The sequence below is a fragment of the Tasmannia lanceolata genome, unplaced genomic scaffold (assembly GCF_043159265.1).
Source record: "Tasmannia lanceolata isolate RefF3 unplaced genomic scaffold, GAP_Taslan_0.1 ptg000011l, whole genome shotgun sequence".
Taxonomy (NCBI): domain Eukaryota; kingdom Viridiplantae; phylum Streptophyta; class Magnoliopsida; order Canellales; family Winteraceae; genus Tasmannia; species Tasmannia lanceolata.
The window spans coordinates 11,752,438-11,824,526 of record NW_027518688.1 but is presented as its reverse complement, the minus strand read 5'-3'; the positions used below and the strand labels follow the sequence as shown (position 1 = coordinate 11,824,526).

Here is a 72,089-nt window from a genome sequence, read left to right as displayed (position 1 = left end):
TCCTTTGATCCTTGATCCACAAGTCATGTGTTGTGAAGAGTTGTGTATTGGCGATTATGACATGAAATTCTTGTACACAACACGACACCTCAAAGCAACACATCAGTCCATAAATGATAATCAATTTCGTTTGCTAGCATCAAAACAAGAAGGTAAGATGAATGATTAACCCATAGGAACCCTTGGGCTTACAGTTAGGTTAAAGTTGATTGTGAATTTTAGAACTTCTTAAATGCCCTAACTAAATACAAATTTAGCCCTAGACTAATGCAGGTGGTTCCTACATCCTATGTGCAACTAAGCTTTATCCTAAGAAAGAAATAGGCTAACTAAGGGAATCATATTCTAGCCATCAGTTGACGCCATGTCAGACTGACCGCACAGAGGTTCCTAACTCTAGGACTCTCTATACAATTAGGACAAACTTCTAACTCTAAAACTCTCTATACATCTAGGACAGACTCCTAATTCTAGAGGAAGATATTTTTGAACATTTTTCTTTAAAGGTTTGAAGGATTTTTGAATGGTTTAAAAAATTTTATTTGAAAGATTTGCAAAATTTTATTTACAATATTTGATTGGACTTGGGATGAGGGTCTCAAGCTGCCTACGTACCTCGTGGAAGATGATCAAGCTAACGTAGTTCGGAAACAGACTTTCCTAATACGCTCCTAATGTCTTTTGACTTTTCAAATATTTTTGTTCTTTTAAAATTTCTTATGTTTTTGTATTTTTACATTTTTGTTGCTCTTGTACTTTTGAAATGTTTTCACCTTTTTAGCCAAAGGGAACCTATATGACCATACTCTGTGATCCACAGCCTAACGAAGTGTCAACACTAAGGGCAGAATCCCTATAGCCTAAAGGGAAAACCCTAAACAAATGAACTATTGTCCCAAAGTAAAATGATATGATCCGAAGTAGGTAAAGCTCTAACAAGACTAAGCTAATCTCTTTAAAAGAAGGCTATGATATAGGACAAACTCCTAACTAAAGGGTATACTCCTAATCTATAGAGCTGACCTCTAAACTAATGACTCTGCAAAAGGGGGGCTAATAAGACAAAGTATGTCTCATAAAAGAAGGGAAAACAACTAGAGCAAATAAGACAAAGCATGTCTCCTATGGAAAAGCAAGCAGGGCTAATGAGAGAAAGCTTGTCTCTAATAGAAAAAAAAACAATCAAGGCTAATAAGACAAAGCATGTCTCCTAAATAAAGAGGAAACAACTACCACTAATGAGACAGTGTATGTCTCTTATGGAGGGCTCCAAGTAACCTTATCATTGCCCCTTGCAATGATAAATAGGAATAGATGTCTAAAAGGTTGAGTTAGCCTTCTACTAATAAGGGTTTTCTAATGATAGGACTTGTCAAGTCTGCTAAAAGATAGGCTTGGGATGACTCCTTCATCACCCTTGCAATGAATGGAAGGATTCTATCTAAAGGTATATATCTAAAAGACTAGGAAAATCTCCTAAATAAGAGGGGAATGCTATTAGGACTAGGCAAGTCCCCTAAGAGATGGGCTTGGGATGACTCCTTCATCGCCCTTGCAATGATAGAGAAATTAATGTCTAAAGGGTTCGTGTATAAAAGACTAAAGAAGTCTCCTAAATAAAAGAGGGGAATGCTACCAAGAGTAGGTAAGTCCCCTAACTCTTAAAAGTAACATTTTCATGATGGCTTTATGAGAATACCCTTTTCACTTACTCTGATTAATTAAATTTTTTTATTCATTGAAATTGTTGAGATTAATTATATTATGACCCAAAGTTTGAATTGAAAAGACCATTTAATGACATCCAAGTGAAGAAAAAGATTATAAGCTAGATAATCATGACAAACACTGAGACTAGGAAATTATTGTATTCCTAGGGTAAAGAAGATAAAAAGTGATTAATTTGTTACTATACTCACTCATTTTCCTATCAAATGATCATGTCTATTCACTAAAATTTAAGAAGAATGATTTCAGGTAAAGTAAAACAAAGTCTTTGATTCTCATTTAAGAAAAGGTACTTAGAATCCATTCCTACTAAAACCATCTATTGACAAGTTAAAGGACTAAACAAATGCAAGATAAAGAATCAATTTCATATACTAGACGAAACTTTTCCTATAAAAGATTACTGCAAAGATGACATAAATAAAACTAATTTTTTAACATTAAAACCCATGGCAGAAATAAGACATTATAATAATGACATAAACAAATGCCCCATATATCGTTCAAAGAGTCTGCTCTAATGCAAACTGACTAAAAGAAAAATTGAGACTCTAATTTCTTTATCAGACAAGAAGGTATATTCCTTATCTTAAACTACTACTGCTATACCTTATTAAAATTAAGTCATACAAGAGCACATATATTTATCAATACACAATGAAACGGAACAAGTAACAACATTAACTCTACCATATTTTGATACTTACCTTAAAGTATCTAATCTATTATTATCAATATAGCTCCCAACAGACTCCAACAAGTTCATTCAGGTGTGGTGGCAAACAATGTGGTATACATGTCAAATGACCAACATCGAAACAACGAGTCATGAATACCCTAGCAGAAGAAAATATGTACCAAATGAAGAACCTACTTTGAGAATTTACATTAAAAATTGCACACCTTACTATATCAAGACATCCAATATATTATTTGAACAATAGCAAAAGAGTAATTTGATTCATATATCCTCTACTTAATGGGTAAGGTATATTTAAACAAACACAAGTATAGTGATTTTCCAGTTATCAAATGATTAATGAACTGAACCAATGTAATTATCATTCTCATTTAGCAATCATTTTTACAAAAGCAATTTCTATGATCGATATTCACATCTATTGAAATACAAAAGCAAATAAGAAAATTAAACTTTTACACAAATATGTGTCAGATTTTAATAATTATCCCCAAGTATCTATTCATTAATACTATGAGCTAAAATGAGACAAGTATCTGGTGGTTATGGAAAGCTATAGAAAGTTAAAATAATATTAAAAAAACCTCCAGCTAAATGAGAATAAGAACAGGAGCTCAAGAAATTTAGAGAGCATCCAACTTACATGTCCAAAATTGAAATAGAATAAGAAAAGCTAATTGAATTTGCTTACATAATTATACAGTTGTACTGTTATCATTCTTAAGGAAATAGATAAAACAAAAGCGACTATGCCATTTAGAACCTAATGAGAAAAATTTCCCTTATTGAAATCCTATAACTAGAATATGAAATAACCAATGCATATACAATTCTCATTGGAATACAAACATCCAAGATCTCTCAAACTACATATTTTGATTCTTTTCAATAGATTGGAAACAAATAAAGGTCCATGTAACTTAGCACACATCCACATGTTTTCATTTTTTTTCTTTTTAAATCATATTATCTCAACCACAATTACTGACCTAATAAAAAATCACCTATGTAAGCTATAGTGAATGCTTAATAATTTTTTAAGTTCTTTTTACCAATTGTTTATGTCTTAGAACAATTCATGAATTTACTGAAACAAAACAACAAGTCAAATAAACTAGCGACAAATTTGGACTTACTCATCAAAGTAAAATTCAGAATAGCTCACAGTAATCCTTGTCCCTAAAAGATTCTAAATGACTAGTTAAATCAAAGAAGAAAAACAAGCTCATTTCATATAGTCAAAAGAGTCATCTGAGCTAACAACAGTAAAAGAAAAGTTATAGAATAAGACTACAATTCAAAATCTAAAGTGATTATAAATTCCAACTTTCATATTTCCATCAACAATTATACAAACGAATCAAATGAGGTTATTATTCAGGTGTCCTACTAATACCAAAACATGAAGTTCATTGCAATTCAGGCTGAAAGAGACTCATACCCCTGAATATTACCAATATAATCACTAAGGACTAAACAAAACAACCTCTGTAGATATTTATAAGTTACTAAAAAAAATGCTTTTAAAACATCATTTGAAATCCTATTTGTCTCACCAAAACTCAATCCTATAGAGCATTGAAACCATAGAATTTGATTTCCTTTTCAACAAGTTCACCAAGTAAACTCGGAACATCAATTATATGCATTGAACAATTAGGACATCATTCCATGGCCAGGTATGAGAATAAAAAAATTTATCAAAGTCCTCACAAATCATGAAGGAATCATTTTGAAAGGAAAACACAAACAGAGTCGTATGCATTACACTGAACAATAAAATATGAGTTGTTTAACTGCCATAAAGGCATGACTGAATTGAAGATGTAAGCTGAAATATTCTGAATTTTCTATTAAACAACTTCCAGAATATAACTTGAACCTGATAATTTATTTAATATGAAAATATTAGCATTTAATCAAATAACAAATCCGAACTTCATAATGCACTTTTCACTTGCATAGGAGTTGCACAATTAGGAATCATTTACAAAAGTGGATGCGCACACTACTGACTCTTACAAATAATCACCTAGTAAAGGATTAATTCTAGCTCAATTTAATAGCGACAGATCTTGAGATAAAAAATTTCAGAGACAAAAGAAAACAAAAGTCTGGACATAGTTCATATAATGCAATAGTTCTAACAGTTCTTCATTCCAAAGTATCAATCTAAAAGAAACAAAAATTGAAACAGCTTAAAAACTTTAGCTCTACTTAAGCTCTATATTCAACCTATCCAATTCATAACTCAGATTCGACAAAGTAGACACAATCTACCTCTTAGAAATTAAAAATGAAGATAAACTAAACAATAGCCACCATTACAGTCATCATACACAAGGAATTAATTCATATGAAAATTAAAAGGAAATGATGCAATACCTGACCTCGTTGAACGTCCAACCAAATTAGAGTTCTGATTTTCCTTTGTACAGATCTGAGAAGATTAAACTTCTCTCTTCAATTTTTTTAGAAAGAGAAGAAATCATATTCCACCTGAAATTCTCGAATTTATACTTTAAATGAGCTGATCTAAGCCATTATTGTTTTGATTCTAAATTTCAGAAAGAAGACATGGAAGATCAAAGAATTTCTAGCTTTAAAGAGGAGGTTTTGAAGCTCAAACGCCAAATTTGGGATTGGGATCTAATGATAACGAAATTAGAGTTTGAAATCAGCTAACCTAAGATCTAAATGTTTATACTAGGGATTAGAACTAGAGAAAGTGATAAATCTGAACTACAAAGTAAAAATTCTAGGTTTTAGGTTTAAGAAGAAACAAATCTTAGCAAGGAGAGTAAAAAAGCCAAGAAAAAGATGAGGAATGAGCAAGGAATGATGTCAACTCGAAGCTGGCCGGACCTTGATCGGAATCTGGCAAATTTTGTAGGAGAAGATGAAGAAGAATGGGTTAGGGTTTGGATAAAAGTCTCTATTTTCTTCTTTTCTCTGTTCTTTTCTTCCTCTTAAGTTTTTAACGGAAAAAAATAAAAATGGAAGAGCCCCCTTTTGCCCTAGCTGATGAGTGCTTATATAGGGGAATGATAAATTCGACCCCCCTAATTACCTTGTACATCCCCTCTTTAGTGTTTTTCATGGCTCTTTTAACTCTACAAGGGGTGGTCTTGGCAAATGATGGGGAATAAAAAAATTTATTTTTACATTTAAGAACTAATATGGGTACACCCCTGCCTGGATAGCGCACCCCCTCTTTGGTTTGTCATTAACACACACATGCTTTGATGAATGCCCTTACTCAGCTTGTCTTATTTAAAATTTCTTATCCAAATTCCATGAAATTTAACAAGAACCTTATTGGGATCCTAACCTACCCTAGAGTTAAATTTGGGACTCTAATTCACTTATTTGAGGAACTTTTATTCACACACAATGGTGTAGGATTCGGTCAAAATGGGGTGTCTACAGATGCCCCTCTTTGGCAAAGTGTGCTTGTCACACGAATGCCAAAGCTGAACAGACAACACATTTTAGCTACCCGAAATCGAAACAAAGCAAACTTTGGTTTTTGGTTTTGAAACGGTATTAACAAAGGTAAACTGGTGAAATAGCTTTTCGCCGGACTCTAACTCTGCAAGCATTGAGGAGATAGCCTCTCTCTGACTCTTAACTCAGCAATCATGACATCTAAATGAGATAGCCTCTCTCTAATCGCTTAACTCAGCAATAATGACACCTAAATGAGATAGCCTCTCTCTAATCCCTAAACTCGGCAATCCATTTCAGTTAACGATGACTTTTATTAAAAATAATCACGCACTAAACATTCTTTTGTATTACTAAACTAGGACTTTACCAAAGAACGTACAAACCAATTACTTAATTTTTTTCGATGAGCAAGAACCTTATCAAGGTAATCATACTCTACATATTCACTTAATTATGTTGATGAATAAGGATTTTTATCGACAATTAGATCAGACATTACTTAGCTAATTATCATAATTCATTGATTAGATATGATAGCTATACGGACCATCACTTAGAATCCATCTGTACTAGCTATCCAAGTAATCCTGACTCCAATCTTTCAAGGTAGCGGATCACCCAATATCTATATGATGTGAAAAGGCTTCATATAAATCCGCACAGATATACCTGACTCATAATTCATTAGGTAGCAGTACATTGCGGAGTGATAATTAGACAAGCCACTATTTGGCATTTCATTGTTAATTGCCAGGGTGATTATTAGACAGGCCACAGCTTGGCATTTCACTTCTAATCATCTGGGCATTCAAATATTTAGGGAAACTACTTCTCCCCCAAATATTCAATACCAGGGTGAAACTAAATTTCACTAAATTTCACCGGGCGATAGCTATACAGATCATTACTGAAAATCCATCTGTACTAGATATCCGGGTAATCCTGACCCCTATCTTTCAAGGTAGCGGATCACCCCAGATTTATATGGTCCTGTGGAAAGGATCTTTCATTAGGTAGCAGTACATTGCAAAGTGACAATTATACGTGCCATTTCTTGGCATTTCATTGTCTAATTACCACGGGCGAAGGAAGAAAAGACCAGACTCCAAAACTCGGAGCTACCTTCTCTTGCAGTTTCCTACTTCATTAAAACATTTTTCATAATTGAAGAAAAGACCAAACTCCAAAAACGCAGAGCTAACTTCTCTGGAAATTTCTTACTTTATTAAAACCTTTTTTCAAATGATTGAAGAAAAGACCTGACTTAAAAAACGCAGAACTAATTTCTCTGGAAATTTCTAACTTTAAAACATTTTCAAATGATTGAAGAAAAGTCCAGACTCCAAACACACGGAGCTAATTTCTCTTGAAATTTTTAACTTTAAAACCTTTTCCTTAAAAACCTTTTCAAATGATTGAAGAAAAGTCCAACTCCAAACACACAAAGCTAATTTCTCTGGAAATTTCTAATTTTTAAATTTTTTCCTTTAAAACCTTTTCAAATGATTGAAGAAACGTTCGGACTCTAAGCACAAGGAGCTAACTTCTCTAGAAATTTCTTACTTCATTAAGAACCTTTTTCAAATGATTGAAGAAAAGACCAGACTCCAAACACACCGAGCTAACTTCTCTGAAAATTTCTTACTTCATTAAAATTATAATGTTTTCAGTGTTTGGTGACGCAATTTTACTTATGTTGTTGTTCTTGTATAGTTCTTCAAGTTTGTTCCATAATTCCTAAGCACTTTTGCAAGATGTGACATTTTCATACACATTAGTGCTTAAGGTACAATACAATGTAATGAGGGCTTTAGAATGCAAGGTGAAATTCTTTATTTCATTTTCATTTGGGTTTTTGGTGTTGGGAAGAGTATATCCCTTTTCTATTGTTTGCCAAACATCAAAATTTAAACTCTTAAGATAAGTCGTCATACGAATCGACCAAGATCCGTAATCCAAACCATCAAATACGGGTAGTCTAGATGCCATTGGTTGCCTTGGATCTTTTACTCTTCGAGGTTTTCAAATGAAAGCCTATGTAAGTGCCTTAACTCTGATACCAATTGAAATCCCGATGGGCAACCCAAGAGGGGGGGTGAATTGGGTACTTAAAATTTTCAATCAAATTTAATTAAAATTTTGAAAAGATTATAAGTTTAAATATAACCCTTGTTCAATTAAACATAAACATAAATAAAGGTTAGATGTTACCAAACACCCAAAAGAGGCAAGAAGGAGAGCAAGGAGACCACACAAAGATTTAAAGTGGTTCAGTCACAAATGCCGAGTCCCAAGCTTTACAAAGTACACAACATCCAAGTGAACAAACCCTCTTTGCAAACAGCTTCCAAGAACATCAACCCTCTTCACACACAGCCTCCGACGGAATCACTTCTCTTTGCGAACCATATCCAAGGAGATTAACCCTCTTTGCAAACCCCCTACAAGGGAATCACTCCTCTTTGCACCGGATTCACTTTTGTTATTGGGCCAAATCATAGACCCTGATTACAATGAAAAGGAAGAAGATGGAAGCCCATTAAACCACTTAATGCCTCTTGATAGACAAATGTTACAATGAAAATACTCACAATCTCTCCAAAAGATTATACTAATAAAAGCCCTATGGAGATCCTTTTGTTGAATGTAAATGCACAAATCAAAGCATAGAAGAGGATTTAAGAAAAACCTTAGATTTGAAAGTGTAAGCTCAAATAGATGTAAATCAATCTTGCAAAAGATTGTTTAGTTGGTCAATAATAAGGTATATATAACATATGAAGTGATATGACCGTTTGGGGGCAAAGCCGTAAAAAAACTATGTAAAAAATAAGTAGTCGTTTGAGCCCAACAGTTACTTTTTCAGATAGGTGTGGTCGACCACCTTTGGGCGCACTTTATTTTTTATTTTGAATTTCAACCTTCCGCGGTTGATCGGGGTGGCGCAGTCGCCCGCCTTGACCTTTCTGAAAATTCTGTTCAAAATCCTGAACCCATTCGTGGTCTCCCGACCCTACGGAGGTCGACCAACCCAACCATGTTGGATGGCTTCCGGGATTTCTAGAAGCTCACCCGCGATCGACCGGCCCTCAGAATCTTGATAAGTGCTGGGATTCCAGCACCTTCCCGTGGTCGACCGATGTACTGCGGTCGACCGGCCCTGTTTTAAAAATTGAGTTTTAAAGTTGATTTTCTTGGGGCTTTGGGCCATGGTCTTTGGGCTTTTGTCCAAGATTTTCATACATATTTTGGGATGTGTGGGTGATTTTCAAAGATGTCAAGTTTGTTTTGAAAACCATTTGAAAACCTTTTAAAAGTGCAAAAACATGTGAAAAGAGGACTCCGATACAATCTATAAAATGTAGAACCTTGAGTCTTCTTGTTGTCTTGGCTCCTTAGCAATTCTATAGACATCTTCAACTTGTGAGTGAACTTTTCAACTCTCTTTGGATTTTGTGACTTCCTCCATTCTTTGAACATCTTCAATGGTACATGAGGAGGTCACCATTGCTAGTTCATCTCCAAGCTTCTTTTGGCACTTTGCAAGGCATGCTTGTGGCATCTTTGACTTAAACATCTTCCAAGGATGATGTCTTCAATGTATGTATAACCTCGTTTGGTTCATTGTGCATGTTGATCACCAAGTCATGTGTTGAGTTGTATTATGCTAGATGTGCTAACTTTGGTTTGGCATTTGGACTTTCCTGTCTAAGGCACAATACTACAAAGCAACACATTAGTCCATAAAGATTAATCAATTTGGGTTTGCTAGCATTAAAATAACAAGGAGAAGGTGATTAGTTGAACCCATGGGAAACCTTGGGCTAACAGACACAATCTCCTTCTCCCCCCCGAAACCATGCTTATCTTCATGAATTGGTCTTGCTTAAATACTTGTGATACCGATTTCTGACTTGATCGTCAGAGGGTGCCCCTGACTCCTCACTCAAGGGCCCTTCTAATGTCATTTTCTATGAGCGCAGGCACCCACGGATAGGAGCTCTACCAACCTAAACAGACAGATTGTAAGCCCAAGGGTTTCCATGGGTTCAAACATTCACCTTACCCTATTGTTTTGACGCTAGCAAACTAAATTGATTAGCATTTATGGACTAATGTGTTGCTTTGAGGTGTTGTGTTATATACAGAATTTTCATGACATAATCGCCATTCCACAACTCATTTCAACACATGACTTCTGGATCAAGGATCAAAGGAACCAAAAGCTTGCACCTACATTGGAGACATCATCATTTGAAGATGTTCAAGTCAAAGAAGCTCGAAGATGAAGAGTCCACAAGTTCCTAACAAAGTGTCAAGAAGTAGCTTGGAGTTGAACTAGCCATTGGTGACACCTCATGTACCTCAACATGCATTGAAGATTGGAGGAGAAGTCACAAGAGCCAAACAAGGTTAATAAGTTTACTCACAAGCTGAAGAAGTCCAAGAAAGTACAAAAGAGCCTACACATTCCAAGAAGACTCAAGGTTTACATCTTTTAGATTGTATTTGGAGTCTTCTTGATTTATATTTAAATGCACTTTCAAAAGGTTTTCAAATGACTTTTATTCTTAACATTTTACATTTTTGAAAACCATTAACACCCCAAAAATATGTTTGAAAATCATGGACTTAAGCACTAGAACATGGCCCAAAAGCCCCTAAACTTTTAATGTTAAAATGAAATTTTCACCAGGGCCGGTCAATCGGGCTAGGTAGGGCGACCGCGGGATGGCACATGGAAATCCAGGGCATCCTAAATTTTATCAAGCCGGTCGACCAGGTTGGGCCGGGCGACCGCGGATATGTTTCTGTTTTGAAACAGAAACAATTCGTATGGTTTGGGCGGGCAACCCCCGTGGGTCAGTCGACCAGGATAGGTTTTTGAGCCGAATTTTCGAGCGGACAGGGAGCCCTCGTCGAGCGACCACCATGGGGCCGGTCGACCGTGACGGTAGAAATTTAAAAATATAAAAGGGTAACCGATTGGGGCGGGCGACCACGGTGGCTCGGTCGACCGCGACGGTCTGGCAAACTAGCCGTTGGGCCTTTTTCAGGTTGACTTTTTCAACCCAGTTATTTACAGTTTTACCCCCAAACGGTCATATTTTCAAATACACTATATATACATGATTAAAACCTATCTCTACAAGCTTTTGAATATTTGAGAAATATCAAATCTCATTTCTCTTTAAGCTTCAACTTTAAAATTAAAAGTGAAAAATCTCTTTGAACTTATATTTCCACATTCTATCAAGAGGCACTCCGTAGGGCTTTCTTTGCTTATTTCTTGGGAGTGCATGTGAGCTTATAACTTTGTAATCCGCCTATTAGGAGGCACTGAGAGTTTTTCTTTTTTCTTTGTTCTTTGTTCTTCATTGAGGGTCTTCTCTTCGGCCTGGTAAGAATTGTGAAGATGAGGGTCTTCTCTTCGGCCCGTTAAGAATTATGAAGACATTGTAAGAGGGTGTGTCTCCTCTCAAGGCTTCATGCAGAAAGAGTTTGTTCCCTTTGGAGATGGAGGAGTCGGGTGTACGACTTCATCATTTTTAGTAGAGATCCCAAGGAGGTAAACTTAGAAGAGTGGAGTAGGTCTTGTGATAGATCGAACCACTATAAATCATGTGCCTTGTGGATGCTTGCTCTTCTCTCTCTCTCTCTCTCTCTCTCTCTCTCTCTCTCTTGCACGTGTGGTGATTGGTAATCCCTAACCCTAACTTGTTTACGCTTTTAATAGAACAAGGGTTAGTAAATGCACTTGATTGAAATGTTTAAACCCTAATTACATTATAATGTATATTTGAACAAGGGTTAGCAAATGTGTATAATTAGAATGTCTAAACCCTAGATTTCATTAATATGCCTATTTGAACAAGGGTTACACTAATTATTGCTTAATTAAAGTATTAATTTTTAATCTTCTCTTAATTAAGCCTAAAATTTCTAATTGACCAATTCACTCCCCCTCTTGGGTTGTCACACATGGATTTCACAGACTCGTCAACAATGCTCATCCGACGCTCGGTACGAATTTCGGCATCATCAGTAAGACATGCTTGGGTTAAGGTTAATATTGCAATGTATAGTAAGACAAAGGGATTAATTTTAAAAAAAAAAGAAGTAAGACAAAGGTATACATTCCTTATTTTATTAAAGGGAAAAATACATATACACCCCCTCAAGTATGGCCAAATTCCACTTCTAACTCCGTGGTTTCAAAGTTACGAAAGACACCCCCTAAACTATCTGTGGGTTGTTTTTAACGTGACAGAGTGGACGGAGAGGAGGAAATGACTATAATGCCTTCGTCTTCCCCAACTAAAAATTTGGGGTTTAATATTGAAAACTGAAAATTAAGGTTTGATTCAAACCCTTGTTTATTTATTAGCACAAACCCTCGATGTAGGGGTTTTATTTGTCTTCATTCACATCATTATCATGCTTTGCACATAAACCCTAATATTTCAGATCTTGTTTTTTGTTTTTATTAGTGTTTTTTTCTTGAAATGTAGGGTTTGATGTAGCCATGGAGTGGGGTTTCATTGCCTGTGGTGGAGACGGCGACGGCGGTGGCCGGAGATGGTGACGGCAGTGGTGGCCGGAGGTGGCAACGATGGCGGTGGGAAATGACGCAACCCTAATCCCTCTGCAAATGGCTTAAAACTAGTTACAAGGGTATCTCTGTCCTCAAAATATTAACCATGGTTAGTTCTAGTCATTCCATCAGGTTAAACTAACAGACCGTCAATGGAGGGGGTCTACTTAAAAATGTCAGAAAGTTATGGAGGTGTCTTTGGTACCTTCGATACCACGGCGTTAGAAGTGGAATTTGGCCATAGTTGAGGGGGTGTATCTATATTTTTCCCTTTATTAAAGGAATACTTTCCAGTATTTTTCAAAAAGTATCATACGGCTTACATGATAGGATGATCCAACCATCTATTTGATGGACCACAACGTATATAGGTTGTGTCCCTAAAATCATTCATGATTCCAACCCTCCAATCTATAGAGGTTTCCAAAATATGCAGTTCCCTCTATAGATCGGAGGGCTACGATCATCCTATGGAAATAATTTTTTGGGCACAACCTATTTATGCTACGTCCCATCAAATGGACGGTTTTGGATCACCCTATGGCGTGGGCCATACAAAACTTTTTGAAAATACTGGACAACAAGGTCTTACAAAATACAAAAACTCAATCAGAGGATAGGAAGGGCTGGTAGGGACAACCCTAACACGAGGGGTGTCTTCTTAGTGGCACTAAAAAGAATAGGCATAAATAAACCCAAATCCAACGTCTCTTTTTCTTCACTTGGGACCACTGTCCGCCTTTTAGGGCACAATAACAGAGGGCCAAGAATGGAAATAAAAGAACGTCGACTAGAGAATGAAAAAAACGTAGATACAACAAGAAAACCTTTAGTAACTTTGTTTAGAAAAAAATGAAGGTTATTAACAAAGTATGAAAAGCCGTCTAGGTGCATGGCAACCAAAGATGGAATTTTAATAATTTAAAGACGAAGAAGGAATGAGTATCTTCTACCTTTATATGGCATACACATGACACATGTACATGGGGTAGCTTTTATATTAAAGTGCAAGTATTTTTTTTTTTAAATAGTGGAACCCACATTAATCCATGATCCAAACCATTCGTTTATTGGGCCCCACCTTAAATAGTTAGTGCCCCAATAACCATCTTCATACAATGATCTTAACTCTCCTATAAATCGGTGAAATTACATATGTGATTGGTGATTTGGGCCGTTAAACTGATTGGCCATCACATGGCCTGGATCTGGATTTGACGCCAAATGAAGATCTAATTCACAAGATTGAAACGTGAAAAAATTAACGAAGAATCAACTAATGAGAGTGGGGTCATTGGCTAGACCCCAGACTTGTGATGGCCAACAACATTCATTGACCCAATATATCTTCTTACACGTGGCGGTGGGTCCATACCATACGTGGTTGTTTAAGTGAAGAAAATTATTTTCTTAAAAGATATTTTCCCTTGTTTGAGTCTTTAAACACTTACAAAAAAGTAAAGTGAGGCCCACTTAATTATATGATCTAAACCATTCACTTCTCCATCAGATGATCTACGGATATATTTGGTGTAAAATAGATGGCTCAGAAAGTTCAAAAAATGATAGTAATAAGAGAAAACCTCCATAAATTAAAGAGTTAGTACCACCTTATGGAAAAAAGTTTGGGGCATGAGCTATCTATGGAAAGAGACCAATAAATGAATGGTTTAGATCATGATCAACGGCCAATATCATCCAGTCATATCGAACCAGAAGCCAGAAGCAGTAATAGTGGTGGGCCAGACCAATTCAACAAAGAAAACACATATTAACGTCTTACTTCCTTGCACGCCTCTTTTCCTCACACAGGAAATAGAGCACAGTGGTCAACTGACCAAAAAAATCTTTCTCCTTTTTTTATTATATTTTATTTAGGGTAGTGATATATTCGCCCCCTTTTCTTCCCAGGCCCGACCCCCTCATTTACTACGCTTTCACACAACAGGCCCGTGCCCCAAGAAGGCAGAGGAGTGTTGAATATATTATTTGTAGGTACTCCCTGGAGTAGATAGCTTATCTATTCCCTAGCTCAAAGTAGTAGTTGGGGCCACATTGTTTGGGTGATAAAAAACATTCATTTGATGGCCCCTCACAAAGATAGGGTGTGTCCAAAAAATCAGCTCAATAGGATCCATTTTTGCCTCCACATTCGAAGGCAAAAATGGATATCATCGAGCTGATTTTTTGGGCACACCCTATCTATGTCAGGGGCCATTTGGAGCACTCAAATAATGTGGCCTTAACTGTTACTTTGAGCTAGGGAGTAGATAAGTTATCTACTCTAGGGAGTACACGGAGTATCTACTCTTTTCTCTTATTATATGAGAAAAGAAATAATATACTCGACACTCCTCTGCCTTGGGACACGGGCTTCCTGTGTGACACAAATACTTTTTGAGTTTTGACCCCACCTCCTTTTTTAGTCCAAAGTCTAAAACCGCACAGCCACCACAGCCCAGAAAAACAAACCCCCGTTTTTTACCTCATGCACCCCTCAAAATCCCCTTCCATATTCAAAGGCGTACACGACATCTACCAAGATTTAAAGGATCGTTTGGATTCTATTGCTTTGTAAATTGTAATATCCCTGTGTACTGTTGCCTCTCTCTATGGCTTTGAGAGCACAGTCTACAAATCTAGACCTCAATTTTAGTCTCTTCCACCCTCAAAACACTAGAAGAAGAAGAAGAACCCAATTCACAAAAATCCCAAACCACCCCATATACCATTCTAACCCTCTAACAATCTCTCTCCCAAAATCAATAATGTCTTTTCCTTCTTCTAAGGTTATAAAGAGTTCTTTGATCGAACCAGACGGTGGATCACTCGTGGATCTGATTGTGCCGGAGATCCAACGGTCAGAAAAGAGAGCAGAGGCGGAGACTCTTCCTAAAGTGAAGCTGAGCAATGTGGATCTTGAGTGGGTCCACGTGATAAGTGAGGGGTGGGCCAGCCCTCTGAGAGGGTTCATGAGGGAGGATGAATATTTGCAGAGTTTGCATTTCAATTCTCTCAGATTGGATGATGGGAAAGTCGTTAATATGTCTCTTCCGATCGTTTTGGCCATTGATGATCAGGATAAGGAGGCGATTGGCTCGATCCCCGACGTCAGATTGGTGGGCCCGAAAGGGGATCTTGTAGGCATTCTGAGGAGGTTTGTTGGTTTATTTATTGTTTTTATTTTGTTCTTTCTGTTATCCTGTATTTGTTTATTGGATTTTGTTTGTTTGGATGGTATTGATGGTAATGATGGGGAAATAAAAAACTGTGATTTTTATGAATGTATTCATGCCCAGTTTTGTGGAATTTTTTTCCTTTTTTTTTGTTGTTTTTCTGAAAGATGTGAGGTTAGGGGCTACAAATTTGATATTTTGTTGGTGGGAGTAGGTTAGAATGGCAGGGTTAGGAGAAGCGAATGAAAATTTGGCTATGGTTTTGGGCATGTTTGGTGACGCTCACAAAGTTTTCATGGATTTTTTTTTTCACAAGTTTTTTCCATGGAAAAGGAAATTCTTTAGGTTTGGTTAGAATCTTACAGTTTTCGTGGATTTTATTTCATTTTGTTTCGTTGCGGGTTTTGCAACTGACAATTATTAGGTGCCTAACTAAGGTTTTAAATTTTGGTTTCAGTTTCGATTTCGGTCGCCACGGAAACGAAAACATTTCGGTCTCGGTGGGAACGTATGAAAATATATGCAAATGATAGAATTTAAAGATGAAATTTTAGAAAAGACTAGAATAAGAACAGATACGCACTTAAAAATCGTCATATAAGCAAGACACCCATCCAAAATTGTTTAAAAACATCAGGCACCTATTGACATGCACTGTCGCGCATGCCAAACAATTTAGTACTGCCAAATTTCACATCTAATTCGTATAAATATTTATAAATAATATATGCACCGCATTTTGTATTCTCTTCGTATAAATATAATTATGTAGTACATACTAATGTAGTATACGACTATTACATTTATGATTTTGGTTTATGCATTTCGGTCATTTCATGTCGGTTTCGGAGGAAATTTAAAACAATGTGCCTAACCAATATGCCAAAAGAGGCCCGGGGCTATTGGAACGCATTACATTAGGCCCTTATACCACATAGCATCGTAACATTTCACCGGGCTGTGTAGTCGAAGCACCTAGTGGCACATTCTGTGATGGATTTCACTTTGGTCATTCTCTAGGTAGCCCTTTTCATAGGTCACCCTTTCAGTCAGTGGCCCACTCTGTGATGGCTTTCACTCTTGTGGTTCTAGGTAAAACTTTTCACAATTCCCTGCTTTCCCTCGGCGGGAGACTGAATGACGGCTTTCACTCCCGTTGCTCCAGGTAGCGTTTTTCACCCGGCAGCCATTCTGTGACTTGAAAACAAGATGTGGTGTTGGCTTTGATACCAAATGTTAGCTACCTAAACAATACGCTAAAAGTCCAAGGACTATTGGAACACGTTAGGCTAGGCCATTAAACCACTTAGGATTGCAACAAATTTTTTTATGGAATTTTTTTCCTTTCTAATCAAAGTAGAGGGAAAGAAGAGACGCAAATAGAAATTTGTCTGTAAACTTAAATCGAAGTCATCCGTTTTACAAGATTGCCTCTTGCCCTCTATCTTCACCGCTATTAAGTGTTTGGAGCAAGGAAGCAGGATTCGTTCCCTGGACTGAGGAATCGCGATTCCCTGGTACGCGAATCCGATTCGGGAATCGGTTTGAATCCCCGAAAATTGGGAATCAGGGTTCGGATTTGTCGGAACCCCGATTCCCAAATTGTGGGAACCCCGATTCCCAATTTTTAGAACCGTGATTCCCAGGCGATTCCCCGACGAATCCCCAGCGAATCCCGACTCTCCGGCGAATCCCGAGGATTCCCTGACGACTCTCCGACGAATCCCCTACGAATCCCCGGCGACTCTCCGGCAAACCCACGATTCCCGCCCTGGCAACCTTGGTTTGGAGCTCTTCGTCTTGCCTAGAGTTTCTGCAGCTGGATGAACAACATTTCAGGACAAGATATAGACAATCGATCATCTTCAGAGCCTTCCAATGCTCATCATAGACCACTGCACTCTTTTCTTTGAAGCAGAGGAATCTGTAAATCATCTGCTCCTCCACTGAAAGTTTTATAGAGATGTGTGGACCTTGATCCTTAAGTCGTTTGGGATGTCATGGATCTTTGCTGCCCACTTGACAGACCTTCTTCATCGCTGGTTCCATGCCCCTTGATCTAGGAAACGGAGAAGTTAGCACTGATCTTGACTCTTTGGGCTAGTTGGAAAGTAAGGAATGCTCCAATCTTTAAGAGAGTGGCTAAGAGTTCTTCATTTACGTACTTCAGGATTATATCGTTTCTCTTGGGCTAGGATCCTTCCTAAATTTATGTTGTACTCCTTAGATATCAAATGATGCTAGATGGAGATTTGTCGATAGAGATTATTGGTTTCTCCCTGATCCTGGATGGCTAAAGGTAAACTTTGACGGTTCAAGCATAGGTAATCTGGGTCTTGCTGGGATTGGAGGGCTCCTAAGGATAAGACTGGTTCGGTTAGATGATCCTAGATGGCTAAAGTTAAACTTCGACGGTTCAAGCATAGAAATCTTTTTGGATACTCTCCAAATGGTCCACAACATCACAAGCATGGTTTTAAATTTTCACCGAAACCGACATGAAATGACATAAATGTTTCCTTGTCCATTCCATCGAAATGATACGAAAAACCGAAACACATACCGAAAATAAAATCACAAGTACGTTAAAATGTTTTTTTCCATCCCATCAAAATGATACCAAACCGAAACACATACCGAAACTAAAGTCGTAAGTACATTAATGGAATACTATATCAATACATATTACATAATTATATTTATATGAATTTCATGCGAAATGTGGCGTATGTATTATTGATACCTATATGAATTACATCTGAAATGTAGTATTTACTGAATTATCAGACATGCCTGACGTCATGTCACTTGGTGTTCGAGGTTATTATGCCACTATGGATGGTTTAGGTTATATGATGGTTTCTAATTGCGTATTTGTGGTTATTCTAGTGTTTCCTGAAAATGTCATCTTATAATTCAATCATTTCCATATTTTCCCCTACATTCCTGTGATTTTTCATGATTTCCACCGAAAATTCGAACCAATACTGAAACATTTCCATTTCTCTGGACACCAAAATCGAAACCAAAACCAAAATTTAAAACCTTGGTTACAGTGGCAAGAGAATAAAAACATACATTAGATGGGAAAATTGGCAATACCTGATTTTATAGGGGCTATCCTTTTTTTTTTTTTCAAATGGCATCTCCCTTTTCCATGTTGGAAGTTTTCTTTCCAACCTGTCCACCACCGGGCTTAAAAGGGACTTGTTGTGCTTGCTAACCCATAGTAGAAGACCAAGACAAGAACTAAGTAACTCCGACCTTCTATACCCAATAATAGATGCGATATTTCTCACCATCTCATCATCCGTCTTCACTCTCATAACGATAGATTTAATAAAAATTGACCTGCTAGCCGGAAACTGCCTTGCAGTACTGTAGAACAGCTTTGAGATATCTCGCTTGCTCCGGATGATGCTGCACAAAAAAGCAAGCTATCGTCCGCAAATTGCAAATGATTTGCCACCAAATCTGAGCTTCCAACCTTGAATTCATGTATCAGTCTTCCATATGTAGCCTTTTCCATCATCTTTCGTAATGCCTCCGCTACTATAGTAAGCAAAGTACAAAAACGGTTTACGTAGCCCTCAAACTTTTGAAAAAAAAGAGTGTTCTGTTAACCCGGCAATATTTGTGGCGTGTTTGTCGTAAATTAATAACGGCAGTCCTGTTGTGTACCTCGACCTGGCCTATACGTTATCTTTTCTTTTTGTTTAGAGAGGAACTCTTCTTTTTATGGGCTCCATTATCTGCACCAGTTATTATTGCTTGTTCAGTTTCATTATGAGCTATTCGGGTCCTCTTACCAATCCACAAGTTTCCAGCGGAATTCATATTGTCCACCTGATGCCCTTTTTGATAGACGGTGGTTTTAAGGCTTTTGAAGTTTGCTGTTGGATCCCCAAGTTATATAGTCCTTTTATTCTCAGTTTGAAAATTCTTAACCACTTGATTGATCCCTGTGTGAGTGGTCTAGTGGCTTTTAAGAGTGCCTCAAAGCCTGCATGTCCTAGTTATCAATACTATGTGAAACAGTTCTCAACAATATGACAGTTGAAATGCAATTTGTTGAGTAAGTTTCTTGTAAAACTTCTACCTTGACTTGAATGAAGAAACTTCTTTTTTGGTCCTAACAATCACTTGGAACACAACTCATGGTCAGGGGATTGGGTAATAGTGTTTTTTTTTTGTTTTGTTTTTTTTTGGCAGCGGATTGGTTAATAGTTAGTCTGTCAGAAAGATGGAAATCTTTCCCTGTTCTCCATACTCTGGAATATTCTTGAATCCATTCTGAAGTAAGATTTTGTTTTTCTTTCGCCCCTATCTTAATATCCTATCTGCTGGAAAATCCTTGAATCCATTCTACCGTAGGATTTAGTTGTTCTTTTTTGTTTCTATCTTAACCATCATCAAGCTGGTATTTACATGCTATGCAATTTCTTCTCTTTTTGCAGAGTTCAAATATATAAGCATAACAAAGAAGAAAGGATTGCCAGAACATGGGGAACTACTGCACCTGGATTACCTTATGTTGAGGAGGTAATTAGTCCAGCTGGAAATTGGCTAATTGGTGGGGACCTGGAAGTGCTAGAACCTATCAAATATAATGATGGTCTTGATCACTACAGGCTCTCTCCACAACAACTCCGCAAAGAATTTGACAGGCGTGAAGCCGACGCAGTATTTGCCTTTCAGCTAAGGAACCCTGTTCACAATGGGCATGCATTGCTAATGAATGATACACGTAGGCGCCTTCTAGAAATGGGTTTTAAGAAACCAATTTTATTGCTTCATCCCTTGGGTGGTTATACTAAGGCAGATGATGTGCCTTTAGATGTCCGAATGGAACAACATAGCAAGGTTTTTACTACTTATTTCACTTGCTTGCCTTAATTTTCTCACGGTTCATACTTCATACCTCGAAGCTAAGTCACAAATATCATTGTTGGGAATTTCCCGGCAAGGGAAAATCTCAGGATATATTAATTTTGTTTTTAATTTTTTTCGGGTTTATATCAGGGAAAATCAATAAAAATAAAAGGGTGATGATAAATTCGCACCCCCTGTAAAATAATTCGCGCCCTTTTAAACATGAATTGACGTCAAAAAGCGTTGAAGTCTGCCAAAATTCACATTAAAAGGGGTGCAAATTATCCTATAGGGGGTGCAAATTTATCATTGCCCAAATAAAATTATTAAAAAATATATAAAAATATATAATGGGATATGATAAATTCGCACCCACTGTTTGATAATTTACACCCCTTATAACGTCAAAAAGCATTAAAGTCTGCTACATTCATGTTGAAAGGGGCGTGAATCATCCTACAGGGGGTACGAATTTAACATCACCCTATTGGTCCCTATATAATTTAAGAAAAAAAAAATCTAAAATCTAAAATATCGTAAAATTGTCATGATATTGTCATGATATTATCGCGATAAATGATTGAAAATTAATATATCACTATGGTTTTTTTTTTTAAATCTCGGGATTATTTCTGGATTTTGTTATTTTATAAAAATGTCGTGATAAAATCACTATATTTTGAAAATGTCAGAGATATTTGTGACATAGCCTCTAAGATATTCGCGATAAAAGCTTAGAAAGTTCCATGTATATATTAACTCCTTTTCGTCCAGGTTCTAGAAGATGGAGTGCTTGACCCTGAGACAACTATTGTGTCTATATTTCCATCACCCATGCATTATGCGGGTCCAACTGAAGTTCAGTGGCATGCGAAGGCACGAGTAAATGCAGGGGCTAATTTCTACATTGTTGGTCGTGATCCTGCCGGAATGAGTCATCCGACGGAGAAGAGGGATTTATATGATCCAGATCATGGGAAAAAAGTTTTAAGCATGGCCCCTGGCTTAGAGAAGCTGAACATTTTGCCATTCAGGGTACGCATGTCACACTATGCATTATTGGCTTCAACTTTTTCAGAAATGCTACTTCTTTCTACCTTTTTTCATGTGTTTGAAAAATGGAATTCATTTGAAGACTTTAGTATAGATATATATGTAGAATGATCATTTCTAATGATTACTTTATTTAAAGTTTGGTTCTGCATAAAACTTGCAGTTATATAACTTGAATTATACATGACAAAAACATGTAAGTTTCGTTCATGGATTTCTGTGAAAGTAACATAATCGTGGTAGTTATGGAAATCCATGCGAATGATAGAAATTAAGATGAAACTTCAGGAAATGATAGAGTAAGCACAAATATACACTCAGAAACCATCACATAAGTAAGACAGCTATCCATAATAGTTTTATAAGATCAGGTACCTAGTGACATGCATTGTCGTGAATTTCTAGAATAGTAAGGTACAAAATTAGTCTATCACAATATAATAGAATGAATTATACTTTTTATGTTCCTTTATAATTTTCTTGTCCATTTCATTTTTAAAAATTACATTATTTTTTACTATGAAATATTAATTATTTTCTTTATTTTTAAAAATGAAAAATATGACTCTGTCAACCTGCAGATCTTGCAAGAATAACTCATATAAAAAAATATATAATCTAGCCTGAATATATTATAACTTGTTTTTCAAAAATATGATTTTTCCTGGTTTAGAAGTTATTTTACCAAAACTAAACAAAATAATTAATTCAATGAATGAGTGCCAGTAGCTTGTCAGCTTATGATAGGATTTGTCTTTCTCTATTGAAATGTCTCATAATTATTTATTCATGTTTAGACATAATTCTTTCTAGCTAGAGTCAAGTTGATATGGCCTGTGAAAATCTAATTCTAATGAACCTTTCACCTTGTGTACGATACAGAAGGTATGGGTAAAATTGGCCTGTGAATGATAGTTTTAAGTTCTTTATTGAGTGAATACCATAACTTCGTGATGGTTATATGCAAACTTGGTTGCTCTTACCGGAAATGCGGATGCCCTTGCCTCTAAATGGCCTTCTTTTTTCTTTAATCCTTGTTGTGTGAAGACGGCCTTTACTTCTACATTACTAATTTAGAAACGAAGGACTGCTATCTTTTTCATGATATAATTAAAAATGTAAAATTCCAATTTCTGCCCTTTTTTGGGTGCTCTACATTTGTCACCATTTTTCCATTAGTATCCATGGTTCTAAATAGATACTTGGAAGTGCAGGAATATGTTGAATATAAGACAAAAAAATATGTTGAATGTAAGACAAAAGAATCTCAAAATGGCTTGTTAAATATAGCAGAAAAGAAAAAAAAAATCCAGCACAAAAGAACTTCAAAATGACTGTGGTAGTTGGTGATGTACAATCCCAGAATGTTTGGAAAAGAGAATGCCCCTGGCAAGCTGCTATTACAACTGTTCAGCGTTGTAGATTTCAGAGCATGAACTGTTATTTTAAGAACATGCTAGAATGTTAGGAAATTACCATAAATCCTCTAGATAAATTTGAAAACTCAGAAGCTTGTAGTTGGTGGAAGTCACCGATATATATATATATATATATATATTTATATATATATATATATATATATATATATATATAGAGAGAGAGAGAGAGAGAGAGAGAGAGAGAGAGAGAGGAATATGTTGAGCGCACCATTTTTTTGGTGCGCTTAAGTGGTTATAACGCCTCCCATTCGTTTAAATGTTTGGGTCCCGCTTAAGGGAACCAATGGGAGGCGTTATAACCACTTAAGCACACCAACACTTTTCTCATATATATATATATATATATATATATATATATATATATATATATATATATATATATATATATATATATCAGTTAACCAAAGTTCACAGGTACTTTCTAGCTGCACTGATTTTTCTAGTTTTGACCATATTTTTTCTAGTATGACCAAAGTCCGCTAGATTCACAGTTTGAATGGATATAACTAATATTTGAGTTTGACCATTTTATTTTTCTCGCTTTGTCATGAGGAAATTTATTAGAAAATGAGAGAAATGCGAGAAGGAATGGCTAATATGATGCGACGTAGAGGAATGGCTAATATGATAACAACAGAAATAAGAAAACTACTTGATTTGTTTAACTCGGTCACCAAAAATTGTCAGACTGGCTGCATAGACAGATTTTCCAGTACTTTTGACTAGTATGGGACCATCTTTTTAGAACCGATGTGTTCGGATAAGATCAAGTAAAATTTTTGTGGTTCTTCTGGAGTCCCCGATTGACTGAGTTGCTGTATCTTTAGAGAGCACACGGGTGGGATGAAGCTGGCTTACTTTTGTTTGATAGGAGTGAAAGATTCTACGAAAGCTGAGCTTTTGGCTTTGTTCTGTTGTTTGTGATTAATCTCTTCAATGATTGAGGATCTTATAATTGTGGAAGATGACTCAGAATGTTATTAGATAGATATCTGATGTAGAACAGTGCGCCAAAGAGGTTCTAAATGTGCAAGATCAAAAGAAGACAAGAGGGTAAAAAATTCAATCAATTGTAACTTTTGATCTGACCGTTTGATCAGGGCATATAATATAACGCTGGATTTGTGTCGCCGAGCTCTATGATAGCATGCCCGATATGCCGGATCAAGCATTGTATCATCCTAAAAAAAATCCCTGGAGGATGGAGATATCATTCCTTTTTCATTTATATTTTTTTTATGATAACTTCCATTCTTAGCCAATTTAGAGGATTTTGAGTCTGTTCTTTTTAGGGACGATTTCTTTTAGTATTTATTGTCAAATGTGGAGTTTTAGGCGAATTACGTTTTTACTGTTTTTGGTAAAATTTACAATTTCTAGTCATTAGGGCCTTGTTTTTCATATGTAGATTCATTTCTTCAAGGTGTTTTTGAGGTTGAAGATGTGTTCTTCACTTATTTATTTTCCTTTGTGATATCTGCTATGCTATTTAGTATCACAGCGATGTTTTCCCTGCTTCGATAACGAATAACGGATCAAATTGCCACAATCCACAGATGGTATTCTCGAAGATCAACCTATTATAGTAGTGGTGTTCCAAGCATTCCAACAAGAGATTTGACCAAAGAATGCACAGTTGGTGGAATCCATAGAGCATTCCCAGGCCCATGACGATGGTAGGATCCAGATCATCAAAGAGGGTTGTGATCTTCTTGTTCGTGGTAACCTACGGAGACAATCACGTAAGCCACAAACCTACGTGCAATAGTCCAGCGACAAAGAGCTCAAAGTGATTATACTTGGAGGGCAAGATGAAGTTAATCAAGATCGAGACTCTAGAAATTACAAGATGAGAGTGGATCTCCTAGACATCAATGACCAAATCCATATGAAGGATTTTTTGATTGGCTTTTGGAGGTTGGACATTTTTTCGATTATATGGATGTTTCTGAAGTGAAGAAGGTCAGGCTTGTAGCATACAAGCTTATGGGGGAGCTTTCGCTTGGTGAGAGCAACTGCAAATCTCCGGGACTCGCCAGGGCAAAGAGCCCATTCAAACATGGTTGTGGATTTAGCAGTTGGTGTGTGGGATTCGATCCATGAGGGAGAGCACTGAGGAGTTTTATCGAATCTCCTCACCTAACGGACTAGCAGAAATCAGGTTGCCACAAGTGGAGGGATTTATCAGTGGATTATGATTGGTCATCCTAGATTGGTTTATGATGCAACCAATCTGGATCCTATATGATGTTATCAAGATGGGGAATAGGGTTGAGAGTTGAGACAGATTTGGAAATATCCAATTCAAGGAGTCAAATATTCGATCGCCAATGGAGTTTCTCTAGAATGGATTTTACACGATCCACAATCCAGAATCAAGGAAAGGTGTGAGGGGACATGAAAGTCTCCCCATCAGGGACCTATCCCAACACACGACACCCACGAACCAAGATTTACGAAGTGAGCCAACCAAGTAAACTGTAGGCTCATCATCTTCCAAAGGGAAACCCATATGGTGTGCCTCATCCAAGAAATGTGCTACAGGTGACGAACATGGGCATTGATTTAATCAATGCCATAAGAGAAGGGAGATGAATCTGGCTGAGGGAAGTGAATCAGAGGTTCACGAAGGAGAAGAAGAGACATCCCAGTAGGCAGTGGCGGAGCCAGGATTTATACATAAGGGGGGCAAAATAAGATAATATATTTAATCCAAGAAAAATTCATTGTTAATGAAAAACTCACTACAGTTGTCCTCGAGGAGTCGATCATGTTCTGAAAGCAATGCATGATTGTTTCATTATCAATGCTACAAAATATATCATTTTCAATGTAAGTAATCAAACTATCAGTCATCCATTGATCTACCATCCGATTCCGTAAATTTCTAGGGTTTTATCATAAATATCTAGGGCAAATCTCATCAATCAAATGCTTTAGTCTTTAGAAATACAAAAAATAAAAGAAAAAAAGGAAAAAAATCTGCCCTTACCTCCTCCTCCTCCTTATTCTTTTTCTTATTCTTCTTCTTTACTTCTTAGATGAGAGTGGGAGGGGCGAAGTTGAATCGAACGGCTTGAGAGTTGCCGAGTTGGGACCGTGGGAGTGGGAGGGGCGAGTAGTTTCAGAAAGGAAAAAAGAACTCTATTTTTTTAGTGTGAATTTCAAGTTAGGGTTTATTTTAGGGCAGTGATATTTTCTAAAATCACCCCCTTGATGGATAAAATCACCCCCTTGAGTCCTTGACGTTTTCCTTTAAGTTTCAAAGGTAAAGGAAAACGTCAAAAGTGGAGAATTTATCCTCGTGCAGTGAACCAATCTCATGATCCACGAAAAGTATCATTGTCCTACTTTATTTTTATATTTTGCTACTTTTCAACTGTTGTTTTCTAGAAAAGCTACTTTTCAACTGTTGTTTTCTAGAAAAGCATAGAAGAACTTTTCCAAAACTTTTAAAACATGTACTTTATTTAGTTTTTTTTTTTTAACTCATGGGAGGCAGCTGCCCCCCTTATTATATACGTGGCTTCGCCCCTTTCAGTATGATCAAGATGTGGTGAAATATGGAGATGAAAGAATTGTCCTTGACCTGCACAGGTTGATGTACTCGCCAAAGCAAGAGAATGACCCATAAAATCACAAAATATTCAAGACCAGGTGCCAAGGCTTCAAGTTTCACTTTCGTTATTTGTTTAGATTGTGATGGAAATAGAAATATGTCGGTTTTGAATGAAAATTTTCTTGGAAATCTATAAAATTTCATAAACATATGGAAACATATGCAAATTATGGACATTTAAGATGAAATTTAACGAATTACTAGAATACACACATTCAAACTCATAACCATCATGTAAGCAAAAAAAAACCCATAATGGTTTAACATATACTGGTATATTATACCCTATGATTTGTGGACACGAACACGAGTGTTGCGTGTCGACGCGGACACAGAGTGTCGGACACGACAAACCCCCAAACTTTAGAAACGGTGACACGGGTAAAAGTATATGTAATCATGATTTGTGGATATGGATTCGTGTGTCCAGTTTCGACATGGATATGAGTTGTCTAAATGAGGTAAACACAATTTCAATTAAAAAAAACAGAATGTCACACTTGACACAGTACAAAAACATGTCCACACGCCCACATTAAGTCTAACACTTCCAACAATACAAGTAAAAGTGTCCAAAGGAGTGTTGACACGTGTGGACACGCGTGTCGTGTCGGACACGCCAGGACATGTGAGTCGGCAATAAATTAGAAGTGTCGGCCAAATCCTAGATTATACCACTAATATACTTACAATTTGGTTTCGATATACATTTCGGTTCCGGTGGGGATTTAAACGAAAACATTCCGGTCATTTCATGTCAATTTCGGAATTGATTTAAAACTGTTAACTTACCAACTTCTCCAAAAGCTTAAGCTGGTGGAGAAAGGCATTATTTATCTTTTATACTTTAACACTCCCCCGCACGTGTGGCCCACTTGGCAAACACGTGGCACATGTGGTCCCACTTTTGGCCGACGGTCTCGAGTTCAGACCTCCCGGATAGCAAAAATCCACATGCGATGGTCGGCCAAAAGTGGGACCACATGTGCCACGTGTTTGCCAAGTGGGCCACACGTGCGGGGGAGTGTTAAAGTATAAAAGATAAATAACGCCTTTCTCCAACAGCTTAAGCTTTTGGAGAAGTTGGTAAGTTAACAAAAACTATGGCAGGTGCATGGTCAGTTTTGGTATCAATTTAAAACTATGCCAGGTTCATGGTCAATCACATGGTCTTTGATTTGATAATATACAATGCTAGTAGCGTGAACAATCCCAAGCTATGGTGGGCAAGCTAAGATTGAAAATCGAGAAGCACCTGACACCCTATGTGATCGGTTGGATCAAGAAGATCAACATATATGTAAGCAATGTTGGGTTTTTTTCAATTGGAAAATATTAAAAGGATGAGGTAGTACTAGTATATGATGTATGCACATCCAGCATGACCTGAACCCACTCGCTGGCATTATGATGGTCCATCGGAATAACAGTCTTGAATATGGAACATGTGTGCCAAGTTCAGTTTGTAATGACTGTTCTCATTAATCAAGATTTTTCTGTCTTGCTAATCGATCTCTTTCCATATTACAAACCATAGAATCTAGTATATGATCTGCCCACACGATTCAATGTGGCCGTTTTCTTATGAAATTTACATTTGGATTTCAATCTATGCTGGCCAAGTTGTATTGTTCTCATAATTATTAAATACAGTTGCTAACAAATAAATAAGCATTCATGTTGCCTTGTTAACTACCCAGTCAAGAAAATCATTAGCATTCAGAATATTTGATTTCTTAGAAGAAATGTCTTATGTGATTAATGGTATTTCTTGCACCAGCTTAATCCCTCCCGTTTTGTTATTGCCGACAGGTGGCAGCATATGACACATTGGCAAAGAAGATGGCCTTTTTTGATCCTTCACGTGCTCAAGATTTTCTATTCATCTCTGGTACCAAGGTAAGAAAAATTCTGGTTCTCTTTTGATCAAAATATGTTCAATTGATTGTTATGAAGAGGGATGATGTTTTTATGCATCATGAAGTTAAAGAAATGGTAATCTTAAAATATTTAATGGAAATTACCGTAGATCTATATGTAAGACCTCTAGAAACAACCCCATGAAAATTTCTTCAATATCGTAAAATTCCAATGCCATAGACTGCCTCTTTCATGCATAAAATATCAGAAATACTAATAAAAGAGAAAGAGTAGGAAGTAAACTCCCTGCCAACTTTAGACAATTTTCCCAGCCCAACACAGCCTTCTAAACCCTATGGTTTACCCAACACTATGAATTAATTGTTGACGCACGTGTCGTGCCGTGTCCGACACAACACGCGTGACCACACATGTCGACACTCCTTTTCGACACTTTTAAATGTAATGCTAGAAGTGTTAGAATTAATGTGGGTGTGTTTTCACATTTTCGTACCATGCCAAGCGTGAAATTCTGATTTATTATTGAATATCGAGTTTGCCTCTTTTATTATTAACTTTTCTTTTATATTTAACACCCCCCCCCCCCCCCCCCCCCCCCCACAATTTGTAAAACCCTAAGCAAGCTGTACAATGCCAAGCGTGACATTTTGTTTTATGGGATTTGCTAGCGTCCATCGCAGAAGGCATTTCGTGGATGGCCTGTTGCATTTGAGAGCATCCACCTTGTGAATGAAGACAAAATCTGCTAATTATTGGGGATGAGATGCCTAAATTATGGTATTACATGATGGTCAAAACCGACACGAAATGGATGAAATGTTTCCATTTTCATCCCCACCGAAATGAAATCATTCAGTCAATTATAGTGCAAATGCATCAACTATTTATTGATTTGATGCATTAGCACATGGATCAGTGCATGCATTTTTCCTTTTTATGGATTCGAGATTTTAAAAATTATAAAATTTATATTTTTGAATAAAACTAATCATATTTGCATGTGAGTTTCTAACATGGTTTTAAATTTCAGTTTCGGTTTCTGTTTTGTTGCCATGAAAAAGGTAACATTTTTGGTTTGGCTAAAAATTTCGGTGGAATTCTTTTAAAATCACAAAAACATATGGAAACATATGCAAATGATCAAATTTTAAGATGAAACTTCAGGAAATGCTAAAAGAAGCGCAAATACAAACTTAGAAATTCCCACATAAGCAAGACAACCATCCATAATAGTTTATTAACATCGAACAACTAGTGACTTGCGCTGGCGCACATATCTGGTAATGTAATGCTTGCTACATTTCATGTACTTTATATAAATATTTATACATAGTAGATACACCATATCTCACATTCAATTCATGTAACTATAACAATGTAACACATACTGATATACCACTCATACACTTACAGTAAAATTTCATGAAGAAGGTGAAAGGAATCACCCGGCTCTAATCCTGGCTCTAGTTGGGTTCTTCTACGTGCATTTCAAAAATTAATTAATTTATTTATTTTTGTTAGAAAATCCTTTAAATTCTATCATTATATTGCACTCCATAATTATATTATAATTTCTTTATGGAATTAATGAATAAAGTGGTTTTTGCCTACATTTTATATTTCTTTAAAGCATATTTATGCGTGATTATACATGTTCAGTTTCGAATGGACATTTATGTTCCTATAGGTGTTTGATCTTGTTAAAATATTTTGCATGTTTGTCTTGATTATGTGGCTGTTTCCAAGTGTGTATTTGTGCTTATTCTAGCATTTATGAGCATTTTCATCAACTTCCGTGAATTAAAGAATTTTCAATGAAATCTTTGTCTGAAACCAGTGTGCTTCCATTTTAGTAGAGACTGACATGCATATTAAAACCGACATTTAAAACCTTGGTCCCAATTACAGCCAACAATATGTCTTACACTCTTATGATGCGCTAATTCATTGGTATTACACCCCATACACACCGCATGGGTAAGCTGATGTAGGGCAAGTGGCAAAAACGACACAGAAATTTCAGATCCGATTTAGATCTGAAATCTATAGCAAATGTGTGGAAATTTTCATGAAAATATGGCTGATTTGCAAGAAATTTAGGGATTGGAATGTCGAAAATATGGATCGGGAAATTTATTCTCTGAAACAGAAATTCATATGATCTAAGAACTATTAAGAAGGATAATGCAGAGAAAATTGGATCGAATTCCCAAGATAGGAAAAGGAAATTACATACTTCATGTGATCTTGCACTCAACAAGATTTTCCCAAGTGAAGGTGCCGGATCTTGCACTCGACAAGATGAATCGATGATCCGAAGAGAAAACGCACATCACTCCATGACAGTGCAAATCTCTAACGAATGAAACCTCCATCTCTCTTGGAACACATCCATGCCCCCTACAAACTCCAAAATCTCCAAAAATTACATTTTCAAAAGCTATCTAAAACTCTACCCAAGCCCCTATTTATAGACATTTCAGCCCCTTTAAGTATCCCACAAATTAGTGATCCACACACATACATATGCATCGCTCACACATTTTCACTTGTAAATACAAAATTAATTACATCCACCATCACCAAACCACAACACAACTTACATGTCCAATCCAAAATATAGGGTCTTCATCTCTAAGCCATGCTAGCCAAATCTTGGCCCTTGATCAACGATCATGCCAAATCAAGGCTTGACCCGATCTACATCATACTCCCCCTCTTAAAAGGAGCTTGCCCTCAAGCTCGGACCTTCCTTAACATAAGGGAGTAAGGGAAATTTCCCCCCGCTCTGCATCTGTCCAAAATTGTGTAACTTCCTCACCCATGTGTTTGGATCTCCAAATGTTGATGGTTAAAGCCAACCCTAATTGCAGATGAGCCATTTTCTCTGCCACATTAAATCTCACACACTTGACAGAGCCCAGCAGTTTGTAGCCATATGATTTTCTTAAACTTGCATTTTTTATATTGGCGTAGCAGCATTTTGATCACACCCTTTTGAACCAATATCATGAGAACTGAGCATAATATTCTGTGTCCACCACTGATGGATGCCCCAAAATTCAGCACCTGCCCTTGGTTGGTCTTCTCTTGTTTTCGAATGACCGGCCACAACAAAATTAGAAATATGTGAGCTCAACAACTGTAGCAAAACTCCACTTGCAGACAAATTTCAGAAAGTTAACGCTGTACCATCAGACTACTCAAATATTGAAGTCTCAGTAAAAATCTCTAGCACTTCTGAGAATTTGTGGAAGGAGGTATGTCAAGTGAAGTCAGTGACGTCACCCTGTTGCCCAACATTTGCTGCAGAACATGGATTTCTCTGCCTCTTCATCTTAAGATCGTTGTCAACATATTGTTAGGACAAAGTATTATCTTTGAAACAATAAGATGTATGGAGTGCGACTATTGCTTGAAACTGATTTGAGCATGACAATTGTGGCAAGCCTGATCAAATCAATGGAAGTTCTTGGTCACTTAGCAAGCACTCAATGGTTGGGTGGACAAGAGAAACTATATGAAAGAGTTTCCTACAACTGAGATTCTGTCAACCAATGAAGTAGCATACATCAGCCAAATACCATAAATTATAAGAGCCTGAATGGAATTTCAACTGACTAGCAGACCCACGAATGATGGAATTAACCTCTGGACAGCTAGTTTTAGAGCCGAAAAACCACACTTACATACACCACTAAGCTCCTTCAAGTACCTCTATACATTAGTAGCTCAAACTCCCTCTTGCACATGCCGTTTCTGATCTTTCTGGTCTAAACAACATCATCAAAAGTCTTTTCTTTAAATAAACTTAAAACCGCATCATCAATGAATTTTGAGTCTCTGGAATTGAAACAGCCTTCAATTGTAAATGGCTTGATATGGCTCTTCTTATAGCAGAAACTCAAAGCTGAGAATTAGCTGGAAATGAAGCAGATAGGATGCTGTCCTTCACCCAAGCCTAAACCAAACACTAGGCATGCAAAACTTGATGAGCTGATAAAGAACTGAGCACAACTTCCAGTTGCGATTGCGATTTGAACAAAGAAATATCACTGAGAGGTGGTCTTTAACCCAAATTTAGAATATTGGACTGAAACTAAGACACTTGCAATGAATTCATTATCACTTTGTCAAAGACTTCTGCTTCTGTTAAGAACTGAGTTCTTTGTGTCATTCATCAACAAGTTTCCATTGGATGCTAATAGCCATTGCATGCACTGAGTATGTGAGTGTGATTCCAAATCAAACAGACCACTGACAGGGAAATTTCCAATGCCAAGATATTAAAGCATATAAATCCAACCTCTAAAATTATCCAAAGCAATAGGGTGGAATATTATCTTGGAAAAAAAATCCACCGATGGATGACAAGTTCTGTTCATATAAGATCAGAGAAGAGAGCTAAGGCATGACAATTGAAAGTACTTCTATTTAAAGAACGAAACTTCCACCATTTGGTTTATGGTTCATCCAAACCATGCAAAATTCCAAATAGCCTTCACAAGACTTTTAACAAGCACTTGGTAGGCAGCTTCAAACTTTAAGTTTATAAATCCAAACAACACATAATCTGACCCATATCGATCTTGCAGGAAGATTATCCCAAAATATTAAGAGGCAAAGCAATTTGGAAATCATCACCTCATTGTCAAGCTAAGAGATCATTTTTTTCTGTAGCTCTCCATGTAATTTTGATAAGATATGCTCGGCTTCTTCAATGAGAGGATGCCATTAACACATTCCATCAAACACCTTAGCTAGTACATCATTTGCACTATGGAATTTCCTCGCCCAGATGTACAGTCATTGGCAGAATCAAACCCTTCTAATTTTTTGAACACATTAGCTAGTTAAAGCTTCTCTACAAAGAGACCCACTATCATTCTTGTGGCTGTAGAACTGTCATGAGAAGATGAATTTGAAGTAGAAGTAGAAGCTGCCCCAATTACCCGTTGGCGATTAGGCTCAAATTTTGACACAATTTTTGCTTCCAATCTATTTCCGTCTGGCAAGCGTTGATCAGTAATTAACTTGTAATTTGCTCTCTGATAGGCTGAATGAAACTAGATAGGCGTTCTCATAACAGAAACCTGGAGGTTTTGTGACTAGAACTTCTTTTAAACGGTGAATTTGCTATTGTGAGAACCTGATGCCAGCAAAACAAGATCTGCAAAGAAAAACAAGACACAACATGCTGCTGGAAATGCAGGATCTGCAAGAAGATCAGAATCTCTTGCGAAATTGGCTCTGATACCAAATTGATGTAGGGCAAGTGGCAAACATGACGCAGAAATTTCAGATCCGATTTAGATCTGAAATCTACAGCAAATGTGTGGAAATTTTCATGAAAATAGGGCTGATTTGTAAGAAATTTAGGGATTGGAATGTCGAAAATACGGATCAGGAAATTTATTCTCTGAACCAGAAATTCATATGATCTAAGAACTATTAAGAAGGATGATGCAGAGAAAATTGGATAGAATTCCCAAGATAGGAAAAGGAAATTACATACTTCATGTGATCTTGCACTCGACAAGATTTTCCCACATGAAGGTGCCAGATCTTGCACTCGACAAGATGAACCGACTATTTGAAGAGAAAATGCACATCACTCCATGACGGTGCAAATCTCTAACGAATGAAACCTCCATCTCCTCTCTTGGAACACCTCCAAGCCCCTTACAAACTCCAAAATCTCGAAAAATTACATTTTCAAAACCTATCTAAACTCTACCCAGGCCCCTATTTATCTATGATTTGTGGACACGGACACGAGTGTCACGTGTCGACACGGACACAGAGTGTCGGACACGGCAAACCCCCAAACTTTAGAAACGGGGACACGGCTAAAATAGAAAGTATATGTAATCATGATTTGTGGATATGAATTCGTGTGTCCAGTTTCGACATGGATATGAGTTGTCTAAATGAGATAAACACAATTTCAATTAAAAAAAAAAATAGAATGTCACACTTGACACGGTACAAAAACATGTACACACGCCCACATTAAGTCTAACACTTCCAACAATACAAGTAAAAGTGTCCAAAGGAGTGTCGACACGTGTAGACACGCGTGCCATGTCGGACACGCCAGGACATGTGAGTCGGCAATAAATTAGAAGTGTCGGCCAAATCATAGCTATTAAGTGTCCCACAAATTAGTGATCCACACACTTATACATATGCCTCGCTCACACATTTTCACTTGTAAATGCAAAATTAAACACATCCACCATCACCAAACCACATCACAACTTACATGTCCAATCCAAAATATAGGTTCTTCATCTCTAAGCCATGCTAGCCAAATCTTGGCCCTTGATCAACGATCATGCCAAATCAAGGCTTGACCCGATCTATATCACAGATTGAATCTTCTGTTTATTAGAACCTACAACCAACGAAATTAATCCCATCCACTAACAAACTGCATGGACCGACAGGACAGTGGGAATGTATCGCCAGTGACGAGATCTTCCCTATCAACTCCCTAATTTGCTTTCTGCCATCTCATTTGCTGATCTCAATTTCTGCTGCATCCACAGATTACTCTTAATGCAAAGTTCAAGAGGCTCTACAGTAATTTCAGTTAATATCCACAGCCTCATCAAATATCTACTCACCTGTGATAACATTTTTGTTGAATCCCTTTCTCTTTTTAGTTTTCCACATGGTGATAATGTAAAAATCTTTAATCCCCAAAGTAATGCCCATGCTTCCTCTTCGTTTGAGTCACATTCTCCAACTGGCTTAGAGGAAACCAATATCACGTGGCATTTGATATCATGGTAAAACCCCTCAATGCTGGCTTGGGTTGGTTTCCCTTTGGAACTTTCATCAAAATTGAATTTTATTCAACCTTTTTTTTGGGTTTTTTTTTCGGGGTGGGTGCGTGGGTGGGGCGGGGGTTGTCACGCCCCAAACCAGGGCCATGGCTTGGAACATAACAACGCCACATATCTGTAAGGGAATTGTACAAGCATGCAAGGCTAACAGTATAACAAAACCGGCTCAATTACTATAATAAATCAAATCCATAACCATCCATGAAACTAATTAGTCAAATAATCAGCGAGTATCAATCTCTCACTCTCAAACCCAAATACCAACTATATGAATAAAGCCATGTCTAACTAATACTCAATAACTAAAATAATGTAAAAATCTTCGTGGTAATCTCCCTCGCTACTCCAATCTCATGCTGGAATTATGCCTCGTGATTTGAAATTGTTAATCACGGGTGAGCCAAAGCTCATATGAAGTAATAGGAGCTACACTAACAGATAACACATCATGCAACCAAGATAAACAACGAATGAAGAAATAATCAATGTGTCCGTTCCATAGTTGTAAATTCCGTTTCGGTTGCCATTTCATTTTGGCCACCGAAACGAAATTTCGGTGGGATTTCGGTCATTTCAGTGCATTTCGGTCGAAACTTTTCGTTCACAAAAAATATATTAAAAAATATGAGAAAAATCCAAAAAAATAAAAAATCAATAGAAAAAGATGAAAAACTAATAAATAGTCCAAAATATGTGTCCCAAAAGGCATATTCATTACTTAAACACATAAAGTCTTGCACAAGTCCAACTGATAGTCTGATACATAGAAAAATATAAAAAAAAAAGAGATACATGAAAGTGAAACATAGACAATAGCTAGTAGCAACAACTCTCAGTCATCATAACCCGGATGATCATACTCAATGTCTTCTTCGTCGTCGTCGTCGCCGCTGTCATCACCACTTGGACCACCAGTAGGGACATCTTCTTCAAGAGGCATGAGAAAGTCGTCGTCGTCGTCCTCGGCCCCAACCACAGCAGTAGGTGCTTCAAGATTTTTCCACCCAATGTCTTCCGGCGTAAATATGACATCTTCTTCTTCTGCAACCCAATCCATCATGACATCCAGATGGTCTATGCTCAAAGGGTCACTAGTGGTAGATGATTTCCTCAACAAGTCCCTGAAAAGGAAAACATTAAGTTTAATGTCAAAGGTTAAACTTAAAAGCTTAAAGTGATGAGGTGAGAGTTGAAAACATTATATTACGTTGTATAGGACAAACACCAAGTCATCTAATCTCTGATGCTCCAACCTATTTCTCTTTGCAGAGTGAATGTGTTCGAAGGTGCTCCAATTCCTTTCACACCCAGTCGCACTGCAGGTCTGACTGAGGATTCTGATCACAAAGGTCTGTAATTCTTCCACGTCACCTCCGAATTGATTCCACCATACAACTGTAAAGTAACAAATAGTAAAGCATTATTTGTTGAGAAACTGAAAGTTAAAATGAATTATACTTAATTAAACAAACAACTCAAATATACCTAGTCCCAACTTCGTTCGGTTGCGTATTGCAAGCTTCATTCCAAACATACCCTTAGCCTCTCGATAATCCTCAATCTGATTGGTGATGAGGTCTTGTGTAGCTTCATCAGGTACCAATCGAGTGATGCATGCCAACAAGCCTCTGGTTACTTCACTGTGTCTAGAGAAGGTAGGAGTGAAAAAGAGAGCAAGGTTAAGAAAATATCCTGCTGCATGGAGGGGACTGTGGAGTTGCCTATCCCATCTTTGGTCGATGATCCTCCAGATGGGATTGTAATCTGATTTTCTCTTCAACCTCTACTTGATGTTCTCTTTGGCCTTATCCATGGCCTCATATAGGTAACCCATCGCTGGTTTGTCCTGTCGATCTACCAAATGCAGCACTCTCACTAAAGGCTCGCTGATGTTTAGAATGTACTTGCATTGGTCCCAAAAAGATTTATCCAACACAGTACTAACTACCCCTTCACTCAGTGGGTGTTGGACAAACCTACTAGTACTATACTCATCAGACACAAACATCTGCTGAAGTGCTTTCCGATTCAACACCAGACTTTGTATGCTAATGAAATTTGTAGCAAATCTGGTTGCAGCAGGGCGGCACAACTCCTTCCCACCTGTGAACTTCTTCCTCATCAAATTCAAGAGGCTTCCATGGTTGTAGATGAACTTTGTAATCGTCCGAGCCCTCTCAATTGTGGTTGCTATGTGAGGAAATACAATCGGTTTGCACAGATGCTCCAAGATGAGATCTAAGCAATGAGCTGCGCACGGAGTCCAGAAGAATGTACCAAACGCGGCTTCTAGTCTTTTCCCAGCAGCTTTGTAACTTGGCTCATTGTCAGTTACAAATTGCACCACATATTCCAGATTCACCTCTCCGATAATCGTTTCAAAGATATTGTATAATTCATCGGCATTCTTCACTATGCCAGATGCATCAACTTGATGTAGCACCGTGAAGAGAAATAGACGAAAGGGGAGAGAAATAGACGAAGGGGATAGAATTAGAAGAATAGGGAAAGAAGAGACGAAAATAACCTGAAGAAGAGACGAATTTAGGCAGAGAAGAGAAGAAATCAGAAGAGAGAAGAAGAATAGAGGAGAAAGAGGAGAAGAAGACTTAGGAAGAAGAAGAAAGGAAATTAGAGGGGGGAATCTCAATTCAATTAATCATTTAAAAGTTCACAATAAAGCTGTAAAGAGGCCTATAAATAGGCAAACAACAACCTAGGAAATAGTAACCTACTAGAACATGAACGCTTAAAGAAACCTACTCAAATAAGAACTCTAAATAACCAAATGACTAATATACTCCTAATAAAATACTAAGTGGCAAATATGCCACTTATTTAGGCCTAATATTTGCATCACTTTTAGCCACCAACCCTTCATCCAATCTTATTCCTTAACTACCTATCCAATTCAAGAAGACTCCTTTACGTAAATTCTCTTCTTGGTTCTTTAACCACCTTTAGACTAAGGACCTACATTATTTAACCCCAATCAAGTACCATCTAAGAACTTCCTTTTACATTTCTAACCAACAACCACTAGATTACCTAACCACTATCCTTTTCAATTAAGATTTCCATTGGTTTCGCCCTTTTCAACTTTTCCACTTCACTCTTCCTTCTCTTTTCCTCCCCTTAGATTTCAATCCCTTTTCCCTTCATTTACCTAACCTAAGATCATCAACTTATCCTTACAGTTCTGCTACACCTACCTTGCATTAGTTGGTAATAGTTAGAGCTTCTGCATCGCTATGCCACTATACATCATTTGGTATTGAAGCTTCTGCAACGCTACACCTGAAATACCTCAAAATACCCTCATAAAATTCGTCCCCCTCTAATAGAGAGGGGCGTTTTTGTCCTATAGAGTTAGTATTAGGTTAGGGCTTCTTTAAGAAGCCTATAAATATAACTTTAAGGGTTTTGTCGAGACTAAACAGAACCCTAATCGTTTTGCAGCCCAAGAGAGATTTTCGTGTGGAGGAAGGAGAAAACCGAGATCAAGGTTTGGAGAATGTAAAGCAAGGTAAGATCCATGTTCTAAGATAATTGTTATGTGTTAAAGAACCCTAAAAGTGAAACAAGACTCTATAGAAGATAAGAATCGATGTTTGATTTTGTTTTAGACAAACTCCGCGATTGATCTCGGATTCCTTGGGGTTTTTCTTTGATCTCAGATCCCCAACGAATTCAAGATCAAACCGTCTTGGCTTTGGAAATTTCGGATTGAAAATTTTGACCTAGGTCTTAGGGTTTCGATTTGATCCCCATTTGATGAGTTTAGATACATGAATTTGGGTTCGATGGAATCCTCTTGAGGAAGGGAGTCCGCCGGATCCAACGTCGCGTGAATTGGAGTTCAAGCAAATAAGTTATGGTTTCTTGAAGTTATTTGAAATCGGGTAAAACTTGCGAATTCGAGGAGAAAACCTAGTCTCGTGAGTTCGAACGCCCGAAAGTGGGTTCTTGGACGTCCGAATGGGTTCTTGGACGCCCGAATTGGGCGCCTAAATACATGAAACTAAGAAACCCAAGAGTCGGATTTTCTTCGGAAGTTCTCAGAGACACCCGAAGGGTCTTCTGAAGAGGCGATCAGACGCCCGAAGGTCTTGGTTGGGCGTCCGAACACACTGATAACTGTGAAATTATTTTAAAAACTCTAGAACTCGGGTCTACTATTCCGGCTTGCCTCGTATGACCCTAATAATAGTTGAACCAGGTAAGAGTACTATAATGGTACTATGAAATATTGTATATGAATTGATTGTGAACCCTTGAGTTGTTAAGCGTAGGTGATAGAGAAACAATTGTAAGACCGACAACAGACTTTGGTCGAGGTGAGTAATAAGGGATTACTCAACTGTGCTATTCTCAAAACCCTCCTTGATGTATTCCATATGTAATATAATTTTTTTTATACCTACCCATAGTAGATTATTGATACATGTGCCCTACTAGAATTCTGAATCCTGCATGATATCGAAATCTGACTGCTCAAACGTATAATCCCTTTATTGTTTCCATTGAACCACCATTGAATTGAACTCAAAGTTTCTTTTATTGAATCTCATATTGATTATCGAACTATTGATTATTGACATCCTTCGGAAGCTTAAGTTTATTTCTGGACCCAAGCCAGTGGGGAATGCATAATTCGCTGACAACTGTCGACAATTGAATTTTTGAATAATAATAAACTAAGATCTTTATGAACCGAAGATGTATCAAAACTATTATTGACATCTGTATATACAATATCTTCTGAAATTTGATTCTGACTATTGATATTGAAATACCCTTGACTCTTGAATTTGTTATCGTCATTATAGAACCCTGAATTGGTTGTCTCTGATTCCAACCTTGTGAACGGACCAGGGTTATAAATTTCGTTTCGTTTCGTCCGAAATGGAAACGAAATCTTCAAAATTTCGTTTCGTCCGAAATTTCGGTCAATTTCGGTCATTTCGTTCGAAATTGACCGAAATTTCGGATTTTGTCCGAAATGGACGAAATTGGCTATAACGGCTAGTTTGACTGGATTTTGCAGATTTTACAACAATGCTCTGGAACGGCTCTTTTTGGTTTTTGACCATTTTAACCTCAAAATGTGACCGTTTATAGCTGTTGGGAAGGGTATTTTAGTCATTTTTAAATGCACAATCAATTAAAAACTCTATAAATAGCCTTTTTCCTACCTTCTTATCCTCTACCTTCACATAACTGATTCTCCTTCTTTTTCGACTTTCACTTACATTATCTATTCTACTAAATTTCCTACAATTCTACCCTCTTCTTCAACTCAATCCAAGTCTATTTTGGAGCAAAGGGAAGGCATACATTCAACTTACCACTACAAGAAGTCGAGAACTATTTCCAAAGGCTTATTTCAAGTGAGTGAAGGCTAATTTTTTCTTCTTCTCTTCAACTCAAGTTCAACCTCAAGGTTCTCTTTATTTCTTTCCATTTCATTTCTTTTATTTCTTACTTCATTTGTCCCCTTCTACTTCATTTTTTTGTAATTTGTTTCAATTTTCTTTCTTCTAATTCATTTTTCCCGTGAGTGAAGGCTAATTTTTTCTTCTTCTCTTCAACTCAAGTTCAACCTCAAGGTTCTCTTTATTTCTTTCCATTTTCTTTCTTTTATTTCTTACTTCATTTGTCCCCTTCTACTTCATTTTTTTGTAATTTGTTTCAATTTTCTTTCTTTTAATTCATTTTTCCCCTTCTTCTACTTCATTTCAGAATGAGTGGGTCGGGCTCGGAACCTTCTACAGGAGCATCCTCTATTGGTTCGGCACCCACTAGATCTGATGACCCGGCATGGGCTTACGGTACATTGGTTCCGGGTCAAAAAAATAAAGTAACTTGCATATTCTGTGGCAAAGTCATATCGGGTGGAGGTATAACCCTCTTGAAAGAACATTTAGCGGCTGTTCCTGGTGAAGTAGCATCATGCAAAAAAGTGACTGAAGATGTAAAATATCGAATGAAGCAACTTTTAGATGCAAAGAGAAAAAAAAGGGCTAGGATGAGCCTATCCAGAGCAGAGGTTGGAGGTTTTTATGGCACACCAGACGAAGAAGAAGAGCAGGATGAAGAAGACATCGGCACACAATTGCCTCAACGAAGAGGTAAGGAAGTTCTTGTAGAACCGAGTGGTACAAAAAGGAAGAAGAAGGAAATCACAGGAGGGATCAGGAATTTCTTTGCATCACGAACAACCCCTGGAGCCCAGCCAAGCATTAAAAGTGCTTTGGCTACTAAAGAAACAATGGATAGAGCAGACATGGCGGTTGGCATGCTTTGCTACGATGCCAATCTCCCTTTCAACGTTGCCAATTCACCTTTCTGGCAACCTATGTTTGATGCTGTGAATGCCGTGGGTTCGGGTTATAAGGCACCTACTTATCATGCTTTAAGGGGTCCCATTTTGAAGAATACAGTGGATGAGGTAAACAGCTACTTGGAGGAGATTAAGATGTCATGGAGATACACTGGCTGTAGCATTATGGCAGATGGATGGACAGACACCAAACAACGTTTCCTAATCAACTTTTTGGTGTACTGCCCTAAAGGAGTCATATTCCTCAATGGTATCAGAATGAAAGATTCAAGCGCTCTTCACAGTTGAAAACGACACCGATAATCTTCGGCATCAACATCAACAAGCCTCCAAAGATCGGAGACCAATCAGCCATTCAACATCCTGCAGGTTAGTATCTTATTGGCCCGACCATCATCTTGCGCCCCTATTGAAGAAGCTGCTGTTGGATAACATCCCAGCCAATACCCTCTTTTGCTTTCCGTAAATCACACCCGTAACCCTTCTCCATTCAGCCCCTTTTAAAACCTGCAGAAACATCCCCCCAAACAGTCCTTGGAAGTTGCAAGTTGCAGCCCAAAATTTTGTCACCCAGCCACAAGCCACCCCACTCTTGATTCAGCCAGCCTTAATTGTATCCCTGAGCCCTATTTTTCCCTTGTTTCACCCCCAGTTTGCTGCCCTTTCCTTGCAGATTTCTTGTGCAACTTTCACGCAAAACCCTGCGAAAAGAAATTTTTTGCAGAAGCCATATTCCCATATGTCACTGCATCTCCGGCAATCGCCCGGAGTCCTGCAACTCCCCGGCCGTACTTTTCGTTTCGTGGTGGGGAAGGTAACCAAAGCACTGTTGTGGCTGCACGTGCCCAGATTTTCCGCACACATTCCATTGCCGTAGCCGGATTATCCGCTTTGTGCCGCGAGATTGGGTAATCGGCCTAAGTTTGAGGGATTCCAAGATAAGTATCTTTCTAATCTGATCATCAGTTGCTTGTTTAAGCTGCACAAAGGATACACAACAAGGCAAGTTGCCTTTTCAGTTACTGTACGTGTGAAAGTATTAACTATGCCAATTAAAGTGGAAGCAAAAAAAGTTATTATACGTGTGAAAGTATTAACTATGCCAAGGTACGTTGTCCGTATCTCTCACTTTGCCAATTAAAGTGGTCAGCACAAAGAAAAGAAAAAGAGAAAGGGAAGACTTCACATGTGGGGCCCATTAGCCTAATAAGTTACACGTCTCTTAGCCAATCCAATAACTTGCACGACAAGTTGCCTTTTCAGTTACTGTACGTGTGAAAGTATTAACTATGCCAATTAAAGTGGAAGCAAAAAAAGTTACTGTACGTGTGAAAGTATTAACTATGCCAAGGTAGGTTGTCCGTATCTCTCACTTTGCCAATTAAAGTGGTCAGGCACAAAGAAAAGAAAAAAAGAAAGGGAAGACTTCACATGTGGGGCCCATTAGCCTAATAAGTTACACGTCTCTTAGCCAATCCAATAACTTGCATGACAAGTTTTCCCAAAAGGAGAGAAAGGTGTAGCAATAAAGTAAAAAACAAAAGGGTCTCTTTGTTGGTAACTTTCACCGAAAAGGTTACCATAACCTTTTAGTTGTCACTCACCCCGATTGATATTTCCAACCTAACTTTTTAGCAAGTGTTGTGTGGGATTCTCATACTCGAAAGATCCTTTTCACTACCACCGTTACACGTGGGTGAGTGTTAAAAAAAGGGGTCTATTCTTACCACCCCCCTTATTCCCCTTGGCACCCCATCCCAATTAGACAAGGCCAATTAACCCCCCTTTTTTTTTACCATTGGGCACCCCCGCCAAAAAAAATAATAATAGAAAAAAAAACGGAAAAGAGCAAAAGAAAAAGAAAATTCTTCTATCTTTTTCTACTTTTTTCTCTCTACGCCATTGTATTTTCTCTCTCCTCAGCCGAGCCTTTTCCGCTCAAAATTGGCCTTTGACCCCAACACGAAAGTTGTTCGTGACAACTTTTAGAGCGCATCCAGCCTATTTTCAGCAGCGGACAGCGGTCTTCAGCACAGTTTTAGGATCCATCTCAGCTGTTGATCGCGCCCCTTCTTTCGATCATCAGCTTTTACTCATCCGATTTAAGATCCGCAACAGAAATTGTGCTTCTTTCGACTTGACGGACAGATTAGACGGTTGATTTCAGTTTTCGACGCCGATCTTAATGGCTCCACCATATGTTCCATATTTTGACGGGTACGACGATCAATATTTCGAAGGCCGCACTCACTATAGTTATTATGAGAATGCATGTATGTGGTGGATCAATGCTCTTGATGGATATCATCAGTACTACGGCTATGATCACCGAGCTACCATCTACCGAGCCAGTGAAACTGTACGACGACAAGCCTAGAGTTTATGGATACGTCGAAGCACGGACCGTTATCGCAGTTCTCTATTCCGTCGATGGGAGGATGTTCGTGATGAGTTTATGGGTATTTATGCAATAGTGACATATCGGTATGAAAAACAATTGATACGTGAAGCAGTTGCTCGACGAGAAGAAGCAGCTCACCGTGAACAAGAAGCAGCAGCCTGTCATGCACGCGAAGCTAAAATTGAAGCTGAGAATTTAGAGCGTCGCATGCGTGAGTCAGATTTACAGAGCCGCTCCACTACTTCATCCGTCTTATCCGTTGCTGATATTCTTATGGGTCCAGATGCTAGTAGTGATGAGATCATTGATGTTGAGCCTTTGATTCCATCAGATTCAGACTCTGAGATGGACGATCTAGAGTTGGAGACTCAGTTGATTGCTGATATCGACATCGTTGCGCATGATGCTTCTGAGATTTCTGCCGCACCGATTGCCGATCATCTAGAGAGAGATCTTGACACTTCCGCAATTAAGGCAGGTATTGTGACCGAGCCCTGCGAGGCTGCTCCACTGACTGAGTCGATCGAGCATCATCCTGAGTCAGAGCCGAGTGACCTGACTATTGAGCCATTACTTGAGATGGATGTTCGAAAGCATATTGTTGAGGATTGCACTATTTTTTAGCCGGTTGAACAGATTGTCGAGATTTGTGCTGACACAAAGGTGCTTGTTATGCAGATTGATCAGTTGGATTGCTCGCCTGATATCACTATGCCAGATACGATTCTAGCTGATGATTTTGTTGCCGATTCCATTGAGCAGGATTTGATACCAACATGTGATATCTTTATTGAGGCTAGTCATGGATTGGTACCACCTATAGCTGTTTTGCCGTTCACGCTGATCCAGGACGAGTACGTTGCCATCTTCCCAGCTTCCCTGATTCTCACGAAAGGCTTGTATTTTGATGATTTTGCATGGATGCTTCTGAGATTTCTACTGCACCGATTGCCGATCATCTAGAGAGAGATCTTGACACTTTCGCAGTAAAGGCAGGCATTGTGACCGAGCCATGCGAGGCTGCTCCACTGACTGAGTCGATCAAGCATCATCCTGAGTTAGAGTCGAGTGACCTGACTATTGAGCCATTACTTGAGATGGATGTTCGAAAGCATATTGTTGAGGATTGCACTATTTTTGAGCCGGTTGAGCAGATTGTCGAGATTTGTGCTGACACAGAGGTGCTTGTTATGCAGATTGATCAGGTGGATTGCTCGCCTGATATCACTATGCCAGATACGATTCTAGCTGATGATTTTGTTGCTGATTCCATTGAGCAGGATTTGATACCAACATGTGATATCTTTATTGAGGCTAGTCATGGATTGGTACCACCCATAGCTGTTTTGCTGATCACGCTGATCCAGGACGAGTACGTTGCCATCTTCCCAGCTTCCCTGATTCTCACGAAGGGCTTGTATTTTGATGATTTTGCATAGATGCTCTCTTCCATATTCCGCCGCCAACCCTTTCAGATCACTTTCAATGCTGTCTCGAGCATTAGCCATCAGGATTGCTTCAGACGGATTGCGCCTCCTTTTGCTTCATTGGATTTTTTTATATTTGACCCAGGCGGACTAGAACTTGAGGGCGAGTTCTTTTCAACCGGGGGAGAATGATGCAAATATTAGGCCTAAATAAGTGGCATATTTGCCACTTATTATTTTATTAGGGGTATTTTAGTCATTTGGTTATTTAGAGTTCTTATTTTAGTAGGTTTCTTTAAGTGTTCATGTTTTAGTAGGTTACTATTTCCTAGGTTGTTGTTTGCTTATTTATAGGCATCTTTACAGCTTTATTGTGAACTTTTGAATGATTAATTGAATTAAGATTCTCCCCTCTAATTTCCTCTCTTCTTCTTCCTAAGTCTTCTTCTCCTCTTTCTCCTCTATTCTTCTTCTCTCTTCTGATTTCTTCTCTTCTCTGCCTAAATTCGTCTCTTCTTCAGGTTAATTTCGTCTCTTCTTCCCATATTCTTCTAATTCTATCCTCTTTCGTCTATTTCTTCACGGTGCTACATCAAAAAGTCTAGGTGTTAATTGGTTAAACAAGAAAAGCTGGTTTTGGGCTGAATAAAGTGGAGGTATCTGGGTTGTCGATCATAAGGGAGTTGGGTTGTTCTCGGCTGAAAATTATTTGGGAAGTCGTGGTTTGAGGGTGGCTGATCTCAAGAAAGGGTGAGGGCTGTTGTCGAGTGAGGGAATAGGGTGCTATCAGCTAAAGTTTGGGGGTCTTGAGTGAAACTAAGGCTGGGTATTGGCAGCGGGTAAATGAAACAATAGGAAAGGTAGATCGTCTGGGTATGAAAGGACTAAGGTGATGGTTTTGAGAGCTGTTGGAGGTGTTTTGCTAAGCTGGTAGTGGCTGGTTGCAGGTGGGTTATATGGGTCTGGTTTGTAAGGTGATATTGCGGCTGAGATGGAGGTTGGATCGGCTGAAGATAGGTGGGTTTGTTGAGCACTCAGCTGGGGGCTGTTGTGTGTGATAAGCTACAGGGACGAGGGGGTTTACGGCTGGAAAAGAATGGTGTTAAGGGTGGCTGTTGGCTGGGATTTTCTGCGTTGCTAGGGGTATCGACTGGGAAGAAATATGGAGGTGTCTTCAGGTGGCTGAACTTGAAAGCAAGAGGTGGAGGTTTTTTGGGCAAACTCAAGGGACTTTGCAGCGGCAAGCAAGCAGCAGGTTCCTTAACTTTCCTCCTGCGACAGGACAACTCCGAGGGTCAACTTGATTGAAAATTCTATCGAAACTGATTTTTTCATTCATCAAAAGCTAAGAAATTAATTTACAATGATTGTATTTATAGAAGTTGCATGGCTGTTTTCCTAATCATAACTCAACTTCCTAATTCTAACTAAAACTAGAAAACACAGAAGACAAACAAATCCTAACTTGGACAGCCAACTATAAAAAGTCCTAAAATTTCTCTACTTTTCCCCTAAAAATTCTCCTACTAAAAGTCGTTCATCATGGAAATCCTACCCCAATTAAAATAAGTTAGTTTCAACCAATAAGAAAATTCTAACTAAAACAAATTAAAACTAATTAAAATTTGAACTCTTGATGAAACAAGGGCCGTTGATTTGATCGATCTGGTAAGATGCACTTGCATCAGGGGGCACCCATTGGGTTTGGATCTAGCCTTAGATCCTTTTCCCCAAATGATGTTTCTCCAATTCTTAAGTATCTCTTGAGTTGAGTGGGAATGTGGGATGTCATCCTCTTGCTATTTCTTGCCCAAAGGATATGATCTATCTTTATTTCCTCTATTATTCTCCCGAACATCCTACTCTTCTCCTTCAAAGTTCTCTATTCCTATCCATCGAAATTTGCCTTCTATGTTGAATTTTTTCTTCCCTTCCTCTCTTTCTCCTTCTCTCTGGATTCGACCATCTTGGTCTAATTTTTTAAATAAAATTGGGCATCGAAATTTGCCAAATCATTACAAAAAGGATTAGGCCCAAAGTAGTTTTCAGGCACTTCCGAAGGGACTCCCACCCAATTAAAAATATTCTCAATTAAATTTGGAAATACCCATGAAACTCCAAAAATTTGTAAAATAGTGCACCGATTTTTCTACTTGACTCAAAATTCATGGAAATATCCTATCACCCCTCTCTTCTCAGGATCTGTGTGACCAAAACAGGCAATCTCGTAGTTTTAGACAAACACCTCGAGAGACAGAAATACATAAAATGAGTTGGAATTAGGAAGTGCAATTTGGATTGATTTTGTGCTGAAAACCGAGTTACGTTCAACTTAAAACCAACCAAATTCCAAGCTCAACCATGAATCCTCAAAATCAGAGCCGAGTTGCACCCTTACGTGGATTGGTTAATTTTAGTGCAGTACTATCATCCCCATTTTGTGCTAACAGTAAAAAAACAAAAGAAATTAATGTAAAGGGGCCGTTTGGATACGTGGATTTTAGAATCCAGGTTTTAGTTTGAAAGCGGTGTAAAATTCTGGATTTTACAATCCATTATCCTGGATCAGGTTTTAGAAATCTGTCCCCCATCGTGAGATTTCTAAAACCTGGAAACATGGGACGATGTCCTACTCTCTCACTCGACGAAAAGAAGGGCGAGAAATCAGACAACGACGGACGTTCCTTCTCTCGTCTCCCATCCAAGATTTTGAGGAAATCCAAGATTCTAAAATCCGCGTATCCAGACAGCCCCAAAATATGAGGAACTATAGTAGGAACGCCCAGGAATTTACATTCGAAGCTTGGAGATTTAGACCTCCTGAAAAACCTAATTTATAACGAAAAGCTGGCGAGGAAGGAATCACCCACTCCATGTGAGGTTTCTCTGAGCCCGCTAAAAAAGTGATGGGCACAGCTAAGGAATGAGTCCAGTGGCAGTAAGGGTAACTTCCATAGTTCATCTGAGACGACAAATGAGAAGGAACTGCACGTGCCCCTACTTGAACTCCACATCTTTAGTAAAATGTTAGAGAAGGAAAGGTGCTCCGGTAGATGTCGCTGGGAGGAGGAAAAGAGGGCTGTAATTAGGGATCTGGAGAAAATGCAGGCCGGCCTGGTTGAGGAGCCCATTGCTTCCAGGGACTCTAGGGTTGGAAGTAAGTCAAATAGTTGGGGAGCGTTTTGGGCCTAGCGTGGACACTAAAGTTAAGGGTGTAATGATGGTAGATAACCCAAGAGATACTGAGAGTTGAGGGTCGTTCTCGAAAGAGTTAGATGATTTGTTATCAGTGGGGGACGTCTTTGGGATTGGATATGAGGAGGATTTAGGAGTAACTAAAGAAATGTTCCTGGCTATGGCGGCAAGAGACTTGGAAGAAAAAAAAAGGAAAGAAAGGAGGCTGAAATGAAGGCTGGGGAGGGGGCCTCTTGATAAGCAACTAATTGCCTCTCCACATTAATCACTTGGTGCGAATTCAGGAATTAGAAATTTTGTTGATTAGGGGAGACAGCCTCAGGGCATTGGCACAATTGAGTTTGAGAAAAGTTCTTCTAAGTTATCTAGTAGTTTTGTTGGATGTGTAAATTTGGATGAGAATTGGGGAGAATGGTTATAGTTTTTTGATTATAGAGGGATGAGTGTCATGGTCACATAGCAAAGAGAATGTATTCGATCTATATCCAGAGGAACTGCAACTTCAAAGGTTTTCGCTTGAGAGACTATGTCTTTCACTTAAACCGGTTTTAATCTGGATACTCTTACTTTGCTTCTTTATCTCCTGGGGTGTGGTGATTACTTTAGGGCTTCAGAATCTAAGTTCTTGTTATGATTATTTGTCTTATGAGGGTATGGGTTAAGGAGAGGTTTCAAGACGCAGAAGGTCGCACTTCAAGCTATCAAAGATAAGTTGAGCCTTGTAAGTGTAATTGCTTAGTTTGATGTTTTATTGTGGGTCTTGGGAATGCCCAGCCTGGCTTTTAATCATATCATGTAATAGGATGGGACTCCTGGTCGCACCTGCTACTTTAATATCAATAAAATTCGTCACTTTTAAAAAAAAATAGTAATTGGCCATAGAGAACTATATTTTTGTTTGCAAAATTTTACACTGGTTGCTGCCACCATTTTAAGGTTCCAAACCATTTGAGTTTCTTCTCTTGTTATGACAGACCTTGCCATACAGTCCCCCTCACTGGACGTTCCAAACCTTCCAACCACTCGGCATTTTTTCATTGAATTTGATCTTTTCTTTTCCCAAACAATCCTTTTCCATCCACGGCAGGTTTCTAGTGCATGATCCATATACAGGGGTGCCTGCTAGATGAACATTTTGGATCTATTATGATCCCATATGTATGGTTGCCTGGACGAACAAAAATGTCTTTTTATATGAGCACTGTATTCCCAAAATAGAAACCCTTGTTTCACTTTTTCATTAAGAATATATATGACTTCTGTGTGACAGATGCGGACATATGCGAGAACTGGCGAGAACCCTCCGGAAGGTTTTATGTGTCCTGGGGGATGGAACGTTCTTGTCAACTATTACAAGAGCTTGCAATCTGAAGAAACAAGTCAGCCATCAGCTGCTTTGTTATAAGAATTGGATCGGCCCTGAAAAAGTTAGAGGTAGATTGGCTTTGGGACACCATTCTAAATAGCAGATTCTGTTAGCTATATGTGAAACTGATCAAATCAAGAACACAACATCCTCCTCTGGTGTGGCTTTTGGTACTCAAATTTTCTGTTATATTATGTTATATGATTTATTTGCTCATGCATTTTGCTAGAATTAATAAACAAAAGGATTAGCTCATTTTCTATTGTGATGTTATAGGGAGCTAGAGATAACCAGACAGGGATTGAAAGATTTGATTATGTATTTTTCATTTATTATTATTCTAGAGGAAAGTTCTCTATTTGGATTTTCCACTTTGTATCTGCAATGGTGTATTGGAGTTCAGTGCAATTCACAGCTTTTATGGGCTTTGGTTTTTCACTATAGCAGTGCAGGGTTTTGGCTGCAGCTTACTCAGTAGTTCAAGAGAATGTGCTTCATCTCAATACAGTAATTTAAAAAATACAGATGTTTGTGGTCTCATGCATGCCATGCAAGTGAACGTCGGCCCACCCATCTGCTTGTCTTTACTTAGATGACAGGTGGGCCCACTGAAAGGGTCTTCGTTCTGTGTACCCCTGATGTAGGAGCATCTCCTAGGCATTTTACGGCAGCCTTAGGGTAGTTGCATTAGTATATTGCCTAGTCATTTTCTATCATTTTTTAGTTGTCTTTGCAGTTCATATTTGTACTTAGTGTATGCCCTTAATGGTCTTGTTTCTTACTAAGAGTAGTTTATGAAGTAACTTTGTATCAGGGCTGAGATATAAAGCCCCTTATGTTATTTCTTTGGGGGTTTTTAATGATTTGAGTTTAGGTAGAGGTTTTTCTCTTTTGAGATAGAGCTTGGCTCCTCTTCATCTTCTTCCTTAAGGTAATGGATTAGCAAGCTATTGACTGTAGCTTTTCTTCCATTTCTCATATCTATGCTTGTTGAATGCAAGATTCTTAATTCGCCGACTCTGAGCTTGATTCGACCTCATGCGTCCCCTCACTTGTGGTAAGACCAAGCTTCATATCTCTTACAAAAAAAAAATGATCTAATTTCAGCATGATCTAGAAATTTCTGCGCCTCTGGAATTTGATTCGAAGGACGAAGAACGCTTCTAGCCAAACAATCTTAACTTTCAGCTAGTGTCATTATTATAGCTTCTATAAACAACATAATGTTAACAATTCTTACAGTTTTGTTTCTTGCTACTCTAATTTCTAGTTCGGTCCGAATGATTTAAATCCTGTATGCATTTCGGTCTTTCTGTGTTAAAAACCGATTTGCGTAACTTCTTTTATCTAAGCATGTTCGGCAACCATGAAAAAAATTCCATGAAATATCTGTTTACCCGATGCGAGAGAGGGGCATAGAGGATTGGTGTGAGAGACTTGAGAAGGGGATCGAGCATGGAGAGCATAAGATGAACTAGAAATCAGAGGAAAAAAAAAATACTTATTTGGAGTAGGTTTTTTTTTTTTTTTTTTTAATTACTTTGCCCATTTTCCAACCCCATCACATTGTTACATCATCCTGGTATGAGACTAGTTGGGAACCATCCTAGTATGGGACAGGTTTAAGGGCCTAGTCGGCTAGTCTCGCGCATTCCATCAGCATTCCATCAGCTTTAAAGCTTTTGATGTATTGGTTAAGTACATGCTAGATTAGGCTAGCGGGCCCTTTAAACCTATCCCATACCAGGTTGGGTCCCACCTAGTCAGCATTCCATCAGCACTGTAACATTCTACAATGCTTTCACGTCTGCCGACAGCCCACTCTGTGATAATTTTCACTCTCGATTTTTTTCCAGGTACCCTTCCAAAAGGTCGTCCCTTCTAAGGCAGCCCATTTTTGGTAACTTCACTCTGATAGCTTTCACTCGGGCATTTTCTAGTGGGCAGCCCTTTCCATGTAGTCGTCTCGACAGGTCGCCCCTTTCACGACATGAACACATGTCATAGTGGTTGCTATGATACTAAATGTCAGGTACCTAACCAATACACAAGTCCAGATGAAATGTGTTAGACTAGACCCTTTAAACCTGTCCAATACCTAGGCAGGCCCTACACTAAGGACGGTAACGCACTCTCTGCAGTCATCATCACTCCCTCAAATCTAGCATTCTCTCCGGCCACTTTGCCCTCTCTCATGTAAAGTAAATCAGGATTCCATGAATTATTTTCATGGTTGCCAAACATGCCCTAAAGGGGTGCCTTGTCAAATATTTTTGGAAAATCGGGAGAAAACCATGAGAATCCAAGTTGGCACTGGGGTGGCAACAGAACGCGATTTCGACGGGGACCCATTTTCATCTCTTTCCTCATATTTTCAGCGGCTAATGAATAAGTAGTTACGAAGGAATAAAGATAAGTAATAATTGGTATGAAAAGAAGTAGAAAACTAGACAAGGTAAGTCAATTAGGTGCGTATAGTCATGCAGGATTTTAAATCCCTAATGGACTATCTTAAAGCACTGTCTTAAAGACTTATTTCTCTACTTATGCAGGTGGACTACACAGAAATAAAGTTACATGGATACAAGCCGATAACTATTGCTTCAGGGTTACACCCCAAATTCAATAGCAAACCAGTATCCCCTACTTAGACAAAAAGATAAGAGTAAAAGAAGGGTGTTAATATGAAAAAACCAGTGAGAAAATATCGTCTCAAAAGTGATAGATCTAACTACAATTGAGATGATGCACTGCTCAAAAAATGGTTTAGAGGCAATGCGTAGGGGCGTTGCCTTTTTATTGATGGGTCATGCATCTAAATTCAATCCCATCAGATGATTCTGACTAAATAGCCAATTTGTGGCGGTTAAATGGATGGTGAGAAAATAAAGAAGCAACAATCAGTATTCAAGGCCACAAATTTTTCCTGGGACAATGAGCCCATTCATACATGAACCCCTTTAGATTATACAAATAGACCAAGAGCGAACCATGCAATTGTCTAAAAAAGAAAAAATCTGTATTGAAATAGGTTTTTTAGGGAGAAGCTTTTATCTCCCTATTTTACAAAAAAAGAGCCGGCAATAGCCACTACAAAATAATTAGTTCCTTTCTTATCTCAATTCTTCTTTGATGAGTTATTCAAATCAGAAGTGAGAGTAAGGAATGCATCTTCATTGCATGGAATTGTGAGACCACCCATTTGATGATTAAAGCGACAAAGCCAGCTCTCTCATGACCATTCTGATCAACGGTTAGATCTGAATCTGCAACTGGGTTGCAGCCTATGCAGGGAGAAAAACTATCTTTTTCACTGCTTGCATTGCTTGAACTGGATTGAACTGATTGTTCAGATGTGCACCAGTGTGTACCGCCAGCATTGTTTCCTATATCAAAATTTTTGAGAGGAGTTTCCTTGGAAGAATTTCTAGGACCAGTATTCGATCCAGAGGCACTAGCCCGATCCTCTACCCCAAATCGATTACTATGAATGTCAATAATTTTTTCCTTAACGCAGCTTTCTCCCACTGTTCGCGGATTTTTCCAGAAGAACCTTCCATAAGCTCGCAATCCGAACTGTCACTTTCAGATGAACCAACAGAGTTTCCGGAAGGTCTTTTTCCGGGGCACTTTTGCATGCACTTTGATAGCTTAATAGGAAACTTTCTTTTTTGATTGAATATTTGACAGTTCTCATGGTCTGATTCGTGGGAAACATGTGATTGGCCAGAAGTAGGACAAAATTTCTTGCTTGTGGTGGCATCATTATCTAAATCACCATATTCGCCAACTTTAGATGTTTGAAATTGGATTCTAGGACAAAATTCAAACGAATGACGAGACAACGCATATCAGGAACTAAATGCAACGGCTATTGACATTTATCCCTAGAGAAGAAATGATGAAACATGACTTATGAGAATTGCTAAGAATGCTTTCAGGAACTTTTAAGAAGAGGTTACCGCCTAAAGACTATTGGTCTTAATTGTTAGAGATTCTTGGTATTCATAATTGAAATCCTGATCTAAATATCTGAACTAGTAATCTAGAACAATGGCTCTCTTGGATACTTAAATTGGAAGGTGGGATTTTTTTTCTGGCAGGTATTTTGACAAATGTTTCTCGACGGTAATGGTATGCAATACGATGGAAAGAAATTCTGAATTTTAATGTTTCATCTTGCTGAGGAATCGGTCCAACCATCGTCACGTATGAGACTCTCCCAAGCCTATGGTGCCTTTCTGGGATATGGTCTTCTTACGAAAATGTGCCTTCTGACGTTCTACTTCTAAATTCTTTCTGAAATGGCTTGCTTAAACCGAACCTTTCATATGACGACTCGTGAAGTTCTTCCATCAAGATTTGTGTGGCTCAAGTGCAGTTGCAGATAAGCTGATGCCTTACATCTTTCACCAAGACAATTGCGACCTTTGGACTCAAAGACAATGACCGACTCTTTTCAAAGGGAAAATCTGGTAAAGACACTATTCGAGGAAATGCTTTAAGTCCCCTTATGCACTAGGTTGTGCCTAATTCGGTGTTTAAATTATGCACTGGCAAGAGACGGAGTGGCTGGGGTTGTTTCCTGATGGCAGCGAGGGTTTTGGAATGAGTGGGCAGGTCCTCTCCACTCTTCCCGGTCAAGATAGATGGAAGGAGTGAAGGAGAAAAATATAACTATCTTTATTTATGTACAGCTTTGTATCAGGGTGGGGCTGGAAAAGCCTATTAGATCTTTGGTCTAATATCTCTCGGGTGACACATGGAGGATATCCACACCACAAAAATCAAGAATTTCGGGACTGATATCCACACCATAATATTTTGATAAGGGCACCGTACACTTTGTTTTACATTTCTTCAATTAGGTTTTCATAGCTGTTAATGGTACTCAAGATGGCACTGGACACTTTGTTTTACACTTCTACAATTAGCTTTTCATGGCTGTTTGGTACTCAACATGCTATCTATTAGATGTCTCTTGTGACTATATGGGTGACAAATTCCAAGGAGTTGCATGTTTGTAATTTTTACAGTCTTTATTTAATCTTAGAGGCAATTACATGGCTGATAGCTTAGAATTGGAGATGAATGTGTTGTGGAGATAGGAAGTATCAACACTGTCATGTACTAATTAGAATTGGAGATGAATTCCTCAATTCAAAAAGGAGGCTTCCTAATTGTAAGACCAAAAATAAGGACTATGAATTCTTGGGTTTTCTGGATTTGATGTCATATAATTTGCAGATAGCTTCGTTCATCACTTCAAAATTAGTTCCATGGGTGCTTAGTTCCTGAATTGGGTAAGGATTGGTCTTTAGTTTGATTATAACAGTTAGACATGTTTCATGTGTAGAATTTCTTGGTTGTCTCACTAGATGACTCCAAAAGATTCTTCCTCGATTTAACATTTGTTACCCATGAAATGAGTATGTTTTTATAGACAGCATCATAACATGAATTGTATAATCTTAGTTGATACTCATTTTTAAGATGAAGATTTTTATTAGCTTTTGGATTTCCACCCATGTAAGAGCATTAAACAATCTTCTTTGAATTGGATTTTTTTACTCTTTTAGAGTCGAATTATAATGACTCACAGAAAAAAAAAGGAGCTGGAATCAATCCCTGTTTTCACATCTCTTCATTGAAAAGTTACAGCTTCCTTAATTTCGTATCTCTTGCTATCGTCAACACATGAAAAGTTATAGCTTCCTTACTATCATATCTCTTTGCACACCTCACTATTGTTTGCCCATTTTTAAGATGAAGATTTTTATTAGCTTTTGGATTTCCACCCATGTAAAAGCATTAAACAATCTTCTTTGAATTGGATTTTTTTACTCCATTAGAGTCGAATTATAATGACTCACAGAAAAAAAAAAAAAAAAGGAGCTGGAATCTCTCCCTGTTTTCACATCTCTTCATTGAAAAGTTACAGCTTCCTTAATTTCGTATCTCTTGCTATCGTCAACACATGAAAAGTTACAGCTTCCTTACTATCATATCTCTTTGTACGCCTCACTATTGTTTGCTAGAGTTCTATTTGTTCGAATTTCTGTAGCGGCTACTAAATGTTTTATCGTGGTTACTCTGCCCACTTCTTATACAATGTTGTAGCCTCATGCTGAATTTTTTGAGATGCAGCTGTTATATTTGAGATGTGCCCTACCTCTCCCCCCCCCCCCCCCCCCCCCCCCCCCCCACTTTCTGTAGCAACTACTGAATGATTATAATCCGAGATGTGGCCTCATGTCAAACCAGTACATTCTCCACCTGCATCAACCACTCACTCCGTGCATCGCACGGGTTTCTTACTCGTGTGTGTGTGTATATATATATATATATATATATATATATATATATATATATATATATATATATATATATATATATATGAGGAAAGTGTTGGTGAGCTTAAGCGCCCTAATCACATGGGTCTCACATTTTTTGTGGTGATCCAAACCATTCATTTGCAAGGCCCTATCATAGATAGGGTGTGTACCAAAAATCAGCTCCATAGGATCATCCTAACCCCTCCATTTGTGGACGAAAAAAATGGGCAGATTTGTGGACAAATAATGTCTGTCCATTTTGACCTCCACAAATGGATGGGTTAGAATGATCCTATGGAGCTGATTTTTGGTACACACCTCATCTATTTAAGGGCCTTTCAAATGAATGCTTTGGATCTCCTAACAAAGTAGGCCCCAATGTGATTGGGCGCTTAAGCTCACCATAAGTTTGGTGAGCTTAAGCTCACTAACACTTTCCTCTCTCTATATATATATATATATGTTACTGTTCATGCTGATGTGTCTGCCTTCCATTCGTCTTCACATTCAGATAGAGTGAAAATAGAAGCCAAAAAAGGATATATCGTCGTACTCTTAAAATCTCTTAGCCGAGATTCTCTCTGATGACGTGTCAGCCTCCCATTCGTCCTCACATTCAAAGAGAGCGAAAATAGAAGCCAAAAAAAGGATATATCGTCGTACTCCTAAAATCTCTTAGCCGAGATTCTCTCTCTCTCTCCGCCTAAAATCTCTTACCCGATATTTCCCCGAGATTTTTTCTCTCTCTCTCTCTCTCGATTTCCCCATCTTTGCGATATTTTCTCTCGATATTTTCTGTCTCTCTCTCGAGATGTTGGTTTGTTCCCCATCTCAACCGTCTCCGCCCTTTTGCATTCCCCCATCAGCCCTCTTGCCTTTTGCGAGATTTTCTCGATTTTTTATGACTTTTGCCAGTCCTCCATCACCCCTCTCTCCTCAGGCCAGCTCTGCTTTCAGTTCTTACACGGTGAAGGAATACACGTTCCAAAAAACAAAGGTATTTTCCTTTCTTTTTTATTTATTGTGGTTTACTTTGAGTGGTTTGTTAGATTGGAAGCATATTCTGCCAATTGATTTTTTTATTCATTTCTCTTTTCCTTTGAAAACCATCTCTACTATAAAAAAGAAGAAGATGGTTTTTATGTTGTTTATGATGATGTATTTTGTCAGTTTTCCCTTTTTAGACTATTGGGTTATAAATTTGTGATGGGCTATCGTTGTTTATGATGACAAATTTGCACACATTACGATGGAAACATCACTTTTGATGGGTTTATTTTGGGTTAGTTTTGCAAACATGACAATATCCCTTTGGATAGATGCATGTAGACTGGGTTTCAGTTGAAGAATTGAGTTACAAATAAAGCTGTGACTTCAAAGGATGGGTTATTTAGCTTGAAAGGTATAGGGAAAAACTTTTGATATTCCACATATGTTTCATTTGCACAGAAACTGTTCGATGAAAAGAATTTTTTACCTGCCTTTTGTGCAATGTTAGTCTTTTAGATCCGAGCAGAGATTTGCTCTTGCTGGCCTTTCCTTTTTTCATGACAATTCCTTTCAGGTTTATCCAAAAAATTTCTCTTTTGCACATTTTTATAGTATAGATAGTCGTGGAATTCTATAGGGATATCTTATGTTTTATTTATGAAAAGAAGGATTGTGACTGCTTACCTAAATTGAGGGGGAACTGATATTTGAATCCCCCATGTTTTAATTGTAGGCATGATTTTCTTAAGTTTTGTAATAATCTACTATGGGTTCCTACATTGTTTATATTGGGTTTTTAAGGTTTTTGATTTGTTCAATCTAGGATTGCCTGAGATCGTTTGTTCGCATGGTACAACTTGATATATCTCAACTTACCTGCTCCCATCGAAGACAATATCACCAGCGTTGTTTCTATTTCTATATAGAAGCTATTTATTTAAATGGAAAAAAAATTCAATATAACTTCATTTTCTTTGTTTCAGTATGTGCAGGCAGTTCTTTGCCGTTTTATTTGTTTTGGAATTTTGATTGTTGATATGGAAATGAAGCTTTTCACTGTACTGAGATTTTATGTAGAACCCATGTCAGGAAAAGTGATGAAATGCGTTTGTAAACTTTGGTCCCTAGAGTTGAATGTGAATACTTTTTTTATCTCAATTTGTAGACCGTCAAATACACTTATTAAGACACACAATAGACTTCTAATCTAACCCAATCTTAACCAAAAATTGATTGACATCCATGGTTAAATCAAATCTATAACTATAATCCTACAACCAGTCAAAGTTAAACACAGGACACTATCATTTTAACTGATTTTGAAACTGTTTTAAAACCCCACAGAATCAGCATATCACAATGATCCCGATTTGCGAGAAAACCTTTAAAGAACATGTAATCAATTTCACAATTTTGGTATTCGAACTGTTTTTTTTCTCTCGGTATATTAGGGCTGCTAAAAATGTCTCACTCAAGAAGGTGAGTTGAGGTGACCTCTAATTTGTGGAGCTTCATCTTATTTAATATCTTTTCTATTTTTTATTTTCTTTCATCCACCATTTGCATGCTTTTATTTTTAGTTTTCTCAATTAAATTCCTTTTTGGGCAGGTTTTGAAAACTGTTATAGGTGGAAGAAGCTTATACAGAAGGTTCTTATTCTTTACATGCCAAGCAGTTTATGCTTCAAGGCAATTGTGATGAGTCTTTCTCAATTTTACATTTGCCATTACAATATATGGATTGTATTGACAATATCACTAGATTCAAACATCTGCTTCTACTACTATGTTGCTAAAAATAATGTCTCATTGTTTTTTTTTCGTTTAAATTATGTCTCACGATTATTATTGTAGAATCTGTACACCACGCATGTCAATTCTTCTCTTTCACTTTTCATTTTTCCTATCCATTTCTTTGTGATCCTTCTTTTCATTGGACATCCATGATCTAGGGTTTTATGGCTTTGGACCGTGGATTTGGTTTATGTCCTGTTCTATTCGTTCAATTTTGGTTGTTATTGCATTTTTTTTTTCTAAATTTCGGTTGCAGTCAACATTTTTCTTCCTACCGTCCTCTTCTACTCTATTTTATACAGTTTATATGGCTTTATGATCTATTCAGAATATCGATGGCCTACTTGCATGTTGTGACGAAAACTTTCATGTTTCTTTTCACTTTTCTTCTTTTTGGAACTGTAGCTGAGAAGATCTGATGTTACATTTCAATGTCAACAACTGCTCGATACTTTGCATTTGGTGGAAGTAGAAACCAAGTGTTGCATGATCCCGAGATTGAGCCACGATTAGTTTTATCAACATGTTCTCAAGAATGTGGTAAGCTGTATTTTTTTGGAATGTTTTTCTCTTCTTTCTTATTGTCTGTTTTTATCCTCTTCCTTCTTCAGTATTTGGATGTTTCTATGCACTTTTCTGCTTTTTGGAACTGTAGCTGAGAAGATCTGATGTTACATTTCAATGTCAAGAACTGCTCTGTCATGTCCCCTTCTAGGAGCATAGATTATGGTGCCTAATTTTGTGGGTTAGGGCCATGTGGGTCCTTCTTTTGTGTTTGGACATCGACCGTGGGCCATCTAATGGTCAAATGGGTCATTGGGTGGCCATATTGTGAACTATTTGCTAAGGGGGCAGAAATGATATGAGCACCCTCTCACTTTTTATATGCACTCAACGATGGAATTGGGGAAGGCCTTTAAAGGAGGCTATGAGATGGGCATTTTGGGGCTGATTTTGCCTTAAACAGAATTGATATTGGCACCCAACTCTTTGGTGTTTAAATGTGGAATGTAGAATGAGAAAAAAAGAAGAAGAAAGATTTAACAAATACAAGTTTCCCTCCTTGGCTAGTGAAGCCAACCAGTTTTGAAGGCAGTGAGTCTTCCAACTGGCCGGTGCAGTGGGCACCCCATCTATCTTTCCTCCTCCTTCCAACAGGTAGTGTACCCTTGGAGATCTCCATGTTTCACAGCCATTGAAGAGAATGCCCAACCAAGCTTCCCATCTTCAACCTCCATTCCAATGCCAAATGTTGTTTTTTTGTTTTTCAGTTTGTTATTGGTGATTGGAACCTTCCCAATCTTCCATATTATGAGAGCATAGCTCTATTCTCTTTTGTAAAGCCATTATTGGTGTTTGACAGAAAAAGAATTGCAAAACAGTCCCCTATGAGTTGGTGCACTTAAGGTGTTTGTTTAAATGTGTGTGTGAATGTGCATCCCCTAATTGTAGTTAACAATGTGGGTGAAAAGGGCCATAGAATTACAGTAAGTTTGGGTCATTCCAAGTGGTATCAGAGCTCCTCTTGGCCAGCTATGGGAGGTGGAGATGTCCTTCCCGAAGACGCCTCCCAAGTGTTCAGCATTAGTAGTCTGCACCGTTGGAATCTCCTTGATGTTGGGAGTTGGATGTGCTAGACAAGTTTGATCCACCGAGCTTATCATTGTGTGGAGGAAAGAGTAGCAGGACAATCACCTTAGAAAAAAAAAAAAAAAAAAAAAAAACCCGCTCGCCAATTGTTTGTTTAATCTCCAAGCATAGCGTGGCGTATGTGGACATTTCCCATTGTCAAGCCCTTGCACTCCGAGTCTTCTAGAGAGTTGGGAGGAGGGTGCTGCCCATGAGCAAAAGAGAATTGAGGGCCAAGCACCGAGAACTAACCCGGAACCAAGCCGAGAGGGTTGTTGACACCTACGGGGTGCCCGAGGTCTCCATGGAACCTCGAAGGGAAGAAACGGATGACGATGGTACTGAGGACAGGTTGGTGAGGAGACTGGTCACCGCCCTGATGCACCTTTGTTCAGAATGGAGAGGGCCATTGTGGACGCCGTCGAGCGTTTGTCTGTTGGGCCTAGCGAAAGAGTTGATCGCGCCAGGATACCGATGGTGGGTCGAGGAGGAGGCTTGACTGAGTTGCAAGAAGAGACTGAAACTCTCATGGCTGATTACATGTCCACTCGCCAAGAGTTTAGGGACCTGATGTCTTTCAGGGACTTTTGCACATGGAGAGCCAAGAACACCATCCCACGAGCCGGAATCGAGCTAAGGACCGTCACGGACAGATTTAACCGTGTTCCTATGCCCCATTACGATGGCACCCCAGGAAGAGCAGCCTGCACATGGATGCAAAAGTTGGAGGTCTTCTTCGAGGTGAATGAGATGCTTGAGGCAGACAAGGTCCGTTACGCCATCCTACACTTAGATGGTGCAGCACATGATTGGTGGCACCAAGGGAGAAGGACCTTGGATCACGACCAAGTGACACACTTTGCCGATTTCAGCAGAAGACTCTTGCAAATGTTTGATCAAGTCCCTACAGAGCAGCATTTTAGGGAGCTTGCAGACCTTAGGCAAACAGCCAAACTACGTGCCTATGTTGATGAGTTTCGACAATTGTCCCTTATGGTTGATGGGCTGAGTGCTATCCGGTTGTCCTACATGTTTGTTCAAGGCTTGAAGGAGCCTCTACGGGGCTGGGTGTCCGCTTTTGATCCCCCTAACTTAGAGTCCGCCATGACAAAGGCGTTGACCATGGAGGCTTCCGCCTCATTCACCACCCCCAACCGACCCAATCCGGTTAGGCCCCCTTCCTCATTTGAACAAGGACGCAACTTTGGCTTGAATCCAACAGGTCATCGACCTCCCTACCCTCAACAACAACTCGGGCCACCAAGCACTAATTCTCCAAGCAAGGGTGTTGTCCCTATTGAAGATATGTCGAGGACAGTAATGAGGCAGATGAGGGTGTGTTTCAAATGTAGGGGACCATGGGAGCCTGGTCACAAGTGCTCCCAATTTCAGATTGTGGAGGTTCATCCAGAGAGTGGGACTGATATTATTGATGGCAATGACAGGGATGAAGTCAAGGAAGACGACACCGAGTTGCAGCAACAACAAGTCCCATCTGTTGAGGGGGAAAGCAACAATATAAGGTTGCATCCCTCTCTTGCATCACTTTCAGGGGTACCCAACTTTCACGCCTTCAGGGTTAAGGGAAGGATTGAGGGGCACCACTTGGTGATCTTGATTGACACCGGAGCTACGCACAACTTCATTGATCAGTTTGTGGTCACAACATTACAGTTGCCAGTTGAAAGCTTTGCCGGATTTGATGTCTCCGTTGCCAATGGTTCCATCATGCGTTGCACTCAAGTGGTGAGGAAACTGTCAGTGGCCATCCAAGGCCATACCTTGCAGGACGATTTCTATGTCATCTCTATATCAGCTGCTCATATGGTCCTAGGCGTGCAATGGCTGTACTCTGTGGGGGAGTTCATGCAAAGCATCAAAAGCATGACCATCCGTTTCATGGCAGGAGATCATGAGGTGATCTTGCAAGGGCTTCCCGCAGGATCCACCCAATCTATATCAGCAGATCAGTTGGAGAGAGTAATGAGGAGGGATCAAGTCACTTGGGCAGCTGAGTGTTTTGCCATCCAAGGGATGCCCCAGCTTGCCGAGCCTACCACGGTCCATCCAGAAGATGTACAGAACATCCTAGACCGGTATAGTGCAGTTTTCGGAGAGCTTCCTTACGGGCTTCCGCCGGATCGTGTCCATCAACATGTCATCGAGTTGGAGCATGGGACCTTGCCCATCATGGTTCCGCCCTATCGCCATCCTCGAATTTACAAGGAGGAGATAGAGAAGTCCATACATGAACTGCTTGATATGGGGCACATCCGACCTAGCACAAGCCCCTTTGCGTCCCCTGTAGTGCTCGTCAAGAAGAGGGATGGAACCATGCGTATGTGTATTGACTATCGAGGGCTGAACCAAAGAACGATCAAGAATCGATACCCTATTCCCAGGATTGATGAGTTACTAGATGAACTTCAAGGTGCTCAATGGTTCTCCAAGATTGACCTTCGCTCTGGTTATCACCAAATCCGAATGAGGCCTGAGGATGTTTCCAAGACCTCCTTCCGATGCCATTATGGACACTATGAGTTCCTGGTGATGCCATTTGGGTTAACCAATGCCCCTGCTACATTTCAAGCGACAATGAATGACATCTTTCGCCCCCACTTGAGGAAGTTTGTCTTGGTATTCTTCGACGATATACTCATCTACAGCCAAACTCGCGAGGATCACCTTCAGCATCTTGAGGTGGTGTTACTTCTTCTCCTAAGTCACACCTTCAGGGCCAAGGCAAGCAAGTGTGAGTTTGGATTGACCGAGCTACTCTACTTGGGACATGTCATTAGTGCGGAGGGGGTGCGTGTAGATACACAGAAGATTCAGTCCATTCAAGAGTGGCCGACTCCCTCTACACTCACACAGTTACGAGGGTTCCTAGGGTTGTGTAGTTATTACAGGAGGTTTGTTAGTGGATTCTCTCAGTTGGCTGCCCCCTTGACTGAGCTGACTAAAAAGAATGCCTTTACTTGGACCGACTTAGCTCAAGAGGCTTTTGAGGGTCTCAAGAAGACTATGTGTTCATGCCCAGTTCTCGTCCTTTCAGATTTCAGCCAACCCTTCGTTGTTGAATGCGACGCATCTGGTGTGGGCATAGGGGCTGTGCTAATGCAGGGAGGTCATCCCATTGCCTTCGAGAGCAGGAAGCTCAAGGGTTCAGAGTTGCACCTCTCAGTGTATGATAAGGAGATGCTTGCTTTGATGCATGCCTTGTCGAAGTTCCGACAGTACCTCATTTGCGGAAAGTTTGTTGTGAGGACAGACCACCATAGCCTCCGCTTCTTCTTATCTCAGTAGGAGTTGAATGATAGACAACAACGGTGGGTGAGTCGCATTCAGGCATTTGACTTTGAGATAGAGTATAAGAAGGGGAAGTATAACACAGTGGCAGACGCCCTCTCTAGACGGGCAGAGGTGACAGCCGTGTCAGTTGTGGATCTCCCATGGCGTGATGATTTAGTGGCTGCCTATGCCAAAGATCCCTTATGCAGTTCGGTCATGGATAAGTCATGTGGCCCTGAGCTCCAACAGGAGTACCATGTGCATAACGACATTGTCCTACGTAAGGGACGCATCTATGTCCCTCCATCCATTGCATTGAAGAAGAAGGTTCTCAATGCGTATCATGACTCTCCAATGTCTGGTCATCAGGGCTTCTATAAGACTTACCGCCAGGTTAGGGAGAGGTTCTCTTGGAAGCACTTAAAGAGAGATGTTCGGGAGCACATCCGTGGTGTTCAATTTGCCAACGTATGAAGCATGAGACAGTATTTTCTGCAGGGTTGCTCCAACCTCTACCTATTCCCGACAAGAAATGGGATGGCATATCCATGGACTTCATCACCGGATTACCAAGATCAGGGGGGAAGGATTGCATCTTGACCATCATTGACCGCCTCACCAAATACGCCCACTTCCTTTCCCTTCTGGCGGACTACAAGGCTCCCCAAGTTGCTGAGTTGTTTTACAAGGAGATTTTTCGCTTGCATGGGCTTCCAAGCACCATTGTGAGTGATCGGGACAGTCGCTTCATGAGCGCCTTTTGGCAGGAGTTATTTCGATTGATGGGCACCTCATTGACCCCGAGCACTAGCTACCACCCCCAAACCGATGGGCAGTCTGAGGTTACGAACAAGTGGATTGAAGGCTACTTACGCTCATACGTACAAGATCAACAGTCATCTTGGCCACGATGGTTATACATGGGTGAGTATTGCTACAATGACCCACCACATGTCAATCGACATGACACCCTTTCGTGCCCTCTATGGTTACGATGCCCCTAAGTTTGTTGACATAGCACTTCCTGAGACGGGGTGCCCGCAGCCAAGGAATCGGTTACACACCACCAAGACCTTCTCAAAGAACTCAAGCAACACATGCAGCTTGCACAAGATCGGTACAAAGTGTACGCTGATCGGAAGAGATCCGACCGTTCATTTCAGGTGGGGATTTGGTGTATCTACGTTTGCAGCCGCATAGACAATCCTCATTGAAGAAGAAGGGGGCTCATAAGCTTCAACCCCGCTTCTATGGTCCGTATCAGGTGGCTTCTAAGGTGGGTAGTGTAGCGTATCGTTTGGATCTTTCAGAGGGTAGTCGAATCCACCCCGTCTTCCATGTGTCATGTTTGAAGGGTGCCATTGGGCAGAACATTCACCCCTCTCTTACTCTGCCCCCTCTTGATGATGAGGGAAAGGTCGCACTCAACCCCGAAGCCATTCTTGACATGCGACAAAGAAGGTTGAGGAGCCGCACCATCACGGAATACTTGGTGAAGTGGCAGAATTTACCGACGGAGGATGCCACATGGGCAAGGGAGAACATTCTATATCAGCAGCCACACTTGCATTGCTCGAGGGCAAGCAATTCAAGAGGGGGAGATTTGTCATGTCCCCTTCTAGGAGCATAGATTATGGTGCCTAATTTTGTGGGTTAGGGCCATGTGGGTCCTTCTTTTGTGTTTGGACATCGACCGTGGGCCATCTAATGGTCAAATGGGTCATTGGGTGGCCATATTGTGAACTATTTGCTAAAGGGGCAGAAATGATATGAGCACCCTCTCACTCTTTATATGCACTCAACGATGGAATTGGGTAAGGCCTTTAAAGGAGGCTATGAGATGGGCATTTTGGGGCTGATTTTGCCTTAAACAGAATTGATATTGGCACCCAACTCTTTGGTGTTTAAATGTGGAATGTAGAATGAGAAAAAAAGAAGAAGAAAGATTTAACAAATACAAGTTTTCCTGCTTGGCTAGTGAAGCCAACCAGTTTTGAAGGCAGTGAGTCTTCCAACTGGCCGGTGCAGTGGGCACCCCATCTATCTTTCCTCCTCCTTCCAACAGGTAGTGTACCCTTGGAGATCGCCATCTTTCACAGCCATTGAAGAGAATGCCCAACCAAGCTTCCCATCTTCAACCTCCATTCCAATGCCAAATGTTGTTTTTTTGTTTTTCAGTTTGTTATTGGTGATTGGAACCTTCCAAATCTTCCATATTATGAGAGCATATCTCTATTCTCTTTTGTAAAGCCATTATTGGTGTTTGACAGAAAAAGAATTGCAAAGCAGTGACGAAAGAGTTGATCTGGCGGGCCCAAGCGACTGAGCTGAAGGAATGAAGCCCTGCACGAGAGCGCACGAGGTCAGAAGACCAACCCGGAGTCGTACTCCGGACGGGCCCTTCGACACTCAAGTCAGTATGAGCAGAAGTGCAGAGCAAAAACTTTAAGAGTGGTGGTTCAGAAAATATTACCCCCCGTTTTGAGCCTTGAGAGGCCTTATATAGAGGGAGTCCTGGGGTGGTTGGATTACCTACCCCAGGACAGGTGTCGACCCTTTTGTGGGTTTAGGTTCATCTGCTCTTGGCAGATGTGGGACCCGATCTCGCGAGAGGGGTGGGCGCGAGCCGCCACACTCTCTCTTGGTCTCTCGTACCCACGCGAATGGCGTGTGCATTTTTAATATTGACTTTAGTTCATCTTTTATGTGAACTTGGGATCACTGAGGCAATCCGAATTCTACACAAAAGAGACTGACAGAGTCGCCACCTAGATGTGAGATCTAGGACTCGTAATTAACCAGAAATCTAGACTCGCTACCTGGTTACGAGAATGGAAGGTATGGGGATTTATCCACCACATGCACCATTCCTGTCCGATAATCGGTCTTCGATTCCAAAAGCTAACTCTTTTAAATTTATTTTAAATGGCTCATTCAACTCTCTGTTAATGTGCTAACTACGGGACATGCATCCTATGATCTAATTTCAATGTGAATCCTAAATGTGTATCTTGATTTATTAATTTGTCTGGATTCAATCTAAGTGAAAGTTCTCCTAAAATTCTAATTTCATGGAAAATCCTAAGTGATTTGATTAAGCATTTACAAGAAAATTAATATACAAAACACCACAATTTGTTGTGGTGCCGACTCGCGGTTGGTATGCCATTAGACATCCAAGCTGCCTACGTACCCAAGCCTCACTGGGATCAGAGTCGACGTAATTCGGTGCACCTAAGCTAAGCTACTTATGCCTAACTCAACTAAGACACCGACCTAGACGGGATTGATTGTTTCAACAGTTTTAGGAGAAGTTATTTAATTCAAGTTGAGGATTTTATTATCTTAGGATTTCATTTAAGATGCTATATGATTCTTATCTAAATGCAAGTTGTTCCTTAGACTAATGCAGGTTAGCCTACATCCTAGTTTACTAGGCTTGTCCTAGGGAAAGATTGGGTGACTAGTGTAACTAGACCTATGGCACGGTTGCTATCCATAGCAAGCTTCTGTGATGAGGCTGAACTCCTAACTCTAGGACTCCCTAAAACCTAGAACACAACGTGACGTGAGTGTTCCTAAGGGGCTCTAAAGGATCCTACGATGGGAGACCGCAATCCAACGGTTCCAAAGACATGGATTAAATCAATTCAGAAATGAAAGATTTTCAGTTCTTTAAAAGGTTTCTGATTCCTAACATCTAAGGAATACCAAAGGCTTTAAGGCTTGATAAAATTCATGCTTAGATCGCATTCATGAAAGGGAATCGTGCGCTCTCACCTCGCACAATTTAACATCTAAGTTATAGTACGTTATTGCCTGGCATGTTTCTCAGGATTTCCGTGGACAGTAGACCTCGGAGCCAATATCGTACTATAATTTACATGCTCAAATTGTCAAGGATTGATCACAATTAGTATACGATTATGAATGCGATTTCAGCCATTAAACTATCACAGCATCAGGATTTTACAAAGGAAATCAGTGATTCCTAAGGTTTCTATTTTGATAATTTAATGATTGAATATGTGATGGAATATTATGATCATCTGGAAATTTTTAAAACAATTTGATTTTAATTCGATTTACTTAAGGATTTTAAAAGGTTTCAATTCAGGTTGTAGATTTACACATCAACATATAGCAAATCTTTTCAGAACAAGATGAAATTTTTACAGTAACTTCTCCTTAATTAGATAAGATTACTATAAAAATTTCATAGATTTTAAATGTGTTTTGCTATTAGTTTTTCAATGTTGAAAGTTTCTGTCCAGATTGTAAATTAACCCAGTAACGTATAGCAAATCAATTCAAAACAATATGAAATTTCTACAATAACTTTATTACAATCAGAAAGGATTACTGTAAAAGTTTCATAAATTTTAAGAATGATTTACTATTAATTTACGATTTTACAAATATCTATCCAGATTATGAATTAACAAAGAAACACATAGTAAATCAAATCCAAATCAGTTTAAACTTTATGAAAACATGTAATTCCAGTAATAATTATCAAACAAATATTTTCAGAAGTTTTCATTGCAATTTACTATTTTTCTCAGATTTAATACAGCATGCATGATTTGACATAAAAAATCATAAACAAATATCCAACAGCAACCAAAAATCTTGAAAAATTCACAGGAGATTAGATTAGATTTAATTTGCTTCTCATCCAAATTTCACTTTTGAAAACCTTATAGATTTTTTGAAAATTGGTTTTTTCCAAAAATACCCCTAGAGTTAAATGAATTTTTAAACCCTTTAAATCAAATCAAGAATTCATCAAAAAATTCGTACTAATTCAAAATCTTAAAATTATGTTATGTTTAAATTTTCATTGATTTTGGATCTGTTTTGACATCTTTTTAAATTCAATCTTTAGAATTTTACCCCTTTGAGGGTAAAGTTCAAAAGGTCAAATCGCGGTCAAAACGAAGTCAAAATTCTTCGAAATTCCAGATTTCTACACTTTTTAATGTGCAAAACACTCAGAGATTGAAAAATTCAAAAATTTGTAAAGGTTTGTTATAATTGCTTTGTAAATTGGATTTTAAACCCTTTTCTTTCCGAAAATTCAATTTTAATATGAAAAATAGATTTTCCAAGAAAAATTTCAGATTATGAAATAACTTAAACTTGATCTAATCTCCTTAAAATTTCACATTCAAATTCTTTAATATTCATGACTTTAAAAAAAAATCACAAATTCAATCCTAGCATGCTTCTAGTTTAAGATATATGAAAGAGGGTTTTGGAATACCAACCTTGCTAGCTCTCCTTGTCTTTAGGGTAAGTAATCCTCGGATATACGCTTTGTCTTACCCTTTCAATTAGCAAAGAAAACCCCCAAAGAATATCTCCAATATGTTGATTATGTCGAAGAAATATGAGAATTCTTTTTGAAGAACCAAGTAGAAGAGATGAACACCAAAAGAATGGAATAAAATTCCAAGCAAGGAGCAAGAGAGATGGATGAATTTTCAGATCTTCCCCTAGGGTTAGATGAAGTTTCAAGAAGAAGGCCAAAGGTTGTGTGTGCTTGCTTTTATAGAAAAGATTAGGGCTGAGAGAAAATTAGTAGTTCCCAATGTGAGAGCTTCTTTCTTTAGCATGTTTCCAATTTGTGCTTCTTGCTTCCTTTCTTTCTTGTTTTCAAATTTAATTAGATTCTAATCTTAATTTCTTGTCAAATAAGACATGCTAAATTACACAATATAGATCCTTCAAGATTAATCTAGAAGCCTTCTCACATAGGAAACTAGCTTTTATGAATGATTTTAGTCCAAAGAGGCCTGTCCACGTTTGAGCTCATTTTCGACTTATTTAGGGGCTGATTCAGAATAAGTGATAAACTAGAAAGTTGTAGATCTTTTCGAGACGTTCGAAACAAGTATAGTTACGAATTTTTTGAATGAGAAGGTAAAAAGTTATGGCAATTTTACTAACCTGACTTTACTAGCCCTTTCTAATTATAACTCTTCTTTTCTTTATTATTTTTTTAAGGCAAATATGATGTCACCAACCACCTCATCCCATGTTGGACGTTTTTGCATGTGGCCTCCCCATGTGGGGCACCCACTTATGTGGCCAACCCACATGGGTGGGTCCACATGGACCCCACCTCATGGGCTTTAGCCCAATGGGCTATATGACATGTATTTCGGTTTTTTTTTCAATGAAAATTCAATAAAATCCTTTAAATTCAAATTTTTTCATTGATGAACTCAACCCATATGACATTCATGGTGTACCCTCGACATATGGTCGAACCATCCCCTTTAGAAAAATAATTTTTCGGATCAAAATACCCTTATTCGATCAAAACACCCAAAAGCGACCAAAATGACCTTAAATTGGATTGCCCCCAAAGGGGAAAGTTAAAAATAGAAAGTCTTCATTGTCAAACCTAAAAAACAGAAAGTTTTTAAGTTTGCTTCTTTTGGTGGGCAATATCAAACATGATCATTTGGTACCCCCTGAAAATATCTAAAATGCCCTTCGCACATAAAATTTCCAAGTTAAGTAAAACCCCTGAGAAATTCTAAATTTAGCAGGTTTTCCAAAATTCATGAAATCATCTATAATCTCTCAGACACATTTCGAGAATCAAAAGAATAACAAAGGAAAAGACCAAAATACCCCTGAAGTGCAAAAATGGGCAAAAATGAGGGAAACCCTGGAAATTCTAAAAATAGCAGGTTTTTTCACTTGCTTGAAAACTTGAACTTTCACTTTCCAGATACCATTGGAACACCCTAGAAACCTTTAGGATTGCGAATCAACTTCCAAACACCTAAAATGAGATGAAATCTACCCTAAAATGCATTGATGCCTAATCTATTGTGGAATATAGACTCGAGACTTGACAAACTACCGAATCTTTTGCTTTTTAAAGCGTAGCAAAATGGGGGTGTCTACAGCAGATTACCAGACTACCCATGGACAAGTGTCGAATTCGCGGTGGGCCCTTTAAGGGCCACGTGTCGGCAGCTAATTGGTCGCTGCTTTTCATACCCCATCAGTTGCCCCCCAGTTCTCCAAGTCATTGTGGTGATTTGGGGAAGTAGGAGGCTATGACGAAAGAGATACGGGTAGAGAAATGAAATGAAATGACCTGTCTGGCCATGCTATCTGGGCGTCCCGGGACGGCCAGAGGTTGAAGTGTAAAATCTGTCCGGCCTGGGGCGGGCAGAAGTTGAAGTGTGAAATCTGTCTGGCCAAGCCGTCTGTCCGGCCTGGGGCGGCCAGAAGTTGAAGTGTGAAATCTGTCCGGCCAAGCCGTCTGTCCGGCCTGGGACGGGCAGAAGTTGAAGTGTGAAATCTGTCCGGCCAAGCCGTCTGTCCGCCCTGGGGCGGCCAGAAGTTGAAGTGTGAAATCTGTCCGGCCTGGGATGGGCAGATTTTTGTCTTCTAGCGGATGCGTTCTGTCAAGCTTGGGCCGCGCAGGTTTTTGTCGTTTTATGAAACGCGTCATATTCTGTCCGGCTTGGGACGGGCAGATTTTGGTCTTCTTGTGAAACGCGTCATATTCTGTCCGGCCTGGGACGGGCAGATTTTTGTCGTTTTATGAAACGCGTCATATTCTGTCCGGCTTGGGACGAGCAGATTTTTGTCGTTTTATGAAACGCGTCATATTCTGTCCGGCTTGGGCCGGGCAGATTTTAAGACGGGCACAGTCACTTAGAAGGTATTCCATGCTCAAGCACTACGTAGATAACCCTTAGTCACTTGGAGATTTTTCCGCATCCACATCGCACTTGCGTGGCACATATACGCGCGCATTTACTTGCGTCCTTGCCTCAAAGTGTGTGCCCTTCATTAATGAGGGACACGTGGCGCCTCTTGGATCGTGAATGCGAACCGCCTCAAGCCTCAAGCTTATAAAAGGATGTTTTCACCTTTCACATTTCACTTTCACTTTTTACTTCTGCCTTGTTTTTTTTTTTTT

At 38.9% G+C, this 72,089-nt stretch overlaps 1 protein-coding gene across 1 annotated transcript; it reads left to right on the top strand.

The window, feature by feature from the left end:
- Positions 1 to 14,944: 14,944 nt before the first annotated feature.
- LOC143886435 (ATP sulfurylase 2-like) lies at positions 14,945 to 50,460 on the top strand. Its single transcript, XM_077390401.1, has 5 exons — positions 14,945 to 15,630; positions 20,107 to 20,512; positions 21,296 to 21,556; positions 28,445 to 28,531; positions 50,001 to 50,460. The coding sequence occupies exons 1-5, from the start codon at positions 15,086 to 15,088 to the stop codon at positions 50,133 to 50,135; spliced, it is 1,434 nt and encodes a 477-aa protein (XP_077246516.1). The 5' UTR covers positions 14,945 to 15,085; the 3' UTR covers positions 50,136 to 50,460.
- The last annotated feature ends 21,629 nt before the right edge of the window (positions 50,461 to 72,089 follow it).

What these genes read in the sequence shown, in the direction of transcription:
- LOC143886435 (XM_077390401.1), top strand. Translation starts at nt 15,086, where the DNA reads ATGGCTTTGAGAGCACAGTCTACAAATCTAGACCTCAATTTTAGTCTC. An exon ending in CTTGTAGGCATTCTGAGGAG is followed by an intron (nt 15,631 to 20,106) that starts GTTTGTTGGTTT and finishes CTCTTTTTGCAG; the next exon opens with AGTTCAAATATATAAGCATA. An exon ending in TATTCATCTCTGGTACCAAG is followed by an intron (nt 28,532 to 50,000) that starts GTAAGAAAAATT and finishes TCTGTGTGACAG; the next exon opens with ATGCGGACATATGCGAGAAC.